The sequence below is a fragment of the Antechinus flavipes genome, chromosome X, assembly GCF_016432865.1.
Source record: "Antechinus flavipes isolate AdamAnt ecotype Samford, QLD, Australia chromosome X, AdamAnt_v2, whole genome shotgun sequence".
Lineage (NCBI taxonomy): Eukaryota > Metazoa > Chordata > Mammalia > Dasyuromorphia > Dasyuridae > Antechinus > Antechinus flavipes.
This window is the reverse complement of record NC_067404.1, coordinates 36,542,945-36,615,033: the sequence shown is the minus strand read 5'-3', so window position 1 is coordinate 36,615,033 and position 72,089 is coordinate 36,542,945. Positions and strand designations below refer to the sequence as shown.

The 72,089-nt window shown below is 37.1% G+C and overlaps 1 pseudogene; it reads right to left on the bottom strand.

The window, feature by feature from the left end:
• Positions 1-20,579: 20,579 nt before the first annotated feature.
• Positions 20,580-69,608, bottom strand: LOC127543123 (integral membrane protein GPR155-like; annotated as a pseudogene).
• Between the last annotated feature and the right edge of the window lie 2,481 nt (positions 69,609-72,089).

Here is a 72,089-nt window from a genome sequence, read left to right as displayed (position 1 = left end):
CCTATGGAATATTTGTGAAAGATCACAAATGATCCTTCCTTCATAGTTACACATGGATGGGTTAGAATCCACAGTGATAGAACAAATACCTTTATTATTGAGATCACCAAGTCACCTAAGTTTTGAAGAAAGGCCACTTGTGATAAGAGGTTATTGAACTCAGTTGGATAGTGTGGGAAGAGTTAGGAAGAGTTTATCTCTAGTTTACTGAAGTCAGTTATTTCTGGAAATAACTCTCTCTCCTCTAATTATTCATTAACATTAATGCTAAATAAGATATACATGTGTATTTGTGGTGTGTATACACATACTCATATGTATATATACATATATACATACACATAACATATACACACGTCTATTTGTGTATATATGTATATGTAGTTCAACTTTTCTTAATGATTCTGGTATTTTTCTCATACTTTTGTCTTTTTTCAGTGTTTTCAACTCTAATTGCAATAGTCTACCCTTATTTATTTGAATAATGACATAGCTTTTTATTTATTTAATACTATACTTTGCATTATTGTTTGGATTTGCATCAGGGCTGAATGAACTGGATCTCCTTGAACTGAGACCCATTTCCTTGGTTTGTTTTTTTCTCAACCATTTCAACATTCCCAGATTGGATATGTCATTTCCATCTTTGATCAGTGAATGGTTTAAATCTTAAATAAGTTCAGTTCACTCACATTCACCATCTTCCAAATTTTGTACAACTCCTTTAGGATGGAAACATTCCAGGCCAGAGTTATTACTTTTGGTGATGTGTATGTTGATATTGAAGTAGGATTTCTGGATATTTTAAGTGGAGAACAGCATTCTCTACATACCATTGATAAAAAAAGAACCTCCAGATATGTCTGAATACCTGCATCTGGATGTCATTTGGATAAACACATACTTGAGTCTAGATAGAGTAAGGGAATCCCCTGCTACTTGAATAGATTTATACCCGAGAAGCTTTTCTCATGAATTGTCTACTTACCAAAGAAACAGCCTCCATAAAGCAGACACCAGCTATATTGCAGTACCTTCCAGATAGCAGCCACTTGCTTCCATTGGATAAAAGGAAAATTCAAAATGGTAACCCCACAGAAAAATTTTTATTGTTAAGCTAATGGATGTCCCTTAAGCTTTTGTCATTTGGATAGTATAAGGGCTATAAAGGACTCTAAAGGACATGCCAGACTTTTGAGATATTGCCTCTTTTAAGGACTCATATACCCCAGCTGGAAGACCCCCCCTAGACTGTTTTTCAGTTTTATCTGCAGGGTTTTTTCCAAATATATCTTGCTCCAGTAGTTGGAATATTTGGACTTCTCAAACATGAGGTTCTTGTGTTCATTTGTTTTTATTTGTTGTGAACTGAATCTATTCCATTGTTTGACTTCCCTATTTCTTTGCCAGTACCAAAATGTTTTGATAACTCATGCTCTAGAGTATATGTAGGTTGACACAGAGTACTGTTAGACCCCTTTCCTTACCACTAAAATAATACATAATTGTTATTTGCCATTTGAAAATAGCTTGTCTCAGAGAGTCTTATGCTAAGACAGCCCTTTAAGCAACTGTGGTCCTACTTCATTCAGTTATGTTGGCACTGCTTTGAGCCCCAGCATTTTCTATTTTCATTCATTACACTTTATTCTCCCTCCCCAAGCAAAACAAGTTTAATCCAAATATAATTCTTCTTCAACATTAGATCCTTCAAATACTTGAACACAGCTGTTATGTCTTTCATGAGTTTCCCTTTTAGGCTGAAATGGTCACTAGGTCTTTTTCTAATTTATTTTTTTTCTTTTTGAATTTAATCTCCCCCCAAATTTTCCATGTAATTAGCACAACACAATAAGAGAATTGTATGTGAAACTATGAATCTCCATTTTATGCTGCTTGGTTTTTTAAATATATAATAAATTCTACAAATTTCAAATTTTTCCTGTTTGTTTCCTTCTGAATTTCTTTCAGTTTGCTTTATTTTTAAAAAAAATTTCAGTGGACTTCTTTTTACATCAGTACTCTTAGCCCTCCCTTCTTTCTCCTCAGTCTCATTATATTTCAAAAATGAAGAGAAAAGGAAAACAAACAACCTTTAAAAAAAAAAAAAACAACAAACAAGCAGTCCATCCAAATGAATCAACAGTCGACTTGCCCAGACATGTATATTTTTTCTGCATCTTGTGTTCATCACTTCTTTGTCAGGAGGTAGATAACATGATGAAACCATCTTGGGTATCCAGAGATATGATTGGTCATTGCACTGCTCAGCGTTCTCAAGTCTTTGAAAGTGATTTTGCTTTCTAGTTTTGGTGTCCTTGTATAAATTGTTTACCTACTTTTGCTTACTTTGTTCTGTACCAGTTCATACTACCTAGTATCCTCTGAAGTCATTTTTTTCATCATTTGAGCCCAATAATATTTCATTACATTCCTTTGCCACATTTTTTTTTCAATCATCCCTCAGTTTTTGGCATTCCTTAGATTGTTGTTATTTGTTTTTCCCCCCTCCCCCTCTGCTTAATCCCTTTTTTTAGGATCAAGAAATTTGTTTTCTTTGTGAATATTCACTCCTTGGAATTATCCTCTCTCTTAATCACCACCTTCCAGTCCATAAAGAATTTTTATTTCCCTGTTAAGTTTGAGGTATTCTTTTTTTAAAAAATAGTCTCCCCCCAATTACATGTCAAGACAGTTTTTAGCATTCATTTTTACAAGATTTTGAGTTCCTATTTCTTTTTCTTCCTCCCCTCCCGTCTTCCAAAAATGGTAGGCAATTTGATATAGGTTATACATGTGGTATCATAAAACATATTTCCATATTAGTCACAGTTGTGAAAGAAGAAACAGATCAAAACCAAAAAAGAAAAAAAAAACCATGAAAGAGAATAAAGTAAGTGGAAAAATTATGCTTTTATCAGCGTTCAGAGTTCATCAGTTCTTTATCTGAATGTGGATAGCATTTTCTTTCCCGAGTCCTTTGGACTTGTCTTGTAGCATTGTGTTGCTGAGAAAACCTAAGTCATTCATAGTTGATCATTGCACAATGTTGCTAAAGTTGTGTATGTTGGTTTCCAGATTCTGCTCATTTGACCTTGCATCAGTTCATACAAGTCTCCCCAGGTTTTTCTGAAATCTGCCTGTTCATTATTTCTTATTGGACAATAGTATTCCATTATATTCATATACCACAACTTGTTTAGCCATTTTCTAATTGATGGATGCCCCCTTAATTTCCAATATTTTGCCACCATGAAAAGGGCTACCACAAATATGTTTGTGTATATAGGTCCTCTTCTCTTTTTTATGATCTCTTTGGGATATAGACCTAGTAGTGTTTTGCTGGATCAAAGGGTATGCACAGTTTTATAACCCTTTGGACATAGTTCCAAATTGTTCTCCAGAATGCTTGGATCAGTTCATAAGTTCACCCAGTAGTACATTAGAGTCCCAGTTTTTTTCACATCCTCTCCAACATTTGTCATTTTCCTTTTTTGTCATATTAGCTAATCTTATAGGTATGTGGTGGCACCTCAGAGTAGTTTTAATTTGCATTTCTGTAATCAAAAGTGATTTAGAGGATTTCTTCATATCCCTATAGAAAGCTTTGATTTCTTCATCTGAAGACTGCCTGTTCATATCCTGTGACCATTTGTCAATTGGGGAAGAGCTTATATTCTTATAAATTTGACTCAATTGTCAATATATTTGCTAAATGAGGCCTTTATCAGAGATGTCTATCCTAAAGGTTGTTTCTCAGCTTTCTGCTTTCCTTCTACTCTTGGTTGCATTGGTTTTGTTTGTGCAAAAGCTTTTTGATTTAATATAATCAAAATTATCTATTTTACGTCTTGTTATGTTTGTTTTCTATTTGTTGTTTGGTTATGAACCTGTAATTCACTTGACTTCTCCTTTAAAAATTTAGATGCCATATTACTTGGTGCATATATGTTTAGTATTGATATTACTTCCATGTCTACAGTACCTTATAGCAGGACATAGTTTCCTTTCTTATCTCTTTTAATTAGGTCTCTTTTGCTTTTGCCTTGTCTGAGATCTAGATTGCTTGCTTCCCCTGCTTTTTTTATTTCAGCTAAATCATAAGAGATTCTACTCTAGACCCTTACTTTTGCTTTCTATGTATCTCTCTGCTTCAAGTGTATTTCTTGTAAACAACATATTGTGGAATTCTGCTCTCTGCTTTCATTTTATGGGAAAGTTCATCCCATTCACATTCACGATTATGAATACTGTATATTTCTCCTATTTCTCCTCTCTTTCCTTTTACTCTTTCTCTCCTCAACAGTGTTTTACTTCTGTCTGTCTCCCCTTGTCTGCCCTCTCTTCTGTCAGTCCCTTTTCCATTCCTTTTACTTAATCTCCTTCCCTCCTACCTTGCTGTCAGATAAGATAGATTTCTACATTCAACTGCTTGTGTATATTATTTCCTCTGAGTCAATACTTATGAAAACAAGGTTTCTTTCCCTCCACTGTAATAGGTTATTCATTTCTCTTCATTTGAAATAATTTACCCCATTCTGATTCCATTCCTTCCGCATCCAGTGTACTCTTCTTAGTGTATTTATTAGTGTGCTTAGTGTAGTAATCCTTAATTATTCTTATGTCATTTCCTCAAATTCACCTTATACCTTATACTTTCTAGTTATACCATTAGTGGTACAATTTTTAAAAATTACATGTACTATCTTCCCATGTAGGGATGTAAACAGTTCCTTTAAATCCCTATGTTTTCTTTCCCTTTTCCCTTTGACTAGACATTTAGCTAAGGAAAATGCCAATGAGGTTTGCAAAAGAATTATACGGGGGCTAGACAAAGATGTTCCCTTAGAGGAGATCATAAGACGCTGTGCCACAGTGGGCACAAATGCTTATTATGCCCAGACTATGATGAACATGGAAAGACAGGGTGCCTCTTGGCAAAGGAATTCTAGAGAAACTCGTAGATGTTTTCAGTGTGGAAAAGTTGGACATTTGAGAGCTCATTGTAAATATGGAGATAGAATGAGAAGACAGGGTGAGAGAATAAAACCCAAAACCCCATGTCCAAAATGCAACTGAGGCTTTCACTGGGCCTCTGATTGTAGATTGACCCAGAGAAATGAGAGGCAGGGCATAGGCCCAAAGTATCAATCCAAAAACAGATGGGGCATGATAGCAGCTGAGGTTACACCCAGAGAGACTTTAGAAATTCAGGACTCTGATGTCATCAACCAACAGAAAAGCAATCAGGATTACAGTTTGGGAGAATATAGATTTTTTAACCCAACTGGGCAATATCCAGTGCAAACAGCTCCAATATAATTACCAGATGATGAGGAGAAATCCCCAAAGTGGTAAATAGGTGTTTTGAGCTTGAAACCCTTTTATTTCATTGACCATTTTCCCCTTGAAGTATTATGCTTAATTTTGCAAGTAGGTGATTCTTGGTTGTAGTCCTAGATCCTTTACTTTCCAGAATATCCTGTTCCATGACCCCTGAAAGTTTGATGTAGTCTTACAACAAACTGGGGGAATGGCAGGGAAAGGAAGTTGTGTATGTCTGTATCTTTGTGTGTATTCAATTCTCCTTTTTATGTTTCAAATAAGAGTCAGGCTCATCTGATAACTACTCCTTTCATTCCTTCTTCTTTGTGTACTCTTCTTCTCATGTGCCTCAAATATAAGAAATAGCAAATTCTAAGCTTCTCCTTTCTACATCAGTGTATTTCTTTTACTCTCCTTTATGTTTTTCTCTTAAAATTCTCAGAACAGAACTAATTTTCTCCTAAGACCTTTTTTTAAAATTTTTTACTCCTTCAGTTCTTTTTTTTTAAGACATTAAGGTCCTGAAAGGACTTGTTTCTACTTTCTCTAGCACTAGACCATCACATAACCTCTTCTATTGACTTCAATAATTTTCTTTCCTAAGTTTCTTTTGACTCTTGAATTTGAATTTTAGAGTTCCTACTCACCTCTTGTACTTGAAAATCTTCTGTATGATTTCTCTAAACTCCTCCCTTCCCCCATAGGATTATACTCTGCTCTGAAGGATAAGTTATTCTTGGTATAAGTCTATTGCTTACCTTTTATAATATTGTATTTCATGATTTCTCATTTTTAATAAAAGCTTATAGGTTTTGTGACTTATGATCATGATTGTGATTCTTTGGTACATGAATTGATTCTTCCTGGATGAGTGTAGCATTGTTTTCTTTGATGTAGAAGTTTGGGGTTTCAGCTATGGCATTTTTTGGAATTTTTCCTTTTTTAGGTTCCTTTCAGGAAGTAATCAGAGGATTTTTGAGTCAATGAAAGTTGATGATATCACAAGCAAAATTATAGAGAAAGAGAAAAGAAGGGGATCTGAGAGAGAGAGAGAGAGTGCTTTAGAGACACCCATGGTTGGTGGATATAGGCCATATAAAGAGCTAGCAAAAAAGATTGAAGAGGGAGCAGACCCTCGGAAGAAAATCATGAAAGCAGTGTCATGGGAACCTAGAGAGAAAAAGATGATTGACAGTGCCAAAAGCCACAGGGAGGTCAAAGAAATGAGAATTAGGGGGGAAAAGCCATTCGATTTGTCATTTAAGAGCTCATTGGTAAATTTGGAGAGAGAAATTTCAGCTGAATGAAAAGATCAGAAGCCAGACTGTAGAGAATCTAGAAAAATGTTAGAGAGGAGGAATTAGAAACAGTCATTGTCAATGGTTCTTTGGATTCCACTTGCATGTTTTAACTATCTCATAGGCTCCATGAAGAATAAATCATTTTTGCAGGTATTTGACAAATCCAGTGCCATATACTTGATGCTGACTTTTATTGTTGCTTTGTAAAGTAAGAGCTATATATTCCAAACGTATTTCTGTAATTTTAAATCTGTTAATAGTGTACTCTTAAAAAAAACTATCAATCTTCCTGTATTTTTTATGAGAAACAATAAAACTTTCTGTAGCTGCCTTGGGGTGATGAGCCTTGTGTTGTGCTCACATTACATGGATTTTGGTTTGTACACCTTCTTGATCCATCATCAGTTTTACAAAGCCAATGGGTTACATTAAGATTTATATGTAGAGGTGGTACGTATTCTAAATGTCTTTTTCCCATTTAGCTTTCACTACATAATGCCAGTCAGTCTCTTAATATTAGAATGACTAAGCTTCAATTTATACAAAAATATTTAATTTAATGACAATTTTATTTTGAAGTAAATATTTTTATTTTGCTATCTCTATTTTCTTTGCCTTATGGTTAAAAAAAGATCTATTACAATTGATCCAGATTGGTCCTTTGAGGTATTCTCAAATTTAGGTCCTTCTGTGACAGAGCCATGATGACAGAGTAAAGACTACGACCCCACTGAACTCTCCCAACATTCTCCTCCAAACAACTTTAAAATAACTCCTCAAATCAAAGTTTGGAGCAGCAGAACCAACAAAAGTTCAGACTAAGACATTTTTCCTAGGGAATTTAGTAAATTTAGGAAATTGGTAGGAGAGATCTATGACATTGGGTTGGGGACTATCTGGAGCACATGTGACTGCAACATGAATTGTGGGCTTTGGAGATAGTCATAGCAGCAGTGGCAGCAGAAGCTTCAGGAGCTTTCAGTACAGGGACAGTAAGGAGGTAGGATAACTGGTCAGAGATTTTGGGGTACCCTTTTCTGGCACTGGGTGCATTTTTCTCTAATTGGCAGCTTTATTGCCCATGTGCAGTTCTGGGCTGCAGTTTCAGGGCAGAGAGGGGCACTTTTCATTCTTTATAAGGGAGCAGGGATCCTGGTCACAGTTCCAAGGCAGAAAAGAACACTAGCATTTGTGACTGTAGTAAAGCAGGGAACCTAATCATAGTTCCAGGGCCAAAAAGAGGTCTAGTGCTTGCAGATACAGGGGAGAAGAGGCCCTTCTCAAGATAAAGACCAGAGCAGGAGAGCAGTGACCAAACCTCCCCGTGGATCATATTATCTTGGAAGTGCTGAAAACTTGCAGATTCTCCAGGACTAGCTTTGAAAACAGCAGTACAAAAAAAGCCTAAAACTTGGAACAGTGTCTCTCCACCCCCAGGTGAACAGAACCCAACTTTTACCTAAAGCTCGAAGTGAAGAAATAGACTGGGAAAATGAGGAAATAACAAAGAACTTGACCTAAAAAAAAGCTAGTATGATGGTAGCAAAGACCATGACATTGACTCAGAAGAAGGAAATAATGTTTAAAAATTACTACAGCCAAAGCCTCAAAGAGAAATGCTAATTGGACCCAACCCCAACAAGAATTTCTAGAAGAGTTAAAGAAACAGATAAGAGTGGTTAAAAAAAATTGAGAAAAAATGAGAGTGATGCAAGAAAATAATGAAAAAAGAATTAACTTCTTGGTAAAAGAGGCAGAGACAATACTGAAGAAAAGAGCTCTTTAAAGATACAAAAAGTCACTGAAGAAAATAATTCCTTAAAAATTAGAATTGGACAACTAAAAGCTAATAATTTAGGAAATAATAAATTTAAAATTACACTAAGACTTTTGGGATACCCTGCATATAGCATAAATATTAACTGAATAAACACATAAATTAATACATATACATGTGAAGTGATTAACCAATATATTGGTACAGTTCCCTCTTTGATGTGACAGCCATATTTAGATTTATTCAGGAGTGATGATGATGTGTTTAAGATGAGGCAGAATCATGTCAAGCTTAAACTGTCTCCATGGAAAATGACATTTTATTTCAATCATTCTTGACATTATTATATTAGTAGCATGTTTTAAATAGAGAACAGTTTGCTCTGTGGATATTAAATATGCTGGCATTCTCACTATGCTTGAATCTATGTTATTGATATGTAGTATATGAATGACTAAGCCACTAATGCAGAACTGAGTCAAAGGTTTTGTAGTAATCAATAGTCAGTTTTAATACTTTCAAGTGGAATGTTTAATAATACCTGAATTGATAATGAGTTGCTTTTAATGTGCCTTGAGAATTTCTGACACACTCTTTTTACTTCTCAACCAATATTTTAATGTTAAATGTTTTTTAAACAGACTATAAATTATAAGTTATTAATATTTAAGTACATAAAATGTAACTGGCCTCTACTAGTCACTGGTATTACCATATTTTGGTATTAAATATTTGATTCAGAAAAGAAGCCAAATGCTTTGATACTAATTTATGTGCTCCTAGGAAGCATTTTAGCCTATAATTATGGATCTTATTTGACAACTCTACTTTCCAGTTTTGCAGAGAAGCCAGTTTCAGTCACCTCTCTTGATGGAACTATTCTGTCATTTATTATAATAATGATATTTCTATTTCACATTTCATTCAACTCATATTTACATTGTATTGAAATTCTTGCTACCAAACCAGCAATTTTCCACATTTTACTTTAAGGGTTTTCTTTCTCTTATTTTATTTATTTATTTATTTATTTACATTTTAAATCTCCATAGTTTAGTTTTTGATTGGTGGTAAATGATTTATTTTGATCTTTGTGTTCATTTGCTGTTTTGTATTATTGTAATTTTTTGGCTTTCATTTTTAAATGTTGATTAAGACTACCAAAAATTTCTGATTGTTTTTAGATTGAATTTCATATTTTTTGTGCAAGATTTTACTATGCATACTGGCTAGATATTGTGGTAATCTTTCAGTGTCTTTCTATAGGTTTCTAACTACTTCTCTCATGGTAGTGTTTGCTTGTCTTTGAGAGTAGTAGTGATTGTACTAATAATAGTGATAATGAGAATAATAACTAGAATTTATATAGAGTAAACCTATATAGATTTGCAAAGAATTTTTTATATTGTAGCCCATTTGATCCTCACAACAACCTTGTGGGGTAGATGATTTTAATTATGCCTATTTTACAAATGAGGAAATGAGAAAGTGAGAGGTTAAATCATTTACTCTGGATTACATAGCTAGTAAGTTACTAAGGCAGGATTTAAACTCAGGTCTTTGTGTTCGGTTTTGATTATTATAGCAGATATCAGATAGTTATTTTATGCTGGATGGTACAGTGGATAGTGTCAAATTTGGAATCAGGAAGTCTTAAGTTTGAATTTTGTCTCAGACAGTAACTTGCATGACCCTTAAAGAATTACATAACCCCATGTTCCTTACTTTCCTCATCTGCAAGATGGGGTTATATGTACAGCTACTATGTGCAAGTACTTACAGAGAGCCTGTGAGGATCAAATGAGATAACATGTAAAATATTTAACTTTAAAAAGCTATGTAAATGATAGTCTTATCATTGTCATTATCATCATCATCATCTTCATGGTCATACCACTTTTAAAAAATTGCTGCTTACATGATAATTGTGGAAATATGTATAGAAGAATTGAACATAACGATACATATTGGACAATACTTGCTGTCTAGGGGGTAAAGGGGTGAAAAAATTTGGAACACAAGGTTTTCCAAGGGTTAAGGTTCAAAATTATGTATGCACTTGTTTTGAAAAGAAAAATCTTTAATAATAAAAAATATTTCTCAAGGTGGCTAGGGGGTTGCTGTAACAGAGACGTTAATAAAATAAATAAACAATGGAAAAGTTTGTGCTTCCTTGGGAAAATTTGTATAACAATTTTTATAGTAAGTATCTTTGATAAATGTGTCATTTCTCAGGTACATAGAGAACTGAGGCAAATATATAAATATAAGAGTCAATCCCCAATCAATAAATGGTCAAAGAATACAAACAGTTTTTAGAAGAACAAATCAAAGCTATCAATGCTCATATGAAAAATATGCTCTAAAATCACTAATATTTAGATAAATGCAAATTATAAAACTTCTTTACCCCCATCAGTTTAAGTAAAATGACAGAAAAGGCAAATGACATATGCTATAGAGATCATGGGATAATAGATGTGAGCTAATCTGACCAAAGGACTATAAAACTGTGCGTGGTCTTTAACTTAGCAAGAACACTAGTAGGAGTAGCCCTCAAGGAGATCAAAGAAAAAGGAAACAGACTTATATGTACAAAAGTATTTGTAGCAGTTCTTTTGGGGATGTCAAAAATTCACAAACATAAGGGATGTCCATTGATTTGGGAATGGCTGAACAAGTAATGGTATATGAACATGATGGAGTATTCTTGTGTTGGAAGAAATGATAAAGGAGATGGTGTCAGGAAAACCTGTGAAAACTTATATGAAATGATGAAGAGTAAAGTGAGCAGAACCAAGAGAAGACTCGACACAGTAACAGCAATATTTTAAAGATAATGTGTGAAAGACTTAGTAAGAATTATCAATAAAATAATCCACCAAATCACTCGTGTTGTAAAATATTATCCACCTCCAGACAAAGAACTGAGAGACTCAGAATGTAGATTAGGGCATAGTTTTTTCCATTCTCTTTCTTTGTGTTTTTTTCCCAGAACATGGCTAATGTATAAATGTATTTTGTAAGATTTCATATATATAATAGACCTTGCTTTTTTTAATGGGTGAGTTAAGAAGTAGAAAGAGGGAAAGAACATGGAATTCAAAATTAAAATATAATATTTTAAAAATTACTGTTTTGATATGGTTAGCCTCATGTATCCTTGTTGTCAGACTCAAAAAGAGCTTTCCAGTTTTCCAAGTATACCCATCTGCTCATCAGTCATTTGTGATGTTCGCATTCTTTTTTCTTCTCTGTCATTTTTAGCTACAATTTCAGTTTCCGCATGTGTATTGTTTTCTCTTTTTCCCTTAGATTCCTTCCCTTTCTGCCTTCCTTCCTCAATTATTCAGGCTATTCTGAAACTGATGACTTTCTTGAGAGTGTGGATTTATTTTACCTGTGATCAATCATTATTTAGTTCAATTTAACCAAAAATGTCTACTATATGGAGCAGCTAAGTGGCACAGGATAGAGCACAGCCCTGAAATCAGGAGGACCTGAGTTCAAATTTGGCCTCAGACACTTAATACTCCTAGCTGTGACCCTGGGCAAGTCATTTAACCCCAATTGCCTCAGCAAAAAAATCAACCAAAGAAAAACAAAAAGTCTGCTATATGCAGTGCACCATGATAGGATCTATGACTACAGAGATGAAAAGCAACACAATCCTTACTCTATTTTTTTTTCTGCTGAACTCAGGTCCTCCTGATTTCAGGGCTGGTGTTCTATCCACTGTGCTACCTAGCTGCCCCACAATCCTTACTCTTAATTAATATTATTCCCACAATCAAAAGTTATTTTTCAACCTTTTAAGCTTTGGAATTGAACTAAGTTTTTAATTTTCCATACAGGAATCATTGGGAAGCAGTCTGTATATAGGGAAAATGACAATAGCATTTGTGACCTTGGCTAAGTCACTCAACCTGTCTAGGATTCAGTTCCTTATCTCTAAAATGAGGAACCTTGTAGATATTCTAAGTTTTCTTACAATTCAAAATCTCTGAAGCTGTGACTCCACTATTTCAGGAAATTTTTTTCTACACTGGGTCTGTTATTTTAGTAAAGATCCCTAATGAGGAAATACACTCCACCAATGTGAATTGCCACCTGCTTGAAAAGGGAAGGGACTTGGCTGGTCATACAGCTAGTGTGTGCAAGTGCCGGGACTGGAATGACTCCCAACCTCCCTAACTCTGAGGTCCACCTTCCTTCCCTCAATCATGCTGCCGTACTGCCTGACTAAAATGAAAAAAGGGAAATGATTATCCCTCACAGAGAGCCATGCAGCCCCATCTGAAGTCCTAGTTTACAATGGAGTAACAATGGCGATATTGTCCAAAAAACAGGGGCCAAGTTTTTGTCTCCAGAATACTCGGGGGTTTGGATTGTTTTGTTTTGTTTTGGAGGGTGTGAGGTCAGTTTTCTCTTTTTTGAAAATTCACTTAGTTCCTTAAAGTTTTATTGATACATTTTGTTTTTCTATCACAGTCATTTCTAGATATACCAGACATGAGGGAGGTTTCCTTCTTTATCTTTTTTCTATTTGGAGTTAGAAGACATGCCTTAAAATCTCAGCTCTGTTATTTATCTTGGTGACCTTGTACAAACCACATCACTTTCCTGGGGCCTCAGTTTCCTCTTTAAAATAAGGGAGCTGGACTGTGTGACCTAGAGCTCCTTACAATTCTAAATCTATGATCTCATGAATAGTTAGTTATAAATACCATACTAATGTCTCTTGTTTCTGAGAAAGTGATGTGAGGAGGGAGTCTGGCCCGCTTGAGTTCTTTGCCCTTGACTTCCATAAGCCCATAGATTATTTGTTGGCTCCAGCTTCTTGCAAAGATTCTTAAAAGGCACAGTTCTGAAACTGCTAAGCAGATACCAACTTTGTTTCTTTTTAGTCATCAGAAGTCAGTTGGTGGAGCCCGTGATTGTAATAAGGAGGTATTTATTTTTCAGTCATCTATTAAAATAGACTCTATTTGTGACATCATGTGACAAAAATCCTGCTTGTTTTTTTTTTTTCAAAGAAGTAGCCATGAATTCTGGCTCTCCCCCCGCCCCATCTTCTCTCAGCTCTGCAAGGAATCTAAATCATGATTATTAATTGGAAAATCCTAAGACTTTCAATTTTCCAGCAGATAGGTTATTCTGTTAGCTTCATGTTGTTAAACTAATCAGGGCTCCATGTACTAAGAGCACTTAATTTTGACATTTAAAGAATGTTGGAACCATGTTCTTCTGAGCCGTACTCTCTCATACCTAATCTAAGGTCAAGGGCAGTACAAATGAAATCAGGTCCCTAAATTCTCCAAAAATGAAAAGAAAGCAAATTGTTACAAGCTTAGCCAGGAGTGTGTGAGAGCTAGCAGATGGCTTACTTTGGAAGGGGTGGGGATGGGGGGAAGGGGCGGACTGTGTGGGGAAGGCCCAGCCATCTGCTGACTCTCTCGCATGCTTGCTCCATGAGTAAAGTGGGTTAAAAAGACCCCACCAATAAGTTGTGTCCCTTAGTTATTAGACAAGTGATTAATTGCTATTATTTGTCTCCTTTGGAGGTTTGGGAAGTAGCCGTTCATTCATTCAACAAGTGTTTACTAAGTGTTTATTTCATGACAGGCACTATGCTAGGCTTTGCAGATATAATTTTTTTAAAAAAGCAAACTAAAAATAGTTTTTTATTTGCCCTCAAGGTGCTTACATCCTTCTGTCTTTGGTATGCTATAACTGTTTTCTCCCCTTTTATTTACTCACTCATTCAGCTTACTGAATCGAGTGCTTATTATCAAGAGAGTGAGGCTGATCTAAGGAAAAGAGTCTCAGATTTCGGATCCGGAGGTTTATATCTTCTTTCTCATACTACCTTTGTGGTCATGTGCAAATGTAAGTTTATTCATCTGAAAAATGGGGATAATAATCTTTTTACTTCTTCCCTCACACATTTATCATGAAAAAAGCACTTAATAAATCCTAAAATGATATACTAGCATGAGTTATGTGTGTATGTAGCCCTAAGTTGGGGGAGGGAGTGATTGGAGAGGAATTGAGAAAAAGATAAGAAGACATGTTCCTTGCTCTCTAGGAATACACACACACACACACACACACACACACACACACACTTTAGGCAATCCTCAATTTCTTCTAAATCTTATATGGCCGTCATATAATTGTATAATTCTTTTTATTTCCTCTTTACTCTGATTTCACCTTGTTCATTTTTTTATTTGATAATATAATCTTCCTTTTTTTATTAGGTTAACTCAAGATTTATTGATTTTTTTTTCAGTGTTTGCAAAGAACCATTTTAGTTTTCTTTACCATTTCTATAGTTTTTGTGGTTTCTAATTCATTCATTTCTCCTTTAATTCTCAATTTTTTTTTCATTTATTTTGGATGTATTTGTTTATTTCTAACTGCATAATGAGTTTTTTTCTTTTTCTATCTTGTCAACATATATTCTTTGAAAGGTAATTTTCCTTTGAAAATATAGTTTTAGTACATCCCAGAAATTTCAAAATTTTTCTCATTATTATCACTCTTGCTTTCATAATTATTAATTTCTACCCAATCATTATTAAAGATGTCATGAAGTCTTCATTTAGGTCTTTCTCTTTTCCTTGTGTTATTGTTTAATTACTATTTTATTGGATGACTAATTGTCCAGGATGCACTCAGTAGTTGTATTTTTTATGTTTATAATATCTCTGTGCCCAGGACATGGTTTATTTTTCTAAAAGTACTATGTGTTATTGAGGTACATGCATATTCTCTAATATTCCCATTGAGATGATTGTGTAAGGCTTTCAGCTGAAAACTCTCTGATATTTTATTTAATTCTATATTTTCATTTCATTATCCTGTGCCATTTATCCATCTCTGAAGAAAGAACAGTGAATGCTGCAGGTATTTGTTGCCTATCCTTTCCTTTTAGAATGTAGATGCAATGCCATTTGTGGACATATGTTGAATGATTGATATTGGTTTATTGTGTTTCCTTTAAACTTAATCGCTAGAAATTTTTAGTCTCTCTAGGATAACAAGACAAAGACCTAGGAAACCATTGAGTTGCAAAGAAATGAAATGAGTAGTGGCAGGAAGTGAGTGCTGTGAGTTGGAAGGAGAAGATTCAGCACTTGGGGCTGGAGAAGCCAAGAATGGCAGGACCCTGAAGGAAGAAGCATATAGGTAGATGTCTGAGGGAGGATATTCCTGGTGAGCAATGGGAATCACAGAATTGCAAAGTTAAAAAGGCTTTCAGAGTCCATCTAATCTAACCTGTGCTGGAAAACTCTAATACTAGTGATTTAGCTTCTTCTTGAAAATCTCTAGTAAGAGAACAGTTTCACTTAAGATTTTACCTCCTGAGAGAAGCCTATAGTTGAATGGGTATTGGTGGGAAGGCCTTTCTTTGGTAGGTGAAAAAAAAATTCTCTGATATCACGTTGACTTCTTTCCTTGAGTTTTCTCAAGTCTTAGGAACTAACCCATTCTTTGATGGTAAGGATATAGATATCATATATGATTAGAGTAAAAGTCTCCTCACTATCTGACCAAGGAATCCCTGGGGTCCCCTCTCTCCATTTCTGTTCTCACTCAGATATCCCATGGACACCCTTGTCTTGTCATACTGTATAACATAGTTATTGAAACTGCAAGTTTCACAATAGGAGAGAGTGACTATATCATTTTATCTCTGAATACTAAGTGTGGTAAAAGATTAATAAATGCCATTCCTTTTTTATTATAGCTTTTTATTTACAAGATATATACATGGGTAATTTTTCAGCATTGAAAATTGCACAACCTTTTGTTCCAACTTTTCCCCTCCTTCGCCCCACCCCTTCCCCCAGATGGCAGGTAGTCCAATGCATGTTGAATATGTTAAAGTAGAAATTAAATACAATATATGTATGCATGTCCATACAGTTATTTTGCTGTACAAAAAGAATCGAACTTTGAAATAGTGTACAATTAGCCAGTGAAGGAAACAAAAAATGCAGACGGACAAAAATAGAGTGATTGGGAATTCTACGTAGTGGTTCATAGTCATCTCCCAGAGTTCTTTTGCTGGGTGTTAACTGTTTCAATTCATTACTGCTCTACTGGAACTGATTTGGTTCATGCCATTTCTTCTTGTACTGATTTGGAAGAATATAGTTTCGTCTTCAGTTCAATCTATCCTAAAAGGCTCATGAAGTTGAGTGTGATTGAATAACTCAAGAATTCAAGAACATTTATTTGATGTGGGATAGTGGGAAGAATGCTGGATTTGGAGAAGGAGGACCTGAATCTTAACTGTCACTACCCATGTCATCCTAGACAAATCATTGAGTTTTCTCAAGTCTTAGGAACTAACCCATTCTTTGATGGTAAGGATATAGATATCATATATGATTAGAGTAAAAGTCTCCTCACTATCTGACCAAGGAATCCCTGGGGTCCCCTCTCTCCATTTCTGTTCTCACTCAGATATCCCATGGACACCCTTGTCTTGTCATACTGTATAACATAGTTATTGAAACTGCAAGTTTCCCTGAGCTCAGTTTTTTTCCTCTATAGCATGAGGGAGTTGCACTAGACTTCTTAAGTCTCTACTATCTCAAAATCTATTATCTTTCAAGAAATTTAGCAGCTATGGGTCCACAGGGCTCTGAAGGACCCCAGCAGGAGGAGAGCCAAGTGGAAATAGGCTTAGCTGAAGGCGGATAGAGTTAGTGAAAGCTGAGAATACCCTGATGTGTCTGGGTCCAAATGTTGCTACTGTGCTGGTAGGGCATAGGTGGTGAGGGAATCAGCTCCAGAACTCAGTCACACTGCTTCTGTAGCTGTTCTGGGTACTCTGTCTCCTAGCATGAGGTACTCTGGCCAACTGCTGCCAACATCAATGGAAAGGGAGCAGCTTATCCCAGAAAATGAGCAGCAGTGAAGCGTTATACCGGAATTGTGCTCGGGCTCCCAGGAGTGGCTACACCTAGCAGGTGCTCTGCCTTTCTCTTCTCTCCAGTGCCAGGCAGCGCTGGTATTGGTTAGAAACCTAGACACATCATAGCCCACACTGATGATTCTCTGCTTCCTTTCAGAGTTCCCTAATGTACACAGAGAGAGATAGATTCTTGGAGTTACTGCTGGTTGAGGCTCAGGAGCCTTAGAGGTGTAAGTGTGTCAGCTGAAAACATAGGAAGAGGTTACAGTATTCCTTTATTTTATACCACAACAATAACCACATGATATCCTTCCATTATAAACTTGAAGGGGAATGGAACCTTCACCTTCTTTTGATCAACCATAACCTCTTAATGGAAATAACTACAGCATCAGTGTTTTCCATATCCACCATTAGGAGTTCCTGCTATTCCAGCCAACTCAGTCTTCCAAGCAACTCCTTGATGCCATTTCTTTACACCCCACTGCACTATGGTGTCAGGCCTGGCCCTGATACCTTCCTCTTCACTTGTTGGAGAGTTTTGGGGAGACTTAGGTACTGAGTACTCCCTGACATCTGTATTTCTGCCACTTATATTAAGCAGCCTGAGCTGCTCACGATAATCTTTGTTAAGTGGACTTGGATTAGAGCTTCCTGAAGCGGGATAGAAGAGATAAAAGAAAGTCACTCGCCTTAAGTAGCTAATATCACTTGCCATATTTAATACTATGGCCTCCTTGAACCATCTATTTAGAGGTGCTAGAAGAAAAAGGAAATTTTGGGAGCTTATCCTTTGTTTAAGGAGTCAGCAAAGTTGAATAAGAAACTCATTCTTATTCAGCCCAGTTGAGAAATGTTCTAAGTGTTGACTCTGTGGTGTCCCCGTTTTGTAATGTGTGAAGTGGTCCTGCTCTTAGTGATTGATTTTGGGGGAGGTGGGTAGGTTAGTAGGAAAACTGCTTTTTGCTTTGCAAAAAACAAGGGATTGAGTAGACCCTCCCCTCTAAGACGATATCTCATTGGCTAAACCCTACCTATACAGGGAACATCACATAGGAGTAGAAATAATTTGAGGGGTTTCACTATCACCTCCATTCTCTTCATCCTTCACTTCTTTCTCAGGCCATCTCCCTTACATTGACTATTTACTCTTCTCCCTTTCTTTCCTCAACCTATTGATGAACTAATTCAATTCCATACTTTCTTCTATTTGTAAGCCCCTTACCCTCACTTTTAATATTACCAGTCATGCTTTACCAAAGCTCAAACATGGATTATTCCCATCATCCTCTTCCTTTGCTGCTATTCATTTGCTTCTAAATGTAGCTGGAGGAAACCATAGAGCTATGCTGAGTCCCCTAAAAATGTGTTATCTTGTTTTTTTTTCCATCACAAGTTAAAAGAACTGCTTTACTGAAAAACTTGCTGTGTTATTAAGGTCACAGGTATGGAGATATTTTCATCCAATAATATCGACATATCCTTAATTCTAAAAATATTTCAACATAACAAAAGCACTCCATTAACCATACCTGTGGATCGCAATGATCAACAGTTTTCTGTTGGTACTTTCTGAGCTAAAAGATACAGATGGTTTTCTGCTTCCCTTTGTGTGAGAGAACTTATTCAGTGACTTGTACAAAGGCAAAGCAATTGATTCTTAATTTAAATTTAGGATGCTTGCATGCATGTGATTTGGTATCTCAATTACTGCAACTGTCAGTCAGTCCTTCCTGGTAAAAAGATATCTAAGCTTAAAGTTAATATAAACTCCTGAGCATTATTAAGACAGTCACATAATTAGAACATAAAAAACTAAGCTTTTCTCACCAAGATGACTAATTAACAAGCAAAACTTCAACCCCCTCAAACATAATTTAAAACAAATGTTGTAGAAAAGTGTTTAGGTTTATTAAGTACACTAGGATTTCACATTTTTAAACATGCAGATTTGAAAATTAGCTTTATCTACTTTTTTTAAAATAAGGCTCCAAGTAGAAAACAGAAAAACTGGCTCATTCATATGGAAGTTAGATGCAGTTAAATACAAAGTAACTTTCTAAACATTTTAAGTTAAAGAGCAGAGGGACTAAATTTAACTTAGTAGTTTGTTAGTAAATAGAGCTTAAAGAGAAAGGCAAACTTGGGCATAATGTTTTTTAGACACTTTAAAAAATAATTAAGGTTAAAATTTATGAAAGAAAGCACCTTGAATACTGAGTAATACAAATTATTACATGACCCTCTAATTCTAATTTTTTTCATAAAACTTCAACTCAAAAACAACATGATCACCTTTTTTTCTCCAATTTTTTTCACCAATTTTAAACCAGGAATAATTTTTCATAACTGTATATAGTATGAATAACAAATTTATAGATTCTTAGAGATGAGCATGCCAAAAAGTAAATTTGAAATTTTATAGTATCACATTAGGTTCAGCTTTAAAAATAGTTAAAAATATGTAAAAAGCTTTGTTTTTAACCTTTATCTCCCTAGTATCTAACAAATAGATTTAAATAAATTTAGCATGTAGTAAAAACATGAGAGATAATTGTTGAATTGAATCACTTCTTTTCGTAATTTCCTGGAACAGATGAAATATACAAAGGTTTTCTGAGCTGAAATGTGTAAAATTATAAGTATATCACAATTATGGTAGTAATTTTGTTGGTGTAATGTAAGTTAAACAGCTCCAATTGCAATAAGCACAACAAAAATTACAGACTAGAATATTTTAATTACTGTTAGAGGTTTATGAAGTTTAGCTTCCACCTTTTAATGGAAAAACCAGAATAAATGAACTTTAAAAACAAATTTATTGTGTTCCTGGGTTGAATGAGTACCACTTGGTAAGAAATTGCCGAGGAATTGTAATTGAAGAATTAGGAAGATTTCTTAATTAAATGGTGGAAATAAAACCTTGGTCACAATTTATAGATAGTACAAAAAACTGTCATTCAACATAAACTCTAATAATAATAATCAGTAACATTTATATAGTGCTTACTGTATGTCATGTACCATGAGCTAAGTACTTTTTGTTTTCTCATTCGATCCTCTCGACAACCCTACGAAGTAGGTGTTCTTATTATCCCCATTTTACAGATGAGGAAACTGAAGCAAACAGAGATTCAGTGATTTTCCCAGGGTCACAATATCTGTATCTGAGTATCTAGTAAGTATCTGAGCCTGAATTTGAACTCAGATATTTTGACTCCTGATTTAGTGCTCTATCCACTGACTAAGAGCCAGGTTCCTGATTGAACAGCCACCACAAACAAGATTAGCAAGTAAGCTGACAATAAGTAGTAAAGACAGCAACATATGTCTAGCTAGTTGTTTGTCTCCACTCCGTAGAAACTGTTCTTCCTGAGCTAATATGCAACTCTGAGAATTACACTGACTCACCAAATGCTCATGTGTCCCCAAGGATGGAGTTAGGGTTTCACCTAGACTGGTATTTGCTATCGGTTCTATTGCGGAATGATACAAATCAACATTGCCTAAGGAACATCAACAGGAGCTTCTTTGGTAATAGAACTTGTAAAAGGTTTTGGTTCCTTTCTTATCATTGGAATTTCCTTAATAGCAGTCTTCTGAGAATGATCATCCAGTCCCTCACAATTCCTTTCCTGTGTACTTTTGCTAATATGCGAGTGATATGCTATATACCAATATGCTATAAAACAGGGTGATGATCATCTGATCTTTCCCATAAAAAGTCACAATTAATGCTGTCACCATTATGTTTTCTAGCTATCAAAACAGTACCCACGAAAAGGACAAGAATTCCCCATCCAGATATAATGAAAATTCCTACAAGAATCTGTATTGCCTCTTTCTTCTTAGACAGAAGGAAAGAAACTGATAGAAACTCTGCCTACAGGTAAGTGCTAGAGAGGGAACTATATAACAGAAGAAATACCAGAATTTATTCAGCTCCTAAACAAAATTCCACATCATCATTCGCAGACAGACAGTAGACTGGCATTGAGTAAATTAGTTGTTATCAGATGAAGATGCTGTTAATATTTCTGACTCAGTAGAATAGGAAGAGAATAGGTCAGGGAAACCAAATTGACAATACTTATATTGAAGCTAACATTCTGGATAGCATGGGCCATTGCTTTGGATCTATGGAGGGAATGGTCAGTAAGCAAGCAGAAACATATATGAGCTGACACAAAAGTGTTCATCACCATTCTTGGGGTTGTAATCTCAACTATCCACTTCCAGTGCTACTGGAAAGACGCCATATAAAAATGCATAATTTGATAAGTTAGTATCTTATTCAGGATCTTGTTCATGAACTCCACCATTTCATCAGGAGTTTAGCTTTGATTAGCAAAATTATTGCAACAAGTGCAGTTTTCTTCAGTTACTTTATTTGTCCCATGCTGTGAGAACAAGATAAAATGGGGCTGAGCCAGAAAAAGAACTTCCAAATCTAACTGGAAAATTTTACAAATAAACTAACATGTTCCAGCTAAGATTAAGATTGAAGACAATTCCAATGACAAACATAAATGCCGTTGTATTCTTTCTACAACACATGCAGAAGTCCAAATCCAAGTACTTATACTTAATTCTGAGATGCAAATTAATTCTCTATTTTTGAATCTCATAGAAGATAAATCCTATAGGTTTACAAACATAAGAGATAATGGAGCCACCAAATAAATGTCCTCAAAATATTCTGGACGAATAGATATAAAGTTTCAACTGTAAGATATTTCAATGCAAAGTCATTACTTTGTGTAGCAAAAATAGGGAAGAATTCACCTTTATCAAACTGGCTGGCAGGATAGGTAGCGGATAATATTAACATATGCACAATAAAAAATACAGAGATTTTGACAATTAAGATACTCTAAAAGAAGGACTAATTTATAGTGAAAAATTAAATATAATCATGTTTTTTTAATAATAAAGCTAGAAGTGGCAAAAACAAAATTCCCTAGTCCTTTGATCTGGGTTGATGTAATAATGTGGGCCCTTTCTGCTATATATCCACAAGGGATTATGCCAAGGCAATTTTTAAATCGTTTGTTTTTTTCCAATTATATGTAAAAACAATTTTAACATTTTAAAAAATTTTTGAGTTCCAAACTATCTTCCACTGTCTCGCTCCTCTCCCTTTGTTGAGAAGGCAAGTAATTTATATCAGGTATACATATACAGTCATGCAAAACATATTTCCAAATTAGCCATGTTGTGAAAGAAAACACATACCTCCTCCACCTAATAAAAATATCAAGAAAAAATTTAAAAGTACAAAAAATGCTTTGATCTTCATTCAGATTCCATCAGTTCTTTCTCTAGAGGTAGATAACATTTTTCATCTAAATATTCTACCAAGGCTGGAATTACTAGTAGAATTGAATATCATACTACTGTTGTGGGCTAAGACTTGGTCATGTTGAATGATGAAATGAAATCATTTGAAGTCAGGTCATGAAAAGAATTCATTTTTCTGTCAGTAAACTATACCGGCTAAAACCCTGAGGATGGAATGTAGTCCTTGGTGACTCAGAGTGGAGAGTGTGAAAACATACAATAGCCCCTCCTTCTTTAATCTGATTCAAGAAGCCACAATAGACATTGGTCTATCTTACATTAAGAGCCTCTTGAAAGCTACTTTAGTCCCAAACCAGATGGTCCACAGCCACAGGGCCAGCCAGCCACTTGCCAGAGCCTCAGGTTTGGCTGGAGTTTGAAGGGTTCCAGGCAGGAAGGCACTCCCAGAATCTCCCAGCCTCCCCACAGAGTACCACTGGCTTCCAAGGCACCTTCACTAATGGAAAAGCATTCTCTTAAGAGCTTCAAGCTTCTCTAACTGCAGGGTGCCCCCCAAGTTTCTACCCAGGCTAACACAGATCCTACATCTGTGGGTGTATGCCTATTAATCTAATTCAAATGGGCTCTCAGTGTAGAATGGCAAATATCCTCTGGTCTTCCTAATTGATTCCCTGTCCTGCTCTCCACAGTGGCTTTGTCAAATGATTTTGTCTCTTCTCTAGCTAAGGCCTTAGTTTCATATTTCCCTAAAAAAAATGAGACCATTTAACATGAGCTCCCCTTACCACTTTGTCTTTCATCTCAAATCACTAAGACTTCCTCTACTGTCTCCTGATTCACTCAGATGAAGAGGTAGACCTCCATGCCAATACAAAACTCTGCATACCCCTTTGAATACTGTCTTTTCATGTCTTCCCTAGCAGATTGTCTCCATTATCATTCCCACTCCTTTTATTTTGATTTTCTCCTTTTCTTCTGACTGCTTTCCTACTACCCACATATATGCTCGTGTTGCTCTCATTCCTTAAAAAAATGAAACACTGTCTAAGGAAAGGGATGGGGAGAAGAGAGGAAAAAAATTTTGGAACACAGGGTTTTTCAAGTATATGTTTTGTATATGTTTTGGAAGTAAAATGCCTTATAAACAATAAAAAATATTTTTTTAATTATAGCTTTTTATTTACAAGATATATGCATGGGTAATTTTTCAGCATTGACAATTGCAAAACCTTTTGTTCCAATTTTTCCCCTCCTTCCCCCCACCTCCTCCCCCAGATGGCAGGTTGACCAATACATGTTAAATATGTTAAAGTATATGTTAAATACAATATATGTATACATGTCCATACAGTTATTTTGCTGTATAAGAAGAATTGGACTTTAAAATAGTGTACAATTAGTCTGTGAAGGAAATCAAAAATACAGGCGGACAAAAATAGAGGGATTGGGAATTCTATGTAGTGGTTCCTAGTCATCTCCCAGAGTTCTTTCACTGGGTGTAGCTGGTTTAGTTCATTACTGCTCCATTGGAACTGATTTGGTTCATCTCATTGTTGAAGAGGGCCACGTCCATCAGAATTGATCATATATAGTATTGTTGATGAAGTATATAATGATCTCCTGGTCCTGCTCAAAAAATAAAAAATCTTAAAAAACAAAACAAAACTCCTACTCAATGCAACCATTTCTGTAAGGTAGTCATTCTGTATTTCTCCTCCCTTTCCCAGCCCAGTCCTTCAAAAAGGCATAATTGTTGAGCATACTTGCTCTCTGGTTGTTCTGTCATAAACCTTTTGAACTGTGATAACCAACTTCATTATTTGACTGAAACTTCTCTTTCTAAATATGTCAATGATCTTTTAATGGCCTCTTGTCAAATCTCATCCTTCTTGACGTTTTTGTGATATTTGACACTGTTACTTGCTCACTTCTTCTGAATACTTTTTTTCTCTTGTTTTCTTGACACTGCTCTCTCCTAGTTCTTCTAATCTAACTTCTATTTAATCTCCTATTTAATCTATGGCATTTGGTATAGTTTATATACATGTTTAGTTATGCAAAACATATTACCATGTTGGTCACTCTGTGAAAGAAGAAATAGACACAAACGAAAATAAAAATACGGAAAGTAAAAAATAGTATATTTTGATCTGCATTCAGTCTCCATCAGTTTTTTCTCTAGAGGTAGAAAACATTTTTAAGTCTTTCAGAATTGTCTTGGGTCTTTATATTGCTGAGAATAGCTAAGTCATTCACAGCTGAACATTCTATAGTATTGTTGTTGCTGTGTACAGTGTTCTTCAGGTTCTCACTTCACTTTGTGTCAGGTCACATAAGTCTTTCCCAGTTTTTCTGAAATCAGCCTTCTCATCCCTTTTAAATTATAACATAATAGTATTTCATGACAATCATATACTGCAACTTTCAGCAATTCCCCAATTGACGAGTACCCCATCAATTTCTAGTTTTTTGTTCCCACAAAAAAGCTGCCATAAATATTTTTGAACAAATAGATCCTTCCCTTTTTTTTTTGATTTCTTTAGGATACAGACCTAATAGTGGTATAGCAGGGTCAAAAGGTATGCACAATTTTATAGCTCCTCGGGCATAGTTCCAAATTGCTCCCCAGAATGGTTGGATCAGTTCACAGCTCCACTGCGTCCTGATTTTTCCACTTCTCTTCCAACATTTCTCATTTTTCTTTTCTGTCATATTAGCCAATCTGATAGGTGTGAGGTGATACTTCAGGGTTCTTTTAATTTGCCTTTCTCTAATCAATACTGATTGAGAGCACATTTTTCATATGAGTATAGATAGCTTTGATTGCTTTAGCTGAAAACTGTTTATATCCTTTAACTATTTATCTATTTGAGGGAATGACTTATATTCTTAAGTGTTTGACTCAGTTCTCTACATATTTGAGAAACTTTATCAGGGAAATTTGCTATAAATTCCCTCCCTCTCCAGTTTCCTGCTTTCCTTCTAATTTTAGCTATATTGCTTTGGTTTATGCAAAATCTGTTTTAATTTGATATAATCAAACTTATCCATTTTACATCATGCAATGCTCTCTGTCTCTTCTTTGATCATGAATTCTCCCCTTTTCTTTAAATCTGGCAGGTAAAATGTTCCATGCCTTTGTCATTTGCTTATTATATCACCCTTTATGTCTAAATCATGTACCCATTTTGACCTTATCTTGATGTATGATATGAGATGTTTGTCTATTCCTAGTTTCTGCCAAACTGCTTTCCAGTTTTCATCTCAATTTTTGTGAAACAGTGACTTCTTGTTCCAAAAGCATGGATATATCAAACATTAGATTACTATGGTCATTTACTACTGTGTATTATGTGCCTAATCTATTCCACTACTCTGCCACTCTACTTCTTACTCAGTACCAGATTAGTCTGATGATTACCACTTTGATATATAGTTTGAGATCTGACACTGTTAGGTCACTTTCCTTCACATTTTTTTTAACATGGATTCCTTTGATATTTTTAATCTTTTATTCTTCCAGGTGAAAGTTGTATTTTTCTAGCTTTGTAAAATAATTTGGTGGTTTGGTTGGTATGGCAGTGAATCAATAAATTAATTTAGGTAGAACTGTCATTTTTATTACATTGGTTCAGCCTACCCAGGAGCAATTAATATTTCTCCAGTGGTTTAGATGTGACTTTCTTTGTATGAAAAATGTTTTGTAATTGTGTTCCTGTAGTTCCTGGATTTGCCTTGGCATCTAGACTCCCTAGTATTTTATATTGTCTACAGTTATTTTAAATGGAATTTCTCTTTCTGCTGGGTTTTGGTGGTAGTATACAGAAATGCTGATATGCATTTATTTTATATCCTGATTATTTGCACTTACTTTTCAGTTGATTCGCTAAGTATATCATCATATCATATGCAAAGAATGATAGTTTCTTTTGTTCCTTCATTGCCTATTCTAATTCTTTAGTTTTTGCTTCTCTTATTACTACTGCTAGCATTTCTTGCCATAGGAATATTATATTATTATTATATTTTAAATATTATTAATGAGCATTCTATTAATGAATAATTATTCAGTAATTATTCATGATAATGTGCTTCCTTTACCCCTGATCTTATTTAGAAAGTTCCTGGTTAATCCCTGTTATAGATAATATTTGCCAATGGTTTTAAATAGATAAGATGTATCATTTTATGGAAAGCTCCATTTTTCTCCTATGCTTTCTGGTGCTTTTAATTGGAATGAGTGTTTTGTTTTTGTTTTTGTTTTTGTTTTTTTTGTCAAAAGCTTTTTTTTCAACTACTGAGATAATCATAAAATGTGGAGTTTTTTTTTGTTTGTTTTTGCTATAGTAAATTATGTGGATAGTTTTCCTAATGTTGAACCACCCCTGCATTCCTGTTATAAATCCCACTTGGTCATAGTGTATGATCTTTGTGATATATTACTGTAATCTCCTTGCTAATATTTTGTTTAAAATTTTTGTGTCAATATTTATTAGGGAAATTGAGCTGTAGTCTTCTTTCTCTGTTTTCACTCTTTGTGGTTTAGATATTTGCATCATATTTGTGTCATAAAAGAAATTTGGTAGGGATCCTTTTTTGCCTACTTTTCCAAATAGTTTGTATTGTATTGGAATTAATTATTCTTTAAATGTTTGATAGACTTTATTTGTGAATCCATCTGTTCCTGGGGATTTTTTTCTTAGGGAGCTGGCTGGTAACTTGCTCAATTTTTTTTTTTTGAGATACAATTATTTTTAAATACTCTATTTTCTCTTCTGTTTATCTGGGCAATTTATATTTTTGTAAATATTCATCCATTTCACTTAGATTGCTAGATATATTGGCATATAAGTAGGTAAAACAGCTCCTAATAATTGCTTTAATTTCATCCTCATTGGTGGTAAATTCATTATTTTGATGAGGTGTAATGAGGAAAGCATGCATCCTAGACATATACATGTTGGGAAGAATGTATTTTGGGGACTAATTGGCAGTTCAGTTTGATTGTGTTTGTGAAGAGTAGTAGGAAATAAGGCTAGAAAGTTAGGTGAGAACCAAATTGTGAAAGTCTTTAAATGCCAGAATGAAACGTTTATATTTTATCCTAGATCAGATTTTTCACAAAGGGCCTATGAGCTTGTTTTTTTTAAAATTATAGTTATATTTCAATATAATCTGTTTCTTTTGTAATCCTACATGCAATTCTTCATATGTTTAAAACCATTTTCCTTGCAAAGAGGTCCCTAGGCTTCTCCCAGCTGACTGCCAGGAGGATCCAGGACATACAAAAAAGGTTAAAAAACCATGGTTTAGAGGTAAGGAGATGCTAATAAAGGTTTTCAAGAAGGAGAGTGACATGGTTTTTTAAAAAGAGTCTTATGTTTGAGGAAGATTATTTGTGCAGCCCTTTGGAGTTGGTGTGGAACAGAGAGACTAGAAATGAGAAAATCACTTAGGAGGCCATCACAGGTGTCCAGACAACAGGTGATAAGACAGTAAATTAAGTTATGGCTCAGTGAATGGAGAAAAAGAGATGGATGTAGGAGATACTATGGAGATAGAATCAGCAAGACAGTAACTGGTTAGATATGAGATGAAGATTAAGAAAAAGTCATGTTAGGATTTCTAGCTTGTGAATGTTAGACTAGAGGGATGAGGACTCGCTCAACAGAACAGGGAAGGTTAGAGGAGAAATGTGTTATGTGGGGAAAAGGGCTGAGATTTGAGAGTCATTTATGTAGTGATTATATATTGGATAGCAGTTGAGACCACTAAGAGAAAGCAAATAGGGCAGAGAGGGAGGCCTAGTAAAGGCATGGGAAATGCTTGTAGTGCTCATGTTAAATGGTAAATAAATGGATGATGATCCAGCAAAAGGGAGACTAAAGAATGGGGGGTAAGGTGTGGTGTTCTTCTTCTTTAATATAATAAGATAATGGTTTTCTCTGGGAGGGAGAGCAGGTTTCTTGGGGAGGTTTTCTTGGAGGCAGCCTTAGTATCAGTTCAGATCAATAATTACCCCAAATGCAGCCAAGTGATAAAAGTTCAGATCTTTTATTGTCTCCAAGATAGCCTTGTTAGCTTAGAGGCCTATCTCTCTGCATGGTTCCAAGAGCTCCCTCTGAATGTCTCCAAATCCAAAGGTTTGTCCTTCAGTCCTCCAGCCAACCAAGTGGAAAATGAAATGGATCTCTCTTGCCTCAGAGAGAAGGCTTTGTCCTTTGCTTCTGCCTCTGCTTTTTCAGCCTCCAATCCAGTTCCAAGTTGAATCTGTCTTGCCTCCAAGAGAGGGCTTCTGGCTCTCAATCTCCCAAAGTGCTCTGGGTCTGCACCAGAGTGCTCCTCTCCAATCCAGCTGAACTCTCTTCCGCCACCAACCAGCCAAGTGGAAAATATTGGAATGAATCTCTCTTCACTGAGCTTATATATGACTCTTCTGAGAGAATGGGATTATGGGTTTTCTCCCATAGTGCTCTCTGGCCCTAAGAGCTTCAAGGGAGGTGTGAATTAGGATATCTCATACTAAACCCTGAAATCTTCCAAACATGTGAACTCCAATGAGTAAAGGTGTGAACACAAGCATTGTATCAATTACAATGAGTTAACACTAGGATTCTAACATCTCCCCCTGTTTCAAGTTGAGTTAACACTAGGATTCCAACATCTCCCCCTTTTTTTTGTTTTAGAACATAGAGTGGTCATGACCTCCCTGACTTCTGAAGGAGGTGAGAACTCCCAAAAAAGGTGATCACGCCTTCCCTGACTGCTCTCAGGAAGGGAGATGAAAACACCAAAGAAAATAGGAAGTCAAATCAGATTAGTGGGTTTCTGAAGGGGCTCACTTGAAACAGGTACACATAAATCCATCAATATGGGCCAGAACTTGAAACAGATATACATGGTATATATAAATCCATCAATATGGGAGGCATTACACATAATTTACATAAGTACATAGCAATATAACACAGGCTAGTAGTAATGTAACAAATAACATGAATCAACATGAAAATTTAAGTACTGCAATAGTCTCATCAACAATTTTTCATCTCAAGAAATCCAATGATTCTTGCAATTACATAAAATACATAAGCACATAGCAATATAACACAGGCTAGTAGTAATGTAACAAATAATATGAATCAACCTGAGAATTTATACATGTCCATAAGTCCTAGAAATAGTCCAAAAGGAATCCATTGTCCATTAGTTCATGTGCCAGGAATCCAATAGTTCCTGTAAGCTCTGAAGTACTGCAAAAGTCTCATCAACAATTTTTCATCTCAAGGAATCCAATGATTCTTGCTGGTTTTTCAAGAACTAAAACAGTTAACACTAGGATTCCAACAGTAAGGTAACAGAGGATACATACCTTCTAGGAGTTTGTCCATGAAAAGAGGAGAAAGATGATTGAGATGATATAGAGATAGAAGGATTTTTTAACCATATGGATGTAGATTTTATTAATAGTGAACTATCACAAACATATCTCCATGTGACAGAAAACCATGGGGAAGTGGAGAGAGGAGAAGTAGGGGTCAACCACTGCCCCCTCGGCAGGATTAGAGTTAAGGTTATATTATATAGTTGTGTGTATATTAATATAGTTATATTATATAGTATAGTATATTATATAGTTTGTGTGTGTATCTGTCTAGAAACTGTTAAATATTTTATTCCCTAGGAACATCTTTGAACCCAGAAGTAAACTTAAATTAAAACAGATTTAAGTGAAAGAGAAAAATTGTTGTGGTTATTGGTTCTTCGTTTTCAAAGAGATCCAGTGACATCACAGGTGATGTTTTGACTTGCACAGTAATTGAATTTAAGTGAGGCAGAGTTGTGCACAAAAGAAAAAAAAATACATATAAGCAGAATTGTAACTGGGGTAGGACCACTGTAGCTTTGCTAAAGTGCGGACACGTATTAGGTATGCTACTATTTTCCTGTATCAAGTCTTCCTACTAGGGGATGGAATGTATGGGAGACTCCAGATCCCCTATATCTTGGTTTTGAGATGATGAGCAGGGTGCAAAGGGATACACTAGCTGGATGCTGTTTTTCCAGAGCAAGTATGGCCTCCTGTAGAAAAAGGCTGCTTAGTTGTAGGGCATCTCTTAGATGAGCAATATGGTCCCCTACACCATGGTTCCAGACCACTCAACTGAATTTGATCCAGATGTCAGACTGCCTCATTACAGTTCTGTTCCCATGTTTGAAAATGGACCCCTTTAACAGCTTCAGACCCAGAATATAGTGACGTCGAACCTCCAGTAAATTACAAGATAGCTGATAATCCATGCAGAAGTTCACTGATATTCAATAAACCAGTTTTGGAGGGGATAGTAGAGAGTATACTAAAGCACATCTAAAGGCAGATTCTTTGCATCCTTTGGGATCACTTCTCCCCTTGATATGCATATGTTTCCCAATTGTTCTTAATTGAGTCATTTGCCCCTATTGAGGACAGAAGCAGGCCTTTAGCATGCCTGACTGAATTATTCTTATGTAGAGAAGAGATAGTATAGGGGCTATAAAGTTTTTATTGCAGAGTTAGGATTGACTGAATTACATTATTCACAAGTGGAAATCCTCTTTGGGGTGCCAGAGTGTTAGAAGGAGAGGTCATTCCTTTCCTAGACCTATTCAGAAATGAGCTTCCATTGAGCATCTCAACAAAGGCCAATTAGTATTGATTGTGCCTGCTTGGTTTGCTAGGGGTGGACACCTGCCCTGTGGCAATGGGCCCTAGACCACCAACTCATGCCATCTCTGCACTCATCCCATCCAGAAGTCATCTGAGTACAACAGCTGATGGGGAAGTAAATCCCCGCTCTAATCCTTGCTCCAGCACCCACCAATCTGTGGATGGTCCCATTAACATAAGGCATATTTTCCCCTCCCCTCAATCTTTATGAAATCTGAATCCATTGTTATTATTGTGAAGGTAAATCTAGTACAAGAATCTATCCTGATCTTTAAAAAGAAATATCGATCGAAGATGTACTTTTTTCTTGTTGAATCATTTTAGCCACCTTTTGTTTGGAGGTCCTTTTGATGTGTTCTAGTTTGAATAATGCACCGTTGACATATCAATTTAGAAAGCATACTTAATTGATATGATTGAGCTACCAATTGAATGAAAATAATCTCTCTTCTTTGGATCCCAGAGCAGTTCACAGACATCATATCATTTGTTCCCTTCTGAAAATGCTCTGTGGAAAGTAGGTTTTATTCTCCCCACATTTCTTTGGGGAGCTATAATGATTTAGCAATTATGTAATGAAAAAACAAAGGTAGAGAGCCAGATGTTGAGAATGCAGTCCAGAGGGACAGGAAGTAGTCAGGGAGAAGAAGGCTCATAAACATTTGTCTTGCCGTCTGTGCCTACTTTTTTGCTTCTTTGGAGGCAAAGAGTTAATATTTAACCAAGAAGCTGATGCCTCAGTGCAGCTGGTAGTGATTCAATGAGAACCCAGCGCCCACATGTAGGCACACAACTTCCCCCCTCCTGGGTTTAACATCTGTTCTTTCTCTCTTCCGTTTGGCATCTTGGGGTCCTGGGGGACCCCATCTATTACCCGAAATTGAAAACTTAAATCTGGAGATATTCTCTTTCTCTCGCCATTTTCATGAATAGTTAGTCCTAAATAGATGTTTCAAAAATCAGACCCAATTCATAAATAACGAATCCTGAATGCCTGACTACATTTGATAATCATCTGAGTCATTTGACAGATGTTAAAAGTGTAATTTTATGTTATGCCCAATCTGCATTGAATTACTTCAATAATAGCACATGCTGTATTTATTTCCCTTTCCAAAACAGTAATCAAACACTAGGGAATAGACTTGAGAGAGGAATTGAAGGGGTTATTCATTTTCCTGATAATTGGAGGAGTGACAAATATAATTTATTTCACTTGGGGGCTTCTTCTGCAAATATTCCATGGGAAGCTTCCCACATCTTCCAGAATGCCTTCCTGTGCCTGGCTTTTCTGGTATTAGGATTTGGAAAGCATTTAACGGAGCTCAAGAAATCAGTTTCCCTCCTGGGTCCATATTGTCCAATGGGGACCTGATGTTTGCAAATACCGATTTGATTGACACTTAATGTCTGTCTGCCTTCAAAAACTGTCCTTTTGCTACAAGGCGGGAGGAGGAAGGCAAATTGATAAGTTTCTGGTTTATGAGTTAAAGAGGTTCAGCCTCTGTTTAAATGAAATCCCCATGGAAACTTGTATTTCAAAGGTAAGGCTGGAGGAAACAAAGCTGCATGTCAACATACAAAAGGGATAAGCCATGTACAGACAGACAGAGTGATGGCCTTTACCAAAGGCCTTTACCTAATACCACATAGAAAGTTAAGTGGGCAGGTGTTCCCTGGCAGCTTGAGAAGGGAGCATCCACAGTCGATTTTTTTTTTGCTCAGCTTCTGTGAATATTAGTAAGGAAATGAGAGTGAACTGTTGCTAGAAAATGAAATTGTCTCTTCAAAACATAGACTAAAGAATCGAAAAATAATTGGAATAGTCCATCATGAAAGCCTAGTACTCTTTTCTTCCATTCACTTAAACTATGAGGGATGAAGATGAAGGTCGAGGCTCTAGGAAGGGAAGAAAGCATCTGATATCATACCCTGATTTGAGCATGTTCTTTGGCTGACATTTAGCAAGGCCCTTTATATCTGAAAGTAATGCTCCTAGGCAGACTCATAGGAAGTATAGCTAAAGAATTGTAGATCCTGGGTCCTCCCATTTGTCATCACTTCATGTATAGTTTAGTCTTTTACTATATCTCTCCATCTTTGCCTCTAGGGCATAGGCATGAAGTCTGCCAATGCAGCCTCTAAGCAGGGGGATCTTCTCAGATGGAGAACTGGTAGTTTTGTAACTTTGGGAACATGGGAGAGAATTTTGGGATGTATTTCCTTCTGTGAGAGAGCTTAGCATTTCAATCTCAATCACTGGTTAGAGTAAAGAAATAGCATTTCTCACAAATAGCCTTCCTTCATGTGTGAGTGTATGTGTGTGTGTGTGTGTGTGTGTGCACGCACACGCGCATGTGTGCTCCTGCAGCACGCTTATGAGAGAGATGGAGACACAGAGAGAGAGAGAGTTGAGAGAGTTTGCAATCCAGTTTCCTTTTTAGGGGCCCACTGCCTTAGTGTCTCAGGCTGACAAAGTAGAAAGCTTTGTGAATTGAGAAGTGGTGCTGAGCCTGGCTTCAGGCTCTGCTTCTGGGGTATCTGCTTTTAGAAAAGTTTTTTAACCTGGATAAATCTCTTTTCCTGTCTGGATCTCAGTTTCTTCATGTGTAAAGTGAGAGGGGATGAACTAGATGTCCTCTAAAGTCTCCTTCCAGCTCCAAATTCTGTAATTTTATTTTTTAACCTCCCTTCCCACTCTCCCTCTTTCTAGTTGTTAGGTAACTGCCTGAGTCTCCCAACTGAGACAGGGTCACAGAACTAGTGAATAGCCAAGTGGGAATTTTGAGTCCTGTCTTCTGACTCCAAACCCTGGAGTTCTTTCCCCAACACCTCACTGTCTGCCCCTTACTAAGCTGCCTAAATCTAAGACCGTAACAGGAATGTTGGTACCCAGAGTGGTTATGATGAAATTCTCCCTTGGTTGAGGGAGGAAGGGGTTACAGAGGAGGATTGGAAACTGCCCTGTGAGAAACGGAGACCATGAAATTTTAGTTGAAAGCCCCAAGCAGTAATCATCAAAACCATTTGTTACTGGCTAAGAAATAGAGTAGTTGATTGGTAGAATTGGTTAACAAGACACAATAGTCCATATTTATAGTAATCTACTATTTGATAATCCCAAAGATCCCAGTTTCTGGATTAGAATTCACTATTTGACAAAAATTGCTAGGAAAATTGGAGGTTAATATGGCAGAAACTAGGCAATGACCTACACCTAACATCATATACCATGATAAAGTTGAAATAGGTTCATGATTTAGACATAAAGAGTGATATTATAAGCAAATTAGAAGAACAAAGGATAGCTAACCTCTCTCTGTGGAGAAGAAAGGAATTTGTGGCCAAAGAAGAACTAAAGCACATTATGAAATGCAAAGTGGATCATTTTGATTACATTAAATTAAAAATTTTTAAATAAAAACCAATGCAGACAAAATTAGAAGGAAAGTAGTAAACTGGAATAAAAATTTTACATCCAAAGGTTCTGAATAAAGGCTTCATTTCTAAGATATATAGAGAATTGACTCAAATTTATAAGAATTCAAGCTCATGAATGGTCAAAGGATATGAACAATTTTCAGATTGATCAGAGAAATGAAAATTAAGACAAATCTGAGGTACCACCACATGCCTCTCAGATTGGCTAAAATGTCAGGAAAATATAATGACAAATGTGGGAGGGGATGTGAGAAAACTGGGACACTAATATATGGAATTGTGAACTGATTCAACCATTCTGAGAGCAATTTGGAACTATATCCAAAAGACTATCAAACTTTGCATACCCTTTGATCCAGCAGTGTCTCTACTGGACCTGTATTCCAAAGAGATCATTAAAAAGGGGAAAAGACCCACATGTGTAAAAATGTTTATGGCAGCCCTTCTTGGAGTGGCAAGAAACTGGAAACTGAGTGGCTACCCATCAGTTGGAGAATGGCTGAATATGTGATATTATATAAATGTTATGGAATATTTTTGTTCTGTAAGAAATGATGAGCAGGATGATTTTAGAGAGGCCTGGAGAGACTTACATGAACTAATGCTGAGTGAAGTGAGCAGAACCATTGTACATGGCAACAATAAGATTATGGGATGATCAGTTCTGACGGATGTGGCTCTTTTCAACAGTAAGATGATTCAGGCCACTTCCAATGATCTTGTGATGGAGAGAGTCATCTGCACCCAGAGAGAGGACTGTGGGAACTGGGGGTAGATCACAATATAGCATTTTCACTTCTTTTGTTGTTGTTTGCTTGTATTTTGTTTTCTTTCTCTTTTTTTTCCTTTTTGATCTGATTTTTCTTATGCAGCAGGATAAATATGGAAATATGTATAGAAGAATTACACATATTTAACATATATTGGATTACTTGCTGTCTAGGGGAGAGAGTGGGGGGAAAGGAAAGGAGAAAAAAGTGAGTTTTGAGAGAGAGAGACAGACAGACAGAGAGACAGAGACACAAAGAGACACACAGAGAGAGTCAGAGACAGAGACAGAGAGACAGAGATCTATTCATATTCTACCTATAGAGTACCTTGAAGATCCTCAAATGTCAATCATAAAGGATTTTAAATCCCAGCCACCCCTTTATGCTATCTTCATTTTATGTGGGATGAGATAAAGGCTGTTTTCTTCCAGATGTGCATTTGTAAACTTGAGTGCTTACATGGGATGTGGGGACTTCTGTTACATTTGTGGAAGCCTTGGCACAGTTACCTGGAGATTTTCCAGAATAAACTCTGGATGGAACATAAAAGACAAAAGGGAATAATGATGTTTTGGGGCCTGTCTCATTGACCAGATCTGAGCCATGTGAACCAAGGTTTTGGGTGTACCCTAAGCTAAGACTCCACTATCATAACTACCACCTTAACTATCTTGTGACTCTCTTTAAAAAAAAAAGTCCCAGGCTTATGGTTACCATGGGTGAGAAATACAGCTTTTGTTAAGGTAAGTTAGGAGCTGGCTTGGGACATCTTGAAGAAGGGAAAGTTCTGAGACCTGAGGTTCTCTAACCACTAGACCTAGGAGATATTCACATTTTCGGGTTAGCAACTATAATGCACTCAGGATGAACAAAATCCAAATCCTAAAGTGCATTTTGTTAACTACATTTGCACAATCTGCTAACATTCCTGAACAACAGCTAATCCTGCTCATTGGATCCCTCCAAGTCATGTACAAGGAGGAGGCCCAGGCTATTGGTCACTTATCATTGTGTTTCTGAGTAGCCTAATTTAGAACACTCCTAAGATGTCCTAAACATAGCTTCCTTCAACACCAGGCAAGGGGCCTTATTTCCCATTTCAAACATTTCTTCTGTGATACACATGCAAATAGAGACTCCCTTTCTCCCCAGAAGAAAGTAACTTTAGCCAAAGGTTATATCTTGTTGCTATGACATGATGGAAGCAGCTGCCCAGCAAATATAATGGTACTAGTCACATATGAGCTGTCCAGCCCTACAATCACCATGGCTACCTTGAGTGAAACCAGACTTTCTGAGGAAGGGGGAGCTCATTGAAAGAGGTGCCAGCTGCATTTTCTTTTGGAGAGGTGGAACCTCTTCAGAGTAATGGCTATCAGGTGTGAGCTTTACAATCGGGCAATCACTTCTCAAAACTCCTCAACTTGCTGAGAGGTATTAGTGACCTTCTCCTGACCCTACAACTATTCTCCAGACCTTTATCCCCAATGAATAAAAGCAAGAGTGAAAGACACTTTGTAGGTATCCACTTAGTACTAACCATGTACAAGTCTCTCCTCAGTGGGGAGGTTAGTAGATGATGAGGAGCCTTTATGGCTCTCAGAATTTAAATGAGCAAACTGAGTCGCCTAGTTCTTATCACATCATTAGAATCAGCCCCACCCCATTCTGTGTGCCAAATTGGAAAAATATTACTAATATTTATGTAGCTCTTTTTACACATTCTTTCATTTGCTCCCTACAACAGCCATATGAACTAAGTATAACAGATATTTTCATGCTTTTTACATAAATGAGGAAACTGAGTCTCAGAGAAGTTAAGTGACTTGCCTGGAATCACAAAGCTGATAAGCATCTGAGGCAGAATTCAAACCTAGATCTTCATGACTCCAAAATCCATCATTTAAAAAATTTTAATAGTATTTTATTTTTCCAAATACATACAAAGATAGTTCTCAGCATTCATCCTTGTAAAACCTTGTATTTCAAATTTTTTCGCTCTTTTCCCCTCTCCCTCTTCACCAAGACAACAATCTCTATATGTTAAACGTGTACAATTCTTCTAAACATATTTCCATATTCATCTTGCTGCACACACAAAAAAATCAGATCAAAAGAGAAAAAAACATGAGAAAGGAAAAAAGAACCAACCAACAACAACGACAAAAATCACTTGTGATCCACACTCAGTTCCTGCAGTCCTCTCTCTGGGTGCAGATGGCTCTCTCCATCACAATGCTGTTGGAATTGGCCTGAATCAACTCCTTGTTGAAAAGAGCCACCTTCATCACAGTTGATCATCACCTTAGGGAGTATTCACTCTTCCTTCCAGAAAGGTTTAATTGTGCTCAGAACTAGTTAGAATCATCAACAAAATAGTGTGTTTCTAAAATGCTATGGTGTTGAGTGCTGTTCCAATAATCACTTGATTTATTTTTAACTCTCATTAGTGACAGACAAGCATATAATAAAATGCAAGTGATTTGTGATTAAAGGCTAGAGCGAGAGGAGGAAGTCTTGCCCAAATGTAGGAAAGACTGAAATTATAGAATATTTTAAGAAAATTATCACAATGGATATCATTTGGGTTAGGGAAAAAGAAGGGAAAAAAATTAGAGAAATTTGCGGTGTGAGATATCTCTCTCTCTCTCTCTCTCTCTCTCTCTTTCTCTCTCTCTCTCTCTCTGTCTCTCTCTGTCTCTCTCTTTCTCTCTGTATTTATATATAACTTTAGCAACAAAATCCCTGAAAATTAGAATAGGCCAAAAGAAGCCAAAGACTTCATGGAACAAGAAGAAATACTGAGATAATTTTTTTTTTAAAACTTGAAAGAAATAGAAGATATACCAAAATTTGTGGGATACAAACAAAGTGGTATTTAGGGGGAAATTCTCTAAGTTCTCTGAAAAGTCTCTAAACACTTACATCAGTGAAAGAAAAGAAGATCAATGAATTGGAACATTAGAAAATCAACAAATTAAAAATCCCCAAATTAAATATCAAAATAGAAAATTTGATAATCAAAGGCAAGATTACCAAAACTAAAAGTTAAAAAACAATAGACTAATAAATACGCCCAGGAGCAGGGTTTTTTAAATTTTTAAATTAAAACAACAACAACAACAAAATAAATGAACCCATTAGCTAATTTTCTTAAAAAAGAAAAAAATAATTTTCCAGTATCAGAAATGAAAAAGGATAACTCACAACCTGTGAAGATGAAATAAAAAATTATCTATATGTCAGTGAAAGTGACAACCTAAATGAAATGGATAAAAAGTTACCAAAAAAATACAGTTGCCCAGATTAATGGAACAGGAAATAAAATAATTAAATAACCCTATCTTTGAAAAAGTAATTGATCAAGCCAGAAATGAATTCTTTAATGAAAAAACCCCAGAACCAGATGGACGTAGAAGTAAATTCTACCAAACATTTAAAGAACAATTAATTTCAGTACTACATAAACTGTTTGAAAAAAATAGGTAAGAATATTGATGCTAAAATCTTAAATAAAATATTAGCAAAAAGATTACAGAAAATCATCACCAGGATAGTACACTATGACCAAGTAGAATTTATACCAGGAATGCAGGGCTGGTTCAATATGAGGACAACTATTACCATAATTGAATATATCAATAACCAAACTAACAAAAATCATATGATCATCTCAATAGATGCAGAAAAAGCATTTGATAACATCCAACATCCATTCCTAATAAAAACACTTGAGAGTATAGGAATAAATGGACTTTTCCTTAAAATAGTCAGGAGCATATATTTAAAACCATCAGTAAGCATCATATGCAATGGGGAAAAACTGGAACCTTTCCCAGTAAGATCTGGAGTGAAGCAAGGTTGCCCACTATCACCATTATTATTCAATATTGTATTAGAAATGCTAGCTTCAGCAATAAGAGTTGAGAAAGAGACTAAAGGAATAAGAATAGGCAATGAGGAAACCAAATTATCACTCTTTGCAGATGATATGATGGTATACTTAGAGAACCCCAGAGACTCTACTAAAAAGCTATTAGAAATAATTCATAATGTTAGCAAAGTTGTAGGATACAAAATAAATCCCCATAAATCCTCAGCATTTTTATACACCACCAACAAAATCCAACAGCAGGAGATACAAAGAGAAATTACATTCAAAATAACTGTCGACAGCATAAAATACTTGGGAATCTATCTACCAAAGGAAAGTCAGGAATTATATGAGCAAAACCCAACTTTCCACACAAATAAAATCCGACTTAAATAATTGGAAAAATAATAAGTGCTCTTGGATAGGCCAAGCGAATATAATAAAGATGACAATACACCCTAAACTAATCTATTTATTTAGTGCTATACCAATCAGACTTCCAAGAAAATATTTTAATGATCTAGAAAAAATAACAACAAAATTCATATGGAAGAACAAAAGATTGAGAATCTCAAGGGAATTAATGAAAAAAAAAATCAAATGAAGGTGGCCTAGCTATACCTGATCTAAAACTATATTATAAAGCAGCAGTCACCAAAACCATTTGGTATTGGCTAAGAAATAGATTAGTTGATCAGTGGAATAGGTTAGGTTCACAAGACAAAATAGTCAACTATAGCAATCTAGTGTTTGACAAACCTAAAGATCCTAACTTTTGGGATAAGAATTCATTATTTGACAAAAACTGCTGGGATAACTGGAAATTAGTATGGCAGAAATTAGGCATGGACCCACACTTAACACTGTATACCAAGATAAGATCAAAATGGATCCATGATTTAGGCATAAATAATGAGATTATAAATAAATTAGAGGAACATAGGATAGTTTATCTCTCAGACTTATGGAGGAGGAAGAAATTTGTGACCAAAGATGAACTAGAGACCATTAGTGATCTCAAAATAGAAAATTTTGATTACATCAAATTAAAAAGCCTTTATACAAACAAAACTAATGCAAACAAGATTAGAAGGGAAGCAACAAACTGGGAAAACATCTTCACAGTTAAAGGTTCTGATAAAGGCCTCATTTCCAAAATATAGAGAGAATTGACTCAAATTTATAAGAAATCAAGCCATTCTCCAATTGATAAATGGTCAAAGGATATGAACAGACAATTTTCAGATGATGAAATTGAAACTATTTCCACTCATATGAAAGAGTGTTCCAAATCACTATTGATCAGAGAAATGCAAATTAAGACAACTCTGAGATACCACTACACACCTGTCAGATTGGCTAAGATGATAGGAAAAAATAATGATGAATGTTGGAGGGGATGCGGGAAAACTGGGACACTAATGCATTGTTGGTGGAGTTGTGAACGAATCCAACCATTCTGGAGAGCAATCTGGAATTATGCCCAAAAAGTTATCAAACTGTGCATACCCTTTGATCCAGCAGTGCTACTACTGGGGTTATACCCCAAAGAGATACTAAAGAAGGGAAAGGGTCCTGTATGTGCCAAAATGTTTGTAGCAGCCCTGTTTGTAGTGGCTAGAAACTGGAAAATGAATGGATGCCCATCAATTGGAGAATGGTTGGGTAAATTGTGGTATATGAATGTTATGGGATATTATTGTTCTGTAAGGAATGACCAGCAGGATGAATACAGAGAGGACTGGAGAGACTGACATGAACTGATACTAAGTGAAATGAGCAGAACCAGGAGATCATTATACACTTCAACAACGATACTATATGAGAATGTATTCTGATGGAAGTGGATTTCTTCAACAAAGAGACCTAACTCAGTTCCAACTGATCAATGATGGACAGAAGCAGCTATACCCAAAGAAAGAACACTGGGAAATGAATGTAAACTGTTTACAATTTTGTTTTTCTTCCCAGGTTATTTCTACCTTCTGAATCCAATTCTCCCTGTGCAACAAGAGAACTGTTCGGTTCTGCACACATATATTGTATCTAGGAAATACTGCCACATATTTAACATATATAGGACTGCTTGCCATCTGGGGGATGGGGTAGAGGGAGGGGAAGGGAAAAATCGGAACAGAAGTGAGTGCAAGGAATAATATTGTAAAAATTACCCTGGCATGGGTTTTGTCAATAAAAAGTTAATATAAAAAAATAGTAAAGGAGTCCTACCAAAGTCCTTTTTTGACACAAATATGATCCTGATAACAATCGGAGAGAGTCAAAACAGAAAAAGAAAACTATAGACCAATTTCCCTAGTGTGAATATTGGTACAAAAATGAAATACTAGCCAACTTATAGCAATATGTCAAAAAAAAGATTAAACTCTTTGACCAGACTGAATTTATACTTGAAATGCAGAATTGGTTCAATATTAAGAAAAGTATAATTGAACATAGTAACATAGCAGTCTGTGTTTTCTTTCACTATATAACTCTTTTGGAAACGTTTTGCATGTATAGCCTATATTGGATTGCTTGCCTTCTCAATGGGAAGTGGGAGTAGGTTGGGAGGAAGGGAGAGCATTCAAATTTGTAAAAAAAAAAAAAACAAAAAAAAACAAAAAACAAATATTAAAATAGTTTTTACATGTAACTGGGGGAAAATAAAATACTAAGTTTTAATCTCCAAAAAATTAACATGTAGAATAGGATTTAGAGTTATTCTTAACTAGTCATAGAGCTATCCAAAAGTGAGCTACCTTAATCAAGTTGCCTATCTCTGGAGGTCTTCAAGCAAAAATCAAATAATCCCCAATTTGGGATGTTATAGTGAGAATGGATTCTTGTTCAGTTATGGTTTGATCCAGATGACCTCTACAATAAACATCCACTGAGACCTGCGGGTGAATATCTCAGGAGCTTTCTGGGAACAGAGATCCTAATTGGTACAAATGAGTCTAAAATGTAAAATGCCTCTCCATACTTTTGTCTGCCAACTGCTATAACCCTTTTTAGGCTCCACTGCCAACTCCAAGGAGAACATAGCCCAGAGATTTAGCACTTAGCTGCTGCAAAACAGACTCCCAGTCACTCTTGCTTGAGATCTACTGAATGATGACTGAAGCCTTGGGTAAGAGAGATATAAGTTCACTTAAGAATAAGTATCAGATGGGGGTAAGGAAAAGACCAAAGAAACCCAGGACCCTCCGGAATGCTGGAGAGTCAAAGCCTTTTCTGTGCTCACTCCCTTTACACTAGCAAAGATGGAGATGCCTCCCTTCCCATTTAGGCACTGATAGACTCCCAAGGAGATAGTGGCCATACTCCACTAATCACTGGAGTACATCAGTTCCCATCAAAGACTGGGCCCTGCCAACCTGCCCAAAGGGGACAATGGTAACTTTGATGAGAAAGAAGCCAAAAGCAGAATGAAAGCCTAGGAACCTAGGAGAGCACAGGTACCTGCTGTGATTCTCACAAAGGGAGGGGAGGGAAAGAGACTTCTTAACTATCTGCAGCTTTGTAACTTCTCCTTACCCTGCCATCCCTGACTAAATGGTGACAAATTTTTTTTTCTGGGTTAGCTCAGGCAGCATAATCTGTGCTAAGCACCGGAGATAGGAAAAGAAATAAGAAAATTCCTGCACTTAAGGAGATCGTATTCTAATAAGGGGACTAACAAACATAGGAGGTTTCAGCTATGTGTCCAATGATGGGTCCAGTGGTCCTAGGCAGAAGCACTATCATATAGAGAAATGAGCAGTGAACTTGAAATGAGTTAAAATCTCTGTTCTGACCCTTACTAGCTATGTGAACACTCTCAAGTCACTTCACTTGAGCCTCAACTTCCTCATCTGCAAAATGGTGAATAACAATATTTATCCTACCTGTTTCAGAGATTTGTTTCAGTGAAAGCACTTTGGAAACTACATGAATTATGAACTTCATGAGCTACATGAATTCTGTGATTTCCATGCAAGATTTTTCCAAGCTTAGAAACAGTCAATTCGGCTCAATTTATGAACCATGTATTAAGCATATATTCTGTATAAAGCATTCTGATTGGAGATGGGAATAAAGAAAAAAACAGGAAATGGCATCACCCTTATCCTCAAATGTCTAACATTCAGCTGAAGGAGAGAAGATATTTGAAGGAGAAAGCTGGCATTTAGATGGATTTGGAGGGCATTAGATATGTCTATCCAGGCACTGTGCTAAGCACTTTACAAATATTAACTCATTTGATTCTTGATACAACCTTGGGAGGCAAGTGGTATTAATATCCCCATTTTATAATTGTGGAAACTAAGGTAAAGAGTTTAAATGACTTATCCAGGGTCACACAGCTAGTAAGTGTCTGAAGCCAGATTTGAACTCACATTTTCTTGACTCCAGATCTAGTGCTCTTCACTGTATGACATAGCTGCCTTTAACATACAGACTTCTGTACTTTGATAGGTCTTTGCTCTCATCAATGTGACTACTCCCTATGGCAGGGCAGATAACCAGCTATCTATCCATACTTTCTCACTCTGTGCAATTCTCATAAACTCTCTGGAGAGAAGCCAACCCATGTCAGAGAAGTAGTCTTTTAAATTCCCTGGATACCAGTGCAGCATTAGGGCTGTCACGTGTTATCCATCCCCTTTGCTATATAACCAGCTCACTTCCTTTCCAACCATATATGTTTCTGACGATGTCTTTCTGGCCACTTTTTGATATGTCATTGTTGGTAAAATGCCATGGCCTGCTTACTCCCACCATCTATCTGTCTTGCCCTTTGAATCATCTGTTATTTTGCTTCCTCAGAGATTCCATAATTCACAGACAAGCAGAATTACCAGGAGATTATTGGTAATAAATGATGAGGTTTTACATCAGGGGCATCTTGGAATTGTTGAAAAGCACTGTGCAATTTTCCAAATGGAGTCCAGCTCAATCCGTTTTGCTTTTGCACTTCTAGCACCATTATATTATTCATCTGTTCGAAAATCTATCTGAGAGTGAGTCGTAGAAGGGCTTCCTGAGTGGGCTGCGACATGGCAAGTTGTCTTTTGGACAATAGGCATTCTTTACCCAGTTTGCCTTTCCTGTGTGAGTTGCTAAGAAGTGGTAGTGTAGGATAATGAAAAAATCAGGGAAATTTTAGACAAGTGAGACCTGAGTTCAAATTCTACCTCTCATATTCATTGGTTTTGTGACTAAGGATAAGTCATTTAAATTATTATGATTATGCTGACTTCCCGCATCTGTAAAATAGTGGTGATAATAATGCTACCTATTCACTTCAGAGAGTGGTTGTGGAGATCATATAAGATTGTCTGTGTAAAGAGCTTTTTATAAACCTTAAAATGCTATGTAAATATCATAGATTTTTGGAGTGTGAAGGCCCTTAAGTACAACCCCTTCCTTTTACAAATGAGGAAACCAAGTCTTTTAAGAGGTTAATTGATTTGCCTACAGTTACATAAGTGTCTAAGGAAGGATTCTAACTTAGAACACATAGGACTCTCATGCTGCGCTGAGTGTTCTGTCTACTACATTACCTCGCTGCCTATAAAAATAGGAGTGCAGTTGATAGGGTGCAAATCCCAATATATTTCTGGTTCATCACTTCAGCCATTTGGCCAAAAACTACAAGCTTGTTTTCTGTATTTCTTAGATGCTAAGGGGAAAACATGGTCTCACTTTATCTTTTACATATCTTCTCACATGTATATATTATCAGTTTGAGAAATCCCACTTGCCTTTACTGTTCAACTTTTGTCCATGTCCTCCCCTAAGTTTGCTGCAAGATGTCCACCCAGCATCTCAACACTTTCAGTTTCTCCTAACATTTTGAGGTTACCAATGAAGTTCTTCAGTTATCTATCTGCTGTAGCTTCCCCTTGCATTGTGACCAGCACTTCTCTTTGTATTGTAAAATTCTTTGATGTCATCATTTAATCTTCTTCCTCTGCAGAGCTCCTCAGTAGTTATATGTTGTATCAGTTAATATTATAGGCCATTCTCTTTTGAATGACCATATATTTCTTTGAGGAGACTAATATTACAAGGTTTGATGGAATTAATATAGTATCACCTACAAACATGGAGAGCTTGAGAACTTCACAATTCATAGATAATCTGTTTTCTGTTTGAATTCTATAGAGGACATTAATCAACAAATAGATATCACTTAACTTCCTTGGGCCTTGGTTTGCTCATGTAAATGAAATGAACTGGATAGCTTCTGAGGTCTTTTCAACTCTGCATCTATTATCCGGTGATCTTTATCCATGATAAAATAGCCCTTTTCCAAATGTTTACTGGTTCTGGAGATAGAAATGCAAAAAGTAAAACAGTATCCCCAAGGACCTTCCATTGGGAACCACCATGTCTTCTAGTTTTATGCTTCGTTTGAAACATATTAATAATGGCTTCTTCAAGTTTCATCTTTTATTGTGATAGTTAGTGCTCTACCTTGTCTATCCAGTGCCCTCCCTCCAAGTTTTCTTGAAAAAAGTAAGTAAGCTATATTGGGATGAAACTTATAGGTAATCTCTTTCATTTCTTAATATTCAGCTATATATTTCAGCCTATTGTTCATCGCTATCGCCCTTGGTGACTTGTGCACTGAATTCACCCAGCATGTTGATTTAGGAATATCATTTCTGATCTCTATGGAATTTCTCTTCTTCATCATCCACAGTAGATTTTAGGGCATAAGGAACAAGTATCTTCATGATTTCTTCTTTACTTTGCTCATATAATGGGCTATCACTATCAACTCTTTTATTTGTTTCTTCAAGAAGAATGACATTATTTGAGACTTGGAAGAGATCTTAGTGGCCATCCATTATAATATATCCAACAAGTGGATAGAGTATTGAGCTTTGCTAGAGTCAGGAAGACCTGAGTTCAAATGCTCCCTCAGATTCTACTAGCTGTTTGACTCCGGACAAATGACTTTACTTCTTTTTGCTTCTGTTTCCTTATCTGTGAATTGGGAATAGTAACAGCACCTATCTTTAGGGTTGTTGTAAAGATCAAATGAGATATTTATAAAGCACTTAGCACAGTGCCTGGCATATAGCTGGAGCTCCATAAATTCTTATTCCCTTTCTCCCTTCTAAGCCTCAGTTTGAAATACACTAAGGAAGGAAAAACCACTGTGTCCTGAGAGAACCCATTCTACTTTTGAATGTCTTTAATTGTCGAGATGACCTCAAGCTTAAGTTGGTTTCTTTGCAGTTTCTATCCCATTGGTTCTGCTTCTTCTCTACAGGACAAGAAAAAAGAACCAATTATCTAGATGACAATTCTTCAGATATTTGAAGATAGTTATCATATGTTCTTTGAGTTCTCAACATCCCCAATTTTTTCAGCATTTCCTTATCACTGCCCTCTCTTTTCTGACAGAAGGGTAAGCCCTGAACTCTAAACCTCCATTTAAGGAAAGAATTCAGTTCAGGTATTTCCTTGTTTTCTCACCTGGCTGCACTACTTTGGGACTTCTCTAACTGACTTCTCTCCCACCATCTCGGGTTGGATACCTTCTCCTCCAACCCCTCCCCAATTTTTCAGCTTTATTTTGTATGTTATCTTCCTATATTCAGTTAGAAGTTCCTTGAGAGCAGGTACTAGCTTTCTTTTTCCATAGTTGTATCCCCAGCATGTCTCCAATGCCTGGCACATAGTAGGTGCTTAATAAAGATTTATTTCTCTCCCTCCCATTTCTCTTCTCCAAAAAAGAGATTGAAAACAGTATAAAAACAAAATCTTTATAATTACTATACATCATCAAGCAAAACAAATTGTCCATTTCTTCATAATATGTCTTATTTTGTAAGCCTAAAGCCATCTATTCTCTATCAGAAGGTGGGTAACATGCTTTATCATAAGTCATCTGCAGTGTAGTCGGTCACTACACTTTCAGTTATTCTCTGTACTGTTGTTATTAAGAATGATTATTAAGACTAGTATTTACTTATCAATAATAATAACTAACATTTATGTAGCATCTGCTGTGTGCCATGCACTGTGCTAAGTGCTTTACAAATATCTCATTTGATCCTCACAAAAACCCTGGGAGGTAGGTAATATTATTATTATTATCCTCCTTTTACATATGAGCAACCTGAGGCCAATAAGGTAAATGACTTGCCTAAAGTCACACCACTAGTGTCTGAAGTTGGATTTGAACATATAAATGTTAGTTTATAAGGTTGATCATTGCATTCATCAGAGTTTTTAAATCTTTTAAAATTCTTTGATTTTACTGTTTTGAAGTTTTAGTATAAATCATTCTCCTGGTCCTGCTCACTTTAGTATGCATCACTTCTCACAAGTTTTCCCAGGTTTCTTTGAAATTCTTCATTTAAAAAAGATACAATAGTATTCTATTACATCCATATATTTGTTCAGCCTTTCCACAATTCATGGCCACCACTTTAGTTTCTTGTTCTTTGCCTATACAAAAAGAGATGCTACAAATATTTTTCTGCATATGGATGCTTTCCCTATTGCTTTGGTTTTTTAGGGTATAGCATAATAGCATCATTGAGTCAAAGGAATGCACAATTTAGTGACTTTTGAGACATGCTTCAAATTGTTTTCCATAGTGGTTGTATCAATTCACAGCTCCATGAACAGTATATTATTAATTTTTATGTACTTCAAAAATTGTCATTTTTAAATTATCATTGTCAATCTGATGAATATGAAATAGAACTTAAGAATTGCTTTAATTTACATTTTTCAAATATCAGTGATTTAGAGCATTTTTTTAACAAGCTTATTGGGAACTTGGATTTCTTCCTTTAAAAAGTACTTCTTCATAACCTTTGACCATTTATCTATTGTAGAATGGCTCTTTTTCTCATTCATGTGAATAAACTTTTAATATATCTTACTTTGAGACTATTATCCAAGATTGTTTTTCAATTAACTATTTCCATCCTTGTTTTGTTTGTGCAAAACCTTTTTTATCTTCAGTAATTCTCATTATCCATTATTTGTTCCTGAACTTCTCTCCATTTAGAGATCCAAAAACTAACTCTTTGCCAATTTGAATTTATGATACAAATATTTATATCTAATTCTATTTGGAGCTTATTTTTGTAGATAGTGTGAGGTGCTTCTTTTATACCTAATTTCTGCCAGACTGCTTCCATCTTTCCCCACAGTTTTTGTCAAACAGTAAATCCTAAGTCTTTGGTCTTTATTTTGTTAGAGGAGCAACCTGAAGTTCAGAGAATAGTGACTTACAGTGAGTGGTATGCTCGTAAAAGTTTAACAGCTGGTTTTCTGAGGGAAAAAAATATCGCCACAGCACTCCTTTAAATATAATCTACATGATTAATATAATCTTCATCATTTTCTTAAGTCTAGACAATCAACAAAACAGCAAATCAAGCCGATTTGTAGTGTTTTCCTATTTCTGTGGTAAATAAATGCTCACACTGAAAACTTAACAATTGGTTCTTGTTTTTAAGCCAGTAGTAGAAGCCACTTAGCTATTGAGTGTTAGAACTAAGACTTGCTCTTTTTTTCTTTTAAACTCCTGGTCCAGTATTTCTGCCACTTAAATGCAATTGCCACATTCCTTAAAGAATCAAAAAAAAAAAAAAAAAAAAAAAAAAAAAAAGCAAAGTTGGACCTATCTAGTAGAACTCAAGCCAGAAAAAATAATTTCCTCTACTACTCTTTACACAAATTGCCATCCACCCTTTAGGAATCTTCGATGAGCTATGGCCCCAAAAGGCAAATCTATTCCACTGTCTATAATTCTAATAGTTAAAAAGCTTTGGTTCACTTCATGCCTAAATTTATCTCTTTGCCCCTCTCATAGATATACCTTAATTCTGGGCCCTGAGATGAAAAAGAACAAAACAAGTTTGACCTCTTTTCTCCTGGACAGCTTTTGGAGGTCTTACATGAGCACAAATCTGGTAAATTGTGTTTTCCTGTCCAGTCGGTTGGATGTCAGGTAGAGATTGGTGGACATCCGGTCAAAGGACCAGGGTTTAATTCCACTTTTGCCAACCGTGCTGTCTTGAGCTAGTCCGCTTCTGTACTCCGCTTCTGGGGAATGAGAGGATTGGACTCAATTTCTAAGGGCCTTCCTGGTTCCAATTCCATCGATGCTTGCTGTCCATTGCGTTCAGCTGCTGAATTGTTCATATTGTTTTCTGCTCTTTGCATTTGTCCTTATTTCCATCATTCCCATCCGATGGTAATTTAAGAATAATCTGTGATCCATTCGTTCTCAGTATTCTCATGGGCATGAGTGAAGGCTGTAAGTCTGTGAAAGAAACTGCACAGTTGATAGCTTTGACACAGCCAATCGTTCCATCCATCTGTTCTCAATGGGCAGCATCAGGGCAGCTGTCAAATCAGTGAGAAATTGTTTTGTTTCCTTAATTTCAGAAATGATGTCTGCTTGAGCTTTGTGGCCCTACAGGCCAATAAATTCATTGTGGATTTTATTAGCTAAGTGGTCTTTTATTTCAGTCATCGCTCCTGGATATATAATAGGCAAAAGTGGGGCTTTCTGAGCTGTGGCTTTTGTGAGCAGCAGCTCTGGAGACTGAGGCTGGCGGCTGTTAGAAGCTATTTCTCTTCAGCTCTTAAGAGTTTAGCTCTATACCTATACATACATATACACACGTGTGTGTATCATGCACTAACTATACTCCCTCCCCCCCATCCCAGAATATAAGTTCCTTGAGAACAGGGAGGCCAATTTTTGATTTCTTTTTATATCCCTGGTGCCTAACACATGAGCTTATCGATTCAAAGCTGAAAAGAAACTCCAGGGCCCCAGCACATGTCACAGCTGAGGAAAGCGAGAACCAGAGATGTTAAGTGACTTTCCTCATTCTACAGGTCGCTAGCTGCCGCAGAAGTGGAGCATGAGGCCTCTGGCTGAATCCAGGGCTAATTCCACTGTATACCTAGAAGGTGGATAATAATAAATGCCTGTGGAATTGAATTGGACTGAGACCTGAAGTATTTCAAAATGACAAAGCAAACGGGCTCCCTATGGGGAGCCAACATTTGAAATGGAACCGTGTACCTTTGGCAGAGCCCAGGACTACGTGGGGGAGGCTGATGGGAGGGGAAGTTCTGAAAGGGGAGAAGTAGCAGGACAATGGAGAGGAGCGGCTAGTTCCTATCCTCCCGCCAGTAGGGCCAAATTAGGGACTCATTTGTCCACTCACCTTCTTTTGACCTAAAAGGTGCTTGAGCGCAGGTAGGCCCAGGGAGCCAGAATTGGACGCCTTCTGTCCCAGGCTTTCTGAAGCCCCAGCTACAGGCCTAGGGGTTTTTGTGTTTTCTAAACAAAGCCCTGGAGGAGAGTGAGCAAAGGGGGAGGGTCGGAGTTTTGCTGGACAAAGGCCTGGGGCGGGGCCCAATGGAAATACAGTTCAGTGGGCCTGAATTGATATGCTCATCCTTTAAACCCCTAGGGCTAGGAGATCACAGGGCATGAAAGTCCATCAAAGAGCACTTCTCTGCCTTGATCCAATCCCAAGCGCTGGAGCAAGGGAGCGGAAGGTTGGCGGGGGTCTGCTGAGCCCGAGGAGGCTCCTGCAGATTAGTGGCAGCCTTTCTTAGGCCCCTTGGAAGCCCTCTGCCCAACAAGTAGTCATTCAGAGTTTCCTTACCAGCTTGGTTGGGGGTGGAGGGGAGGGAGGGTAAAGAAAACTGACAGACTTCTCCTAGGATCAGGCTTGTCCAAAAAATAAATGTGTGTTGGGTGGTGATGGGGGAGGGGAATATTGAACAACTGGCTGTGGGCCACTTGTTGCTTAATCCTCGGTGGCAAGGTTTGCTTCGCTTGTGATTTCAGGCACTTTCTCAAGTGTGGCCCCCCTTCTGTTGTGTACAATTCGAAGTCTAGCAAAATAAGCCTGGCTCAGTGGGTCTCTCTCTCAATCGCTGCTCACTCCCACCCCCATCCCCCATCCCCATGACTAGTTTCCATGCTCTTATTTGAGAAAGACACCTGGGTGGAAGGGAAGGAGAGCCTAACCTGAAATCCGGGGAGACCTGGCTTCTGTTACCCAGAAACTCTGCAGCTGTGACCCTAAGCAAGTCCCGTCAGTCACCTTGTGCAGGTCCCATCCATCTGAGGATGGAGGTGGGGAGTGAAGTACCTGTAGTAATTGCCTCCCGACAGAGGGTTTTCTTTTGTCATAAAGTTTAGCCTTAGGATTCCATCTTTATAGGGAGCTCCAGCTAAGGAAAGTCCCTTTATCAATGTCGCATTGCCACAGTTGTACAACTTAACTGTGTTAGATGACTGGAAGGTCGAAGTCAAGCCACTTGGGTCACAAGCAGTACGGGTCAGAGATTTGACTTGAACCCAGACCACTGGAACTCCCAAGTGGGCTCTCCATCTACTGAACTGCCTCAGTCCATAGTCCACACTATATCAAAAAATCCAATGAGAGAATATGGAACAACTCTGTAGATGTCACCTATTCCTCCTGGAGGATTTCTTTTTGTCTTTGTTTTGAGGAGGAAAGGCAAAGTCTTTAAGAGATGGAATTTTATTTTATTCCCCCTCCTACTCTTGTATATGCTTGCTGAAGGTGTTCAGCCTGGAATCAGGGAGACAGCTTCTTGAGTTCAAATCTGGCCTCAGGCCCTTCCCAGCCGTTTGACCCCTACCAATCACTTTACTCTGCTTGCCTCAGTTTCCTTGCCTGTAAAATGAGCTGGAGAAGGAAATGGCAAACCATTCTAGGATCTTTGCCAAGAAAACCCCAATGGAGTCACAGAGAGTCGGGTCTGACTGAAAAGATTAAAGAATAAAATGGAAGTACCGCTGATAATAATGGGTCTACACATAGACTCTTTTCATGTAGAGGTTTTTCAAGCTCAGTTGTTTTCATATGAGACTCACAATAACCTAACCCTGCATAATAGACACACACAGACTCAGCATCCCCATTTTGCAGATTAGCAAACTGAGGTGCCAAGAGGTGACATGACTTGGCAGGTAGTCTCCCACCTAGAAAGTTATCGAGATAGGATTTGAAGTGTGATCGTCCAGGGTGGGCTGCAGGAGCTAAAGTCTTTAAGGGCCATTTTTTTAAAAGTGGCCCTCTCACTTCCCTTCACTTGTTTGTACATCTGGCTTCCACCATCCGATGTTCCGCCAATGACTCCAAAAGTTTTGTTTGACTTTTAAAGTCAGTGGCAACCCTAGAAAGTCTCTGAGCCCAGAGAGGGTACCCAAAGCTCCAGTTTGCATAAAAGGAATAGCTGGAATAGTAATGAAATAGCTCCCCAGCAGGGTTCCTATCCTAATGGAGCAAAGAGTAGAATTATTGTCCAGGAAAAGATTAAGCTAAGTCTGAACAACACTGTGATTTGTGAGTATAAACAGTTTCACTATAGGTGAAGTCATTTGTACTCAGAAAAGAGTTTACCCTCCATAGCCACTTTTCCTGATTTGTAAATTGTCATTGACATGCTATTCTTTAAACCCTCCAAGGATTTCAGTTGTAGACAGGAAACCAAGCCAGATGACTGAAGGCAAACATGCTTTTTCCAGTAGTCAATCAGTGTTGTTCAGACCAGATTATATGACACACAGGAAAAGAAATGTTTTACAATGAATCATTATATAGACACTGTATTTATTTTCAATGTATTTCAACAAATTTTAAGCACCACTATGGCAGGAAAACATATTCTGAAGAAGAGCATAAGATACAGTTTCTAATCTCAAAGATCTTATATTTTCATGGGATGGAGGCTAGGGAGAAACAGAGCAAAATTCCATATGTATCCAGAGATATTCAATTCATGGCACTATAAATTGATATTATCCAATTTCAACTGGATACTTGTTGGAATCCTTACTAACTGCTAAGTAATTAGAGTTGATCTAATCTTACAAGAAGTTGTTTTGGCCAGAACCTGAAACAAGGTACTAAGTAGAACTAATCAAGACAAGGCTTGTGTTCCCACCTTTACTCATTGGACTCCACAAGTATGCTAGCTTCAAAAAGTACACTTTCTACACCACACCTTAAAGCTCTTTGGGCCAGAGAGCACTATGGGAGAAAACCCATAATCCCATTCTCTCAGAAGGTTCACATATAAGGCGAGACAGCCATTCCAGAATACACTTTTTTCCTCTTGGCTGGCTGATCGCGCTGGACTCGAGAGGAACGACTCTGCTGCAGAGAACACTTTTGACGGACTTCAGTGGAGCTACGCCAGAAGCCCTCTCTCCGCGGCAAGTTGGTGACGGTGGCTCCCCAGAAGGAGATAAGAGAGATCTTCCATCTCTGTTGGAGGCAGAAGAAAGCAGAGGCAGAGGCTGAAGGACAGAACCTTTGGATTTGGAGACATCCGAAGGGCTCTAAGCCTCTAAACCGGCTGTGCCCTGAGAAGAACAAACTCCAACATTTGAACTCTTAACAGATACTCACATCTGCATAGCAATCCCTCTTTTCTTTACTGACTGACTCTGTGTTCCTGTTCCCCAGAAACTTTTTCAAACCTTCTTCTCTCTCCTCAAGGCTCCCCTGCCCCAGGTGTCCAGGCTTTCTACTTTACACAGCAAATTGAAACAGTCCATAGTTAGCTTCCTCCATACCCCAAATTGCCTTCTTCATATTTCTTCAAAATCCTCCTTCATAGCCTATTTCTAAAAAACTCCATATTTCCTCATTCTCATTTCCTTTACTTGAGACTGAGGATAAGATGACTCTTTTCACAAAGGCCACTCTCGATTTGGGTTCTTGATCTCAACTCTTCCCTTCTTTTCCATGGAAGACCCTATCCATTGGTACCCACCGCTGGCAAACATGCTCAGGTCCCTGCCCCAAAACCTGTATTTGAGCCTGCCATTCCCTCAAGTTGTCCTTCTGTAGCATTATTCCCTTTCATTGCCAAATTCCTAGAAAGAATTCTCTCAGCTTGCCACCTTCACTTTTTAACTCTTTTGCAGTCTGACTTTCCCAGAATTCTACTTCCTTTTACAAGGTTCCATTAGTCTCAACTACTAAATCTGATGATCCTTTGTCTTCATTCTGTTTATCATAAGATCCCCATTGTAGACCCTATCCTTTTCCTCCTGAATATTCTGTGCTCTCTTAACTCTTCTCTTTCCTGGTTCTTGACTGATCTGTCTTTCTCCTTTGCTAAATGATCTTCCATCTGGTATTCCTTTACTATAAATGTCTCTCAACTCTGTCCCATCTCTTCCTTCTTTTCATTCTTTTCCTTGCTGATTTGATCAATTTTCATGGGCTCAGCTATGATGTCTTTGTACATAATCCTTAGATCTATATACTATGAGTATTCTTTTTTTTTCTTTGTATGCCCAGGGATTAGCAGGGTATTTGATCAGCAGCAAGTACTTAATAAATGTCTGTTGATTAATTAATTTATCACTAGTATCCCTGTTTACAGTCTTTCCCATCTTCAATCTTTCCTTTATAAAGTGGCTAAAATAATCTTCTTAATCACTAAATTCATTTCTTTCCTACACAGCAATCTTCATTGGGAAGGGGAGGCCCATCAGCTGGGAAATGACTGAACAAATAATGGTATGGGAGTGGAATGGAATACCATTGTTCCACAAGAAATTATGAAGGAGATGATTTTAAATAAATGTTGGAAGACACATAGGAACTTATGCACAGTGAAGTGAATGAGCCAGAGAAATGATTTTTACTATTATGCTAATACTATAAAACAATTTTGAAATACACAATGACTAGCCATAATTCCAGAAGGCAAATGACAAAGCATGGTCCCCACTTCCTTACAAAGAAGTAAAAAACGTGGGGTTCAGAATAATACATGCACAATGGTGAAATTTTTTTTTTTACCGTACATGTTTGTTACAAAAACTTTATTTTCCCTTTTTCTTTTTCAGTGATGGAAGAGAAGGAAAAATGCATTTTTTTGTTCATTAAAATAATATATATAATTTTAAAACAAAAAAATCCTCAATGACTCCCTATTGCTTCTAGGATAAGATAGAAATTCCTCATCCTGTTTGTTAACAGGTCTACCTTTCCAGCTTCATTGTATCCCCAGTGGTTAGCCTGATACCCGGGCACATAGTAAGGGCTTGTTAATTTCATGTTGATGGTTGACTAATGTGTTCCAACCAAATGGACTTATTATTTGTTTTTTTTTTTTTATTTAACATTCCATCTCTCATTGGTATATTCACAAAAGTACAAAGTAATCATTCCTCATATTGTGAATGTACCTACCTCTCAGAATGTTTCTACATCTTAGAATCTTCATATTCCCATAAAGCATTGCTCAGGTTCCATATCTTCCATTAAGCCTCCTTCATCATCTCTATTATTAGGGGAGAAGGCACTCATTATTAGTGCCTTCTCCCCTTCAACCTGCCCTATTTCTGTCAACTTACAAGGAAAATTTCTAGGATCCACTTGCTAAATTAGCACCTCTTTCCTATTGGTCTGAAAAATGCAATATTCCAGTAGAGTATCCCAATGATTTTTCATTAGAAATGGAGACACTGATCATCCTAGGTAGCAGGTTCAACTTGTATGTGGGGACAAGTTAATAGTCCCTCACATAGTCCTAGTAGGATAGTGACTCACGGATAGCCAGCAGACTGCCCTTCTTTAAGGCCACTGGCAGGTTCAGGTTCAGGGCTTGCATCAATATTATCCCCAACAAGCAGCTCAAATTTTCTTCTTTTACTAGGTTTACCATTTCTCAGTTCAGCTGTTCCGGACACAGACTCTTTTTTCGGCTCCCTTTTCTTATATGCTTTAATACGGAAATACAGGAGGGAATAATGTCATATAAAAGGGTAAAGTTACAATATGATTTTTGAAGAAGGAAATGGCAGTAGTGAATCCAGGGTCTTTCCCAAGAAAATCCCAGTGGGGTCATAAAGAGTCAGGCACAACTAAAACCACTGGACAACAGCATCAACTGTATATATGACTTGGGTTTTTTCCCATGAACCCCAATTTCTCTGCTCATTGGGAGAGGTAGTATACTGTGGTCACTGTCACTATGGAAAAAAAGTCTGGGGGCAGCTAGATGGTGTGGTGGACAGAACACCAGCTCTGAAGTCAGGAGGATCTGAATTCAAGCCTGGCCTTAGTCACTTAATACTTTCTAGCTCTGGGACTCTGGGCAAGTGACTTAACCCCAAATTGCCTCATTCCCTCTCCCCCCAAAAAACAGTTAAAAAAAGAAAGATGTCTCTAAGAGTGCCCCGGAGTTCCATGCAGCTTAATACTTTCATGTCAGTCTTTAGATATAAGAGACATGATGACCAACTTGAAAGATGACCCAAAATTGTGAGATAGGGTAGGGAAGACAGTTGTATGTATTACTAACCTGTCCAATGGTAGTTATTTTTTAATATATCTCCAAAGATCAGAACATTAGCCCAGATCTAAAAAGGTAAAATTTAATAAAGACAAATGTAAAGTCTTACAATTGTGGTTTTCTTCAATGCAATCAATATAAGAGAGCAGTTTATCTGGTGGTTTTAGTGGATTGCAAAACTTACTATTTGTCAGCGATGTGATCACGCAGCTTAAAAAGCTTATGGAATCTTCAGCTGCATTAAGAGAAGCATAACGTTGAGAAGGAAGGAGGTCAGAGTCCTGCAGAGACACTCAGATCATGTCTGGAGGTGCATATTCAGCTTCCTTCTGGGTACCCCACTTTATAAAAAGCTTTGATAAGTTGGAAGGGGCCCAGAGGAGGTATATAACTAAGATGGTGAAAGGCCTCAAGCTCTTGACATATGAAATTGAAGGAACTAAGGATTATTTTTCTGGAGATAAGAAGATTTGGGGAACATATTAGCCATCTTCAAAGATTTCAACAATTGTCATGTAGAAGAGAGAATAGACTCATTCTGCTTGACCCTCCAGGAGTGGAACTAAGTGGGAACAATGAATGAGAGTTAGAGAGAGGAGGCTGCAAGCTGGAAGCAAAGAGAAACTCCCTAACCAAGAGAGAGCTTTCCACCATCGGGAATGTATTGCCTTGAGGAGATAGGAGTTTCCTCCATCCTGAATGAAGCTCTTCCAGCAAAGTTTGCATGTGGACTTGTCAGGGATGTTGCAGAGGGAAATTCTCATTCAGATATGCATTAGACAAGATAGCCTCTGAGGTCATTTCCAACCTCTCTGATTAGATTCTGTATATAAGAAAGAATACTAGTCCTACATCCATACACACACGCATGCATGCGCGCGCGCATACACACACACACACACACACACCCTCTTCATTTTCCTTTGTGTCCTATCTAACCTTTGGGAAATCACTTTGCTTCTGTCCACTTGTTTCCCCATCTGTAAAATGGGTCTAGTGGTACTTATGTAGATTTTAGATTTTTATGAAGAAAGCTCTTTGTGATTAAAGGATTACCAAAATGAGAGCTGGTTTTATGAATAGGGTATGTTTATAAAATGAGCGTATTGTGTCCTAAACCCCTTGGACAGACTGGTAACACTTATGAATCCCTTCTCAAAATAATATATTCAAATGCATAAAATTCACGCAATTACAAAAAAAATTCCCTAATTTTATTCAAATGCAATTATCAAAATATTAAAAGAAAAACAAGTTCACAGATCCTAGCTTAAAAACTTTTGAAGTCTTAGAGTGTTGCTAGCTCTAGTGCTCTCTCAGTGGCTCACACTTATTTGGCTGATCCTTATACTTTTCCTGGTCTTATTCTCTAGTCACATTTGCTAGATGTTATCACAGATCTTATTCTAAAGCCAGTGGATTGGATTTGGCAGTGGTACAGATGTTTTCAGTGATGATAGAATATGTGTTCCCATTTCTTGACTATAAGTAAGAATACATTTGGGCCTAGACCAGGGGTTTTTAACCTAGGGTCTGTGATTGTTGACTGTACTTATTGAAATGCCAAAGGGTTCCATGACACAAAAAGGTTAATACCCTAGTCCAGAAAGATATTATACCCCTGTTTCTTGCCCTTTCTACAGTGTCTCCATACTGACTTATAATTACAGTATCATTTTAGAGAGAAAAATGTACTGTATAGCCTAGAAATTATCCACTAGGCCTTTCATGCATATTATGTGAATGTCACTAAACATTGGAGGCCTTGACTTTCTTTTGAGATTGTACAAAGGTAGATGGCAAAAGAAGAATCCTGGCTTCTCTCAGGATCATTTGATAACTTGTGGGGAGACGGAATGCTAGAATTTTCACTTGGTGATTATTCAATTAGATCTGACAGATTTCTACCATTCTCCCATTCCTCCTGGAAGCTGGGGGCAGCATATATGATTTGGCATCTAGAAATCCGAGGTGAAATAAGTCTGGAGGAAAAATGCATTCTCTTTGCACACAGTCTGGGAGATAGGGCACCCCTGTCACAGTTTGGAACTTGAAACAACCAACCTGAATGATGTGGATAGGGAGAGAAAACCACAGTTGGGAATCTACACCATGTGTTGCTTCATTAGAATCCTCTTACAAAAAAAAAAGAAAGAAAGAAAATGGAACTCATCTCATCAGTCTGATTTTATGGTATCTGATTAGACCACTATTTTCTCAGCAGGCCTCTTTTCTTTAAACTGTTGACTATGGATGGCCTGCTGAATAGAATGAACTTTGGACCACTAAATTGCAACATTATGGTTATTTAGTGTAATTTATGGGGGGGGGGGGGGAGATGAGGGAAGCCATGATCACTTCTTCATTTTGCTAGTTGTTAATGATGTCTCCATTTTATCTGAACAGGTAAGTGTTTGGTGTCTTCTTTCCTCCTTTCCTGGCTGCACTCTCCATCCTGTTCCCCCTCACCAATCATGGAACACTATTCAACAAGAGCCCCAAAGGAATGGTGTTTAGCAGCTGTCTGGATTGTAAATTTAAAATTAATAGTTCTTATACGAGTATTTATAAACATCAGCTATCATCTCCCTCTTGATAAAGTTCCTTATTGTAAGTGTGCTTACTTAATAAGTCCCTTGATCCAAGGCTTTCCTTGTAATTACCCAGAAATTGGTAAAAGCCTAAATTGGCTGTAGTGGTTAGCCGTGTATTGTGTTCCTTCTTTTGAGACACAAAGAAAAGTGGTGAACTCATGCATTATTTGTTTAAAGCATCCTGATGATTAAAAAGAATGTGGAGTGCCCTTTTTTCTTATTGGTTGAAGGAAAAACTCAAGGAAATATGCTTTCAGCTCTCCATGCTATTGAAAAACAAAAAGATATAACATAAGACAACAGAGAATGAAAACCAGGAATACTCCAGTTTGATGAGGGTGAGGAGATGCAAATTATTTTTAAGGAACCCAATACTGTAGTCAATGATTCTCATCTCTCTTTTGGTGGACAAAAGACTGGCTATCTCCAGGGGTCCAAAGGAATATCTTTAACATGGCAAACATGCTTTATTTTATTTTACTCCATTTTTCTCCCCCCCCAAAATCATATAGCTCTTTCTTTATTAATTTTTTTTGGCATGTACGCAGGCCAATAGGATTGGGAGTGGCATCAATAACATCAAAATCATAGAAGAACTAAAAGGAAACTGGACTTTGAGAAATTAAAAAATCCATAATGATTCTAGAAATTAGATAATAAAACACACTTCCTTCCTTTTGATAGTGAAGTTAGAGACTGTGAAGACACAATGTTGAATACGATGTCAGAATTAGACTGGATGTTTTTGCTTACCTTTTTCTTTTATCACAAGGAAGTGTTCAGTTTTGAAAGAAGTGAGGATACTTCTAGGAATTATTGTGATATAAAAATAAAAGACATCAATAAAACTTATTTTAAAAAATTAAAGTGAGTATTCTAGCTACAAAGTGGTTAAGAATTACTCCACTAGGTCTACAGTTAGGCTTGCTATTCTACAACAAAAACCATTTGAGGGCAGTGATACTCAGAACTCCTAATAGTTTCCTCCTAGATAAATGATGAACATTTATTTATTAAGCATTTAGCTTATGCCAGGTGTTGCACTAGGCTCTAGAGAAAAAACAAAGACATTCCCTGACCTCAAATAGGTTCTTACCTATTTATTTTTTTATTTTGCTATTTTCTGAAAGCAGTCAGGATTAAATGATTTGCCCAGAGTTATATAGTTACTAACTGTCTTGAGACCAGATTGAAACTCACATCCTCTTGACTCTAGAACCAGTGCTATATCCACTCCTATCTTCCCCACGAGTCTACATTTTAATGGGGAAGACAATGTATGTATGTATGTATATAGCACCCCTTCTGTTCACCTCCTCCCCTCAAAAAAAAGGTAGAAAATGACAGAAGTTCACAAAAGTGAAAGTTTTCTGTGATGAAATAATCATGATGGCCAGCAACAGCCCCAGGAAAATCAGGTTCACTGAATGGATGATATGTACAATGTTGTCACCAGTTCTTGTCATCAGACTGGACCATCTTTGAATTAAAATAACTAGGAGGTCATAGGCCCCTTGCATTTAATCTATCCGAAGGCCCAAGTTGATACCCAAAATCATCCAAAGTATTTAATGTTTCAAGGCCCATAAGTGAAAGCCTAGCCTATTTTAGGAATACTGTCAGGAGGACAATACCAAAAATTGCCCTTTTAAAGACTTGACTAAGGACCTGCCATCTTCTTCCATGGCTGTTGAAGAATACTCACCTTCATCTACTTTAAATCACTACTAAATAAGCCAAAGGACTTTTTTTCTTCCAAGTAAACTTTTAGTCATCATGATTATAAAAAGATAATTTTACCTCTCCCTTGTCATTAAAAAAACAAAGTCCCCCTCCCCCCCAATAATTTTATCTTTTAATCCCCAAAACACTGTCTGGGAAGTAGTTATATGAATAATCTTAGTGAAAAAAGATCTTCTAGTTAAGGGGAACCTGAACCAGTCCCCCCAGGTTGCATGGATCCCCACAAGAAGAAAAAACCTCAAGAATTAAGTGAGCCTCTTAAAGAGAATGTAATGAGGAAGGACCAAGAGGTTATATCCCAAAGTAGTCTGTCTGGGCATGAAAGTTCTTATGGGCAGATCCAAGAGATCACTGAAACAGAGGTCCCTTCTTCCTGAGGTTCCACTGATTGAACAAAGGCGTCTGGAAGATAGGCAATTGAACCCTAATACTCTAGAGTAGGATGAGGAAATTGTTGCTCCAAAAGTCCATTCACTATTCTGTGATACCACCTACCTGAGGCTAGCAAACTAACAATTATGGTAGCAAAAGCCACAATCCTGAGTCTTTGTAGTGAAATGTACTTCCTGATAAGAGGCAATACAAAAAGACCCCTGGTGAAGGATATATTCCAATAAGGTTGATAATGTCTACAGCAGTAGCAAACTTTATTGGCAGGGCAATCCCATATCCCAGATAATTATCGCAAAGGCAAACAAGCTGCCAAATAGAGGAAAAGAGCCAATATAGTCAATTAACCAATCAGAGGCAGGTGGTGGATCACATGACACCATACCATACTGATTTCTCAAAGATGGATACTGATTGGCACGAAGAGCATTGTTGGGCAGAAGTGGTAGTTGGTTAAGGGAGTCTTATGGCCCCATACCCACTACAACATAGCGTGGTGTCCCGACTGATGATGAACCTAATATGGGTTGTATTATTGAAAGCCCTCAACACCTCACACCTGGTCTATGATAATAACTTTCTCTTTGGTCTTCCTGCCTTGTCTCTCCCTATTCCATTCCACTCTAAACTTACTTGTCAAATTGATCTACTGAAAACACAGGTCTGTTCCTATCATTCCCCTATTCATTCAACTTCAGTGGTTTACTTTTGCCTCCAGGATCAAATATAAAATCCTCTATTTGGTTCATAAAGTCCTCTATAGCCTGCCCTCTCCACACCTTTCCAGTTTCATTATACCTGATACTTGCCTCCCCTGCCCCTATCAGGTACTCTTCATTCCCTTGACACTGGCTTCCTTACTATTCTTCACACGGGAATGACGCTCCATTTCCCTACTCCAAGCACATTCACCATAAGTTGTCCCTATGCCCAGAAATCTCTCTCTTCATTCCTGTCACCTAGCTTCCCTTGCTTCTTTCAGGTCTAAGTTTCTACTTTCAATTTTGTTAATCACTCTTTGTTTTGCTTTTTGTAATAGTCAATAAACATTTATTAAATGCTTACTCTGTGCCAGATGCTTGTGCTAAATACTGAGGATACAAAAGATAAATGATTCTTCTTCTTCTTCTTTTTTTTTTTTTGCTGAGGCAACTGGGGTTAAGTGACTTGCCCAGGGTCACACAGCTAGGCAGTGTTAAGTGTCTGAGACCATATTTGAACTCAGGTCTTCCTGACGTCAGGGCTGGTGCTCTACTCATTGAGCCACCTAGCTGTCCCAAGATAAATGATTCTTGCCCTCAAGGTGTTATAATCTTTTTTAAAAATATTTATTATTTATTTCTGTATTATTCATATTATAAAAAAATGAGAACATTATTATTCAGTTTGTACTCAAGAGTTCAATGGTTCTCTCTCTGGAGGTAGACAGCATGTTTTTCAAAATGAATCCTCTATAATTGTCTTGCATTATTGTATTGATCAGAGTATCCAAATCCTTTACAGTTGATCATCATTACAACATGGCTCTTATTGTGTACAATGATCTTCTGGTTCTCTTCTCACTTTATTCTACATCAGTTCATATAGAACTTGCCATGTGTTTTCTGAAACCATCCCTTCATCATTTTTTATAGTACAACAGTATTCAATCACACTCATATATCATAACTTGTTCAGACATTCCCCAGTTGATTAGTATCCTTTCAATTTCTAAGAGCTGCTATCCATATTTTTTTACATATTGGCCCATTTCCTTTTTCTTTGACCTCTTTGGGGGTACAGACCTAGTAGTGGTATTTCTGGATCATAGTTTTCTAATCCTTTAAGCATAGTTCCAGGTTGTTTTCCAGAATATTTGGACCAGTTCACTATTCCACCAACAATTCATTAATATACTTATTTTCCTTCATCTTCTCACATATTTGTCATTTCTGATAGGTGTAAAGTAGTACATCAGAGTTGTTTTAATTTGTCTTTCTCTAATTGATCGTGATTTAGGGCTTTTCTATATGACTATAGATAGCTTTGATTTCTTTTTTCTAAAAACTGCCTGTTTCTATCCTTTAATCATTTGTCAATTGAGGAATAGCTCTTATTTGTATAAATTTGATTCAGTTTCATATATATTTGAGAAGTAATGCCTGTTCCTGAGAAGATGATGATAACAGAAAAGTTAAGAGAGAAGGGTTTTACGTAAAGGATAACACATTAGCCTGGAAAGCGCAGATAGTACAGACATCTATCATAGATGATTTTCTCAAGGATTTTAGCCTCAGAAAGTAAAGATATGAGACAATAGCTAATCAGAACAGATATGTCAAGTGAGGATCTTTTGAAGATGGGGAAAGACATTGGTGTGTCTGTCAGGAGCAGGAAAACAACCAGTAGACAAGAAGAGATTGAAGATAAGTGAAATAATGAGGATAATAGAGGGTCTACTGGAGAAGACAGAAAAGAATGGAATCATTTGCTCATGGAGATTCACTATCTCTCCCCCATATCCCATTCCTATCCCAGTAGCCTTCCCTTGTAGTGAAGAAGTACAATCAAGCAAAATAAAATGTCATGTCTAAATACATATGCCTTAATCTGCAACTGTTGTCCTCCACCTCTACCAGGAGAAGCATCATCAGTCCTCTGAGTTTACTGCATTAATCAGAATTCTGAAGACTTTCACTGTTAATTTTTTTTCTTAAAACACTTCATCTAGATCCCTCTGTGGATATTATCACATCCTACCTTCTGTCATGCTTCTTTTTATAGATATTATATTCCTTTATTCAATTATAAGCCCCTTGAGAGCAAAGGCTATGCAACTTTTCATCAAGCTATCCCTGCCCTTCCTCTCTGCCTTTAGTACAGTGCCAGACACAAGTAAATAAGCATATAAATTTATATTACCTTCAACCTATAGTTGACCCTAGAACATTTTTAATTCAAGTTTTAATGACTTTTTTAACATTCTGGTTATTTCCTAATATATTACTCTCTCTCTTTACACACATACACACACACACACTCCTCCATACTAAGTCTTGCCTCATAACAAAGAAAAACAATTAAATAAAACACCTTTTCTAATAGTCTGAGTAACATTTTATACCCATAATCTCATACCTCTCCAGGGCAAGAGCATCTCTTTCTTTTTTTTTTCTTTTTAATAACTTTTTATTGACAGAACCCATGCCAGGGTAATTTTTTACAGCATTATCCCTTGCACTCACTTCTGTTCCGATTTTTCCCCTCCCTCCCTCCATTCCCTCCCCCAGATGGCAAGCAGTCCTTTACATGTTAAATAGGTTACAGTATATCCTAGATACAATATATGTGTGCAGAACCGAACAGTTTTCTTGTTGCACAGGGAGAATTGGATTCAGAAGGTAGAAATAACCCGGGAAGAAAAACCAAAATGCAAGCAGTTTATATTCATTTCCCAGTGTTCTTTCTTTGGGTGTAGCTGCTTCTGTCCATCCTTGATCAATTGAAACTGAATTAGAAGAGCATCTCTTTCAAGGGCCAGGTTTTGGTGACAACATTGAGCTTCGTTTTCCAGTACTTTTCCTTACATTATTGTGGTCAGTGTGTATACTGTTCTCTTGGTACTGGTATCTTTATTCTATATCACTTCATGTAGTTTTTCTTGTTTCTCTCAATTCCTCAAATGCATCATTGGTTATTGTTAAATCAGTTCTTAATACTCATCATTATTTATGGTACAATAATATGCTGTTATGTTTATATACTACCATTTGTTCAGTCATTCCCTAATCAGTGTTTTGTTTCCTGCTCCTTGCTCCTAGAAAATGGACTCATGAATATTTTTTCTATAGAGGGGACTTAATCTTGGACTGTATGCCTAGACCATTTTCATGGCTTCTTAGTTCTCTATTCTGATTTTTATTCAGCTGCTGTGGACTCCCAAATATTGATGATCTCTTTCCTATAGTTCCTTTTGAAGACTAAATACATTCAAGCATTTAGTAGTTTTTGCCCACCTTAAGTTATTCCTCTAACTTCCTAATCTTTGTAGCCTGTCATAAAAAGTACTTTGTAATTTCTCAAAGTCACCTTAATTTTTCTGCTATTCAATAAGAGACCCAGCCCCTAGGTCATCTGCAATATCTGTTCAAGTATAATGAATGGAGGAGGAGGAGGTTTGATCTGGTATGGACCAAAATCCCCATGTGAAAAAGACTGATTAGATTGCTTTCAGAAATTCTTAATGATATTTAATGGAAGCTCCCTTTTTTCATTTTTAACTGGTTCCAGTCTGTTAACTGATGAAGAGATAGATTGTTGATTGATTGCCAAGTTGAAACTAGGGTACATTCAAAAGATTGACCAGCAAAAAGTGTGCTGGATGCTCAGTCAGTAATCATACCAGGCACTCTCCTAAACTCTGGTGATACAGAGAAAAGTCAAAACACAGTTCTTGCCTTCAAGGAACTGACATTTTTATAAAGGAATTAACGTGCAAACAACTCTGTACATGCAAGAAAGGTACAGAAAAAGGAGAGAGAATCTCTGGGTGTGCACGGGGATGTGGAGACATGAGGAGGAGATCGGGGAAGGTCTCTTGCAGAAGATAGGATTCCAGATTCCTTGAGGAAAGCTAGGGGGCAGAGGTGAGGCAGAAAGCCTTGCAGTCAAGTAGAATAGCTAGACAGAGATGGAGCATTTGTCTAGACTGCAGAGGACATGGAGTGAAGTGACAGAAGACTGGAAAGGTAGCATGGGCTTTCGAAAACAAAGAGAAAAAAAAGCTTATGTTTCCTTCTGGAGGTAATAGAGAACCTCTATGGTTTATTGAAGATTATTGCTTTGCTCTGGCTTTTTCCTGTCTAGTTGCTATTCAGGTGCTATACACAGTGATATAAGGAAAGATGCCTTAAACCCTCCAAAGAAAAAACTGGCATAGGGCTGTAGAGACAGGCCTCTGCCCTTTGCTTCTTTGTATTGTCTTGTGCTTTTAGGTGAAAGAGTATAGGAGGTAGCGTTGATCTTTGGAACTTTGAATGGTCACAATGATAAACCACCATTAGTTATCTAGGAGGTAGAGTCCATACTATGTTTTCTGTCCTTTTAGGCAAATCCTATAAAATGGACTGAGCAACTCAGCCTAGTGATAGATGAGACGAAGATTCCCTGCTTTTGAAAGTAAAGTTGGAGATAGGAAAGCTGTGTAAAAACTTCAGAAAGTTTGTATTTACACACATTCTAGGCACTGGTGGAAAATGTTTGTATTTCTCATCAAATTTCAAAGTAAAAATTTGTTCAGTGCAATGGGATGCTAATCAACATTCTAGGCAGAAACAGATGGGTTGCATGCTGTATTAGTGGATATTTATGATAACAGTTGACTCCAGTGATTCATTAATCAACTCAGTCATACTGGGGAGAACAAGACAAAGAAAGTGATGGAAGAGTGCTGCTTGAATTGAACTAGTTTTCAGTGTTTATGGCCTTTACAATAAAAAATTGAAAGGCCTTTTGTGGTTTACAAAATTCATTTAACCAGGGGAACCTTATAATACATACCAAGTAACTCAGAAGTAATAATTTAAATAGAAAATTGGTCACTAAATTAAATATAAGACATAGTAATTAAGATTATACTCTAACTAATTGTGATTGACATGGCTCTCCTCAGCAATGAGATGATTCAAACCAGTTCCAACTGTTCAGCGATGAAGAGAACCAATGACACCCAGAAAGAGGACTGTGGGAACTGAGTGTGGACCACAACGTAGTATTTTTACTCTTTTTGTTGTTGCTTACTTGCATTTTATTTTGCTTATTTTTTTACTGGTTTGATTAGATTTTTCTTGTGCAGCACAATAATTGTATAAATATGTCTGGATGCATTAGGTTCAACATATATTTCTACCATGTCTAACATATATTGGACTACTTGCCACCTAGGGGAGGGTGTCAGGGAAGGGTGGGGGGAATTGGAACACAAGGTTTTGCAAGGACTAATGTTGAAGAATTGTGCAGCCATGTTTTGAAAAATAAAAAGCTTTAATTAAAAAAAGACATAGTAATTGACTTAGGGCAAAAAAAAATGAGTTCATATTCTCTCTCTCTGATACTCACTAGTTGTGTGATTCTGGGCAAATCCTATCACCTTTTTAAACCTTAGTTTCTTTATCTGTTAAGATCAATATACTCTAATAATATATTATTATTATATATATTATATATATAATATATATTATATTATTATAATAATAACTATCCCATAGGACTTCTGTAAGATTCATAATAGATATTAAATGTAAAGTGCTTAATAAATATTAAAAATGACTTGTCAGTGCTAGCTAACATTATTGCTACTGCATTATAGTGTCATCCTGGGTATCATAGGTTAATGGATTCATGCCAGGTTTGAAATCAAATGAAATGAGACACTCATAGCCAATCCAAAACTCAATGAAGTTTACTTGGTCAAAATATGGAAAGGAACTCAGCAAGAATACAGTATAATTTAGTTGAACCAGCTCCCCCCCCCCCCACTTTGTGGGAGAGCAATTCCTGCTCCCTTATGGATAGGCTTTTGTATTTAGGTTCCCAAGAAACTATAGCAGAGCAGCTAGGTGGCACTGCAGTGGCTAGAGTACCCCATCTAGAGTGAGGACTCCTCTTCCTGAGTTCAAATTTGGCCTCAGATACTAGCTGTGTGACCCTATCTATCTCAGTTTCCTCATCCATAAAATGAACTGGAGGAGGAGATGGCAAACCACTCTAGTATCTTTGCCAAGAAAGCCTCAAATGGGGTCACAAAGATTCAGACATTACTGAGAAATAACTGAATAAGAGCAAACTATGCCAACAGCCCTAAGCAGTCCCTTGAACAAGGTGACAAGGCTAGTTTCAATACCCTTTACCTAGTCTACATGGCAGATGTTGTTCCCACCTCAAAAGGAAATGTCAGTGTTGAGATTAAACTTTGAAAACTCTCCTCTTGTCGCTTAATTAGAGAATTCTTTAAGATTTTCAGAAAACTCAATTGACTTCATGGTATAGAAAGGAAAAGGAGAATTATTTTAGGAAACAAAGAGATTTGATGTCCAAATGCTTTGGTGGCCCTTGGGCACTATTCTACAACTTGATTCTGGCAGAAACATCACTTTTGAAATGTTGGAGCTGCCAGCATATACTGTCAAATGATATGTTTGACACACTTGGCCAACATCCGTGCTTCAGGATGTAGCAATTAATTAGTCCAGAACGTGATGATGTAGCCTAGCTTCCCTTCCCTCTCCCCAAAGAAACTAGATTTCTAATTGCCATGCTGCCATTCTGGTGGGAGCAGATTATAACGATTTTAAACTGAAGTACCTGTTTCCCAGGGATGCTGTCCTTGTGATTCTAATGAGACCTTGTCTGTATTGTTATTTTAGTAGCATCCATGACATCCCATGGACTATGTTGTCCCTGGGATTTCCCTGGTGAAGAAACTGATTGCTGTTTCCTTCCTTGGTGGATTAAAGCAAACAGAGGGTAGGTGGCTTACCCACAATCACCCAGCCAGTAAGTATCTGAGGCTGGGTTTGAAGTCAGCACTCTATCCACTGAAGCTTCCACTGAATTCAGGAACTGAGTTCATAAAGTATTTTATAAACCATAAAATGCTATTCATTGCCAGTTGTTGTCATTGTGATTCCATACAACTCACCCTTTTCCCTTTTGAAGTTTATTTTCCTTTCATGCTTTGCTTGCTTTTTGCCTTATTAACCTGATTTTTTTCCATATAAACATTGGAGAGAGAACAGGAGGTGATTCACAGACCCCCTCCTCACTGCCAAGGCCCTGCCTCTAGAGACTAAATGGGGGGAGATTGTTGACTTCCTGTCATATTTCCCCCAACCACTGTGTTCTAAGGCTTTTGAGAACTCTCCTGCAGCCCTCACCGAATTCCATCCCAGCCCACACATTCTCAGAAGGTATCTTCAATTTCAGCTTCTTCAGTATCCCTCTCTCCATCAGGAAACGTTTCTGGATCTTTACCTGTCTTTTTTCTTTCCTGCTCCTTCTTTACAGTCAAGGCTAACCTCTTCATCTGTGCTCTGTAGCAGGTCAGTTCCCACCTTCTCTGGAGCTTGGCTCCCATCCCTTATCTCCAGCATCTTCAATCTTTTCCCTCTCCTCTGGCTCCTTCCTGTCTGCCAAGAGACCTGGTCAGGCCTCCCTCTGGGATCCTAAAGACAACCTTTCCTCAAACCTGCTATCCCCTCAAGCTACAGAATAGTTTGCACCTCTCAGACCTCACCCCACCTGCTCAAGCCCTTAACCCTTTGTAATCTGGCTCCCCTTCCCACCACTTCACTGAAATTGTCAGAATGCATATTCATGTAGTCATCTTAGTGTACAAAGAACTTTGCTCACAAAATCTTGCAAAACAGGGAGCACATGTATCACTCTTTCCCATTTTACACATGAGGATGCAGAGTCTCAAGGAGGTTACTTTCCTGGGGTCTAAAGCCAGAAAATGTCAGAATCAGGATTCAAATCCAGGTCATTCCTGGCTCCCAATTCAGGGCTCTTTCTCTCTGCGGTCTCTCAATGGTCACCAGTGACCCACCAAATCACCAAATCCATTGGGCTGGTCTTATTCCATAAGCTTCTTGATATTGCTGTTGTTGACCTTGTCACTTTGAAACTCACTCCTTTCTTGTGTTGCTGGACTCTGTAGATTCTCTTTGTAGTCTGCTCTTCTTTTCCTTCACTGGGTCCTCCTTTTCTTTTGGTTTATTACTCTAATGCATTCTCCCTCCACTACCTTGTCATCCCTCCTCTCTCTACATTCTCCTTTGTTGTTTTCATTTCCTTCCTTGGCTTCCATTAGCTTCTCTATTCTCAAATCTCTTTCCCTGTCCTAGATTTCCCTCTTAAGCTCTTGTCCCTTATTTTGCTAACTCTTCCTTCGATATATCTAGACGTCCCATCCGTATCTCAGATCCAGCATCAATTTACTATCTTCCCTTATAACCCAGATTTCAATTTTGACTTTGTCTCCTCTAATTATTGCACAGTTGTCTGAGTCACACAAATTTCACTCATTTTTTTTAACCTTCATACCTTCTCCCCATTCCTAGGCAAATTTGTTTGTTCAGTTTGTTCAAATTGGGAAAACTATGGAATTGGACTGAGAGGACCTGAGTTCAGACCCTAACTTTGCCAGTTACTAGCTATATGATTTTAGAAAAAGTTGCTTTACCTTTCTGGGCCCCACTTCCTTTCTCTTTAAAATGAGTCAGTATGGAGAATGAATGTGGATCAAAGCATAGTATTTTTATCTTCTTTTATTGTTGTTTGTTCACTTTTTTTTCCTCGTGTTTTTTCCCCTTTTGATCTTATTTTTCTTGTGCGGCATGACAAATATGGAAATATATTTAAAAGAATTGCACATATTTAACCTATATTGGATTCTTTGCTGTCTGTGGGAGGAGGAGAGGGTGGGGAGGAAGAAGAGTTTGGAACACAGAGTTTTGCAGGGATGAGTGTTCAATGCCATCTTTGCATGTATTTGTAGAAATAAAATACTCTTCTCAAAAAAGAATAAAAAGAAGTTCAACTAGATGTTTCCTGAGATCTCTTCTAACTCTAAATTTATGATCTACTTGATTCTTCCTGGCTCTCTATCTCATCTGTTTCATTTCTCTTCCTCCTTTTAGTTGAAGCCTTCCTTTCTTTTCTATCGGACTGTGTTTTTGTTGTTCAGTCATTTAAGTCATGTCCAATCTGTGACCCCTTTTGTGGTTTCCTTGGCAGAGACACTAGAGTGGTTTACCATTTCCTTCTCCAGCTCATTTTACAAATGAGGAAACTGAGGCAAACAGGGTGAAGTGACTTGCCTAGAATCACACAGCTAGTCAGTGTCTCAAGCTGGATTTGGTGTTCTTTCTACTATGCCTCCTAACTGCTGGACTATGGCCAAAATCTGCTAATTGTTCTTCAGTCTCTGTCTTCTCAGATTTCTTCTATAATCTTCCTAAAGCATATTGATTATGTTCTGATTGATCATATCACTCACTCCGCTGCTCACAAACCTTTATCCATTCTCCATTTCCCCCAGAAGTCTAGACTCCTTACCCTAACTTTGGAGGCTTAAAAGAGCCTCCATGTTTTTGGCTATACTCTACCTTGTCAGACAAGCATTTTAAACACTAACCAAAATGAAATGCTTGCTATTCCATATTTGAGCCTCCTCTGAGCCTTTCTTACCTTCTCACTTATGTTTATACTGCTCTCTCTGCCTGAAATCACTTTCCCTATCCCCTCCCCCACCTGTGGAAATCCTACCTGTTCTTCAAGACCTAATTCAAATGCCATTTCCTCTCTGAGGCTTGCCCCCGTCCTGAAAAACAGATGTAATCTTCCCTTCTTCTGAACCCCCCCTCCAGCACTTTGTACTGTGCTTATGGCACTTTTCATGTGTTGTCTTTTACCACATTTTTATTATTTGTGTGAATATTGTTATTTTACCTCAGACAGGAAGTTCCTTGAAGGCAAAGAAGGTGTATTTGAAAGTTTGCAAAGTTCTAAACTGTAATTATTTCATTTGAGGCTCACTACAGGCCTATACTAAAGT